The sequence below is a fragment of the Chenopodium quinoa genome, unplaced genomic scaffold, assembly GCF_001683475.1.
Source record: "Chenopodium quinoa cultivar QQ74 unplaced genomic scaffold, ASM168347v1, whole genome shotgun sequence".
Taxonomy (NCBI): Eukaryota; Viridiplantae; Streptophyta; class Magnoliopsida; order Caryophyllales; family Amaranthaceae; genus Chenopodium; species Chenopodium quinoa.
The window spans coordinates 7,414,001-7,486,089 of NW_018743252.1; the positions used below are offsets into that span (position 1 = coordinate 7,414,001).

The 72,089-nt window shown below is 35.5% G+C and overlaps 5 protein-coding genes across 6 annotated transcripts; 2 read left to right on the forward strand and 3 right to left on the reverse strand.

The window, feature by feature from the left end:
• Positions 1-16,694: 16,694 nt before the first annotated feature.
• LOC110735142 (ADP-ribosylation factor-like protein 8c) lies at positions 16,695-22,699 on the forward strand. 2 transcript variants are annotated; one of them, XM_021915299.1, is made up of 6 exons: positions 16,695-16,944; positions 20,971-21,052; positions 21,136-21,168; positions 21,242-21,363; positions 22,025-22,186; positions 22,297-22,699. In XM_021915299.1, exons 1-6 carry the CDS (start codon positions 16,907-16,909, stop codon positions 22,412-22,414), a joined length of 555 nt encoding a protein of 184 aa, XP_021770991.1. In that variant the 5' UTR covers positions 16,695-16,906; the 3' UTR covers positions 22,415-22,699. The 2 variants fall into 2 exon arrangements, with proteins under 2 accessions (XP_021770991.1, XP_021770992.1); XM_021915300.1 differs by lacking the exon at positions 16,695-16,944 and adding an exon at positions 19,998-20,235.
• Positions 22,700-27,584: 4,885 nt separating this feature from the next.
• LOC110735143 (probable inactive receptor kinase At3g02880) lies at positions 27,585-31,189 on the reverse strand. Its single transcript, XM_021915301.1, has 2 exons — positions 29,598-31,189; positions 27,585-28,622 (listed from the first exon to the last, which is right to left on the reverse strand). The coding sequence occupies exons 1-2, from the start codon at positions 31,060-31,062 to the stop codon at positions 27,988-27,990; spliced, it is 2,100 nt and encodes a 699-aa protein (XP_021770993.1). The 5' UTR covers positions 31,063-31,189; the 3' UTR covers positions 27,585-27,987.
• Positions 31,190-52,055: 20,866 nt separating this feature from the next.
• On the forward strand, positions 52,056-53,013 carry LOC110734919 (uncharacterized mitochondrial protein AtMg00810-like). Its single transcript, XM_021915045.1, has 3 exons — positions 52,056-52,299; positions 52,509-52,513; positions 52,621-53,013. The coding sequence occupies exons 1-3, from the start codon at positions 52,056-52,058 to the stop codon at positions 53,011-53,013; spliced, it is 642 nt and encodes a 213-aa protein (XP_021770737.1).
• Positions 53,014-53,947: 934 nt separating this feature from the next.
• LOC110735144 (15.7 kDa heat shock protein, peroxisomal-like) lies at positions 53,948-55,535 on the reverse strand. The gene is made up of 2 exons (XM_021915302.1): positions 55,331-55,535; positions 53,948-54,412 (listed from the first exon to the last, which is right to left on the reverse strand). The coding sequence occupies exons 1-2, from the start codon at positions 55,467-55,469 to the stop codon at positions 54,129-54,131; spliced, it is 423 nt and encodes a 140-aa protein (XP_021770994.1). The 5' UTR covers positions 55,470-55,535; the 3' UTR covers positions 53,948-54,128.
• A 1,983-nt stretch (positions 55,536-57,518) lies between these two features.
• Positions 57,519-66,855, reverse strand: LOC110735145 (nuclear speckle splicing regulatory protein 1-like). The gene is made up of 4 exons (XM_021915304.1): positions 66,472-66,855; positions 66,249-66,371; positions 63,947-64,165; positions 57,519-58,343 (listed from the first exon to the last, which is right to left on the reverse strand). The coding sequence occupies exons 1-4, from the start codon at positions 66,637-66,639 to the stop codon at positions 57,906-57,908; spliced, it is 948 nt and encodes a 315-aa protein (XP_021770996.1). The 5' UTR covers positions 66,640-66,855; the 3' UTR covers positions 57,519-57,905.
• Positions 66,856-72,089: the final 5,234 nt, after the last annotated feature.

The window sequence follows — 72,089 nt, forward strand, 5'->3', positions numbered from 1 at the left end:
TCTTTTATTCCTTTTTGGCCGGCTAGGTTGGCCGGCTGTCTCTCTTATCAGACCTCTTAGGTTCCGACGAGTGCTTGACGGCACAGAGTTCCGTCGCCTGTATATAGGCTTTAGCCTCCATCAACGCCTCCTAGAAGGTAGCAACCCTCTTGCGGACCAGGTCAAACTTGAAGGTTGACCCATCCTTCAGACCCTTGAAGAAGTCTGTGTATGCAACCTCGTCAGACAACCCTTGAATCTGAATTCTCATCAGATTGAACCGCCTGACATAGGACCGAAGTCCCTCCTTGTCACCCTGCTGAATAGCCCCTAGGTCGAGACTTGTCTTTTTGGCAGGGATGTTCATGGAGAAGTTGGACGCGAACAGGTATGCAAGCGTCTTGAAGTTATTGATGCATCCGGTTGGCAGGTTGCCAAACCATTATTGGGCTATGCCCTTCAATGTAGCCGGGAAACATCGGCACCAGGCGGCATCATCCAACCCTTGTAAGTACAGGAGGTTGATATATGCCATTAGGTGGTCTTCCGGGTTGGTGGTATCGTCGTAGGTACCAACCAACACATTTTTAACCTTGGCCGGCTGTGCCGCCTCGGTTATTTCCCGGGAGAAAGCCGAAGGCTGTTCCCCAAGGTTCAGCAGCCGGAGCTGCTAGTCCATAGGCTGGACCTGATATGCCTCCTGACCCCTTAAAAGGGGCCGACTGCATGAATGGAGATCCTTACGGCGCGTATGGCTGTTGGGGCACATACGGAGCCTGCTGGACAACATAAGGGCCAGTACGTGCGGACATGCCGCGTGACTGACTTCCTTGATGTGTCTCTGAATGCTTCATTGAAGTACTTCGGAAACTGTCTGGGTAGGTCGACGTTGAAGCCGACTCAGACATGTGCTGACTTCTCTTCTCCTGGATGAAGATCCGGGCGCCAGAGTAAGTCTTTTTGGACCCATCCAGCTGTACTTGTCGGATGGCCTTCCTTTGCCCTGATTCAGGGAAACAAAGTTTAGAGAGGTCGATTAGGGGCCCATCCGTCCCCTTAGGTTTGGGGTGCGGAGTAGGCACCCGCTCTTTAACCTGCTTCTTCCCGGAGGGAGAAGGCTTCTTTGCCGACTGACCCTTGCTTGAGCCAATTAACTTCTTGATTATGTCTTTAATTTCCCCCTTGAAACTAGTCATGAGATTCATGAGTTCGTCTCTGGTGACGGGGGCTGTGCCCTTCGCCGCCTGGGGTTGCCCAGCAGGCTTGCCGCCTGGGTTGCTGGGTCCAACTTTGCCTTGGCCCCGTTCTCTTGTTTCTTTGGAACGGACGCGCCTTGTTCGGAGTGACCCGTCTGGGGCCACATAAGTGTCGACCTCATAGTCGTCACTGCTATCATGGTCCGTATGGACCTCGGGCTGAGTTGTAGGCCGGCTGCCTTCTACAGGCAATACAGTATCAGATGCCATCTCAGAAGTACCCTCCCCACAGACGGCGCGAAATGTTTCGGGGGTTTTTGGAGTCCCTCAGGAGAGTTACAATCCTGAGTATGCGCGCCTGACGTCTGTACCAGCAAAACCACGAAACTCCGGTTGGGTGGAGTTCCGCCTCCGACGATCAAGTTAGTATGATTCCGGATGGGTAAACGGGCGGAAAATAAATGGGTTTTTTCTCACTGATTCAGAGAGATTCCGCCATTAATATTGCTCGGGTTTGGTGTTTGTATTTATGAATGGGTAATAAATGAGGAATTTCTCCTATTTATAGCATATGAGAATCTGCTCCCCCATTGGGGATACCATGCCATGTGGCATCCTCTGATTGGATCCCCTTGGGCCTCTACGAGGTTGACACGTGTTAGCCCCTTATTGGGCCACGTGGCAGGGGTAATTTTTACCCTAAACACATACCAACAAGATGCATCTTCCTCTTAAGGGGCTCATATGTTAAGATACTTTTCAGTTAAGCATGCTTGGCTTGGAGTAGTGTTAGAATGGGTGATGTAATACACTAGAAATTTCCTTCTTTTTAAAATACTCATTTTACTCTAATTAAAACCCTTTTTAGGAAATAACCAAAATATTACTGCCACCGTGATAACAGCTAAGACTAATTTTCAAAGTCATACAGCGGAAGTCTAAAAATAAAAACCAACTTTCAAAAATAAAACTTGAGTTCACAATCTCAAAACAAATGTAGAATAAAACCTTCACAAGTTGGAACCAATTCAAACATGGCCCTTCTTAAAAACCGATTAAAAATAATAATTTTAGAAATTGGCTAGGACTTGGTTGTTTTTGTGATTTCAAGGCATGTGCACCTAAAACTACTTATAATATGAATGTTATGAGAAAGAAATGGTCCATTTGGTAAGAAATGATGAAAATAGGCAACAAATAGGTCATATAGGGGTTTTTTGGTTGAATTTGGTTCCAAATCGTCCCCGGAACTTAGGGACTTGGTTGTTTTTGTGATTTCAAGGAATTTGCACCTAAAACTACCTATAATATGCATGTTATGAGAAAGAAATGGTCCATTAGGTCAGAAATGATAAAAATAGGCAACAAATTGGTCATATAGGGGTCTATTGGTTGAATTTTGGTCCAAATCGTCCCCGGAACTTGGGGACTTGGTTGTTTTTTGTGGTTTCAAGGCATGTGCACCTAAAACTACCTATAATATGCATGTTATGATAAATAAATGGTCCATTTGGTTAGAAATGTAGAAAATAGGCAAAGAATATGTCATATAGGGGTCTTTTGGTTCTATTTGGGTCCAAATCGTTCATAAAACTTAGGGAGTTGGATTTATTTGAGATTTCAAGGCATGTACATCTATAACTACGTATAATAGACATGTTATGACAAATAAATGGTTCATTTGGTTAGAAATATAGAAAATAGGCAAAGAATAGGTCATATAGGCCTCAGTTGGTTCAATTTGGGTCCAATTCGTTCCCAAAACTTAGGGAGTTGGTTTTTTTTTGTGATTTCAAGGCATGTAAATCTATAACTATTTATAATACACATGTTATGACAAAGAAATGGTTCATTTGGTTAGAAATGTAGAAAATAGGCAAGGAATAGGTCATATAGGCCTCAGTTGGTTCTATTTGGGTCCAAATCGTTCATAAAACTTAGGGAGTTGGTTTTTTTTGTGATTTCAAGGCATGTGCACCTAAAAATACCTATAATAGACATGTTATGACAAAGAAATGGTTCATTTGGTTAGAAATGTAGAAAATAGGCAAGGAATAGGTCATATAGGCCTCAGTTGGTTCTATTTGGGTCCAAATCGTTCCCAAAACTTAGGGAGTTGGTTTTTTTTTTGTGATTTCAAGGAATGTGAACCTAAAACTACCTATAATAGCCATGTTATGATGCAGAAATGGTTCATTTGGTAAAAAATGTATATAATGGGCAAAGAATGGGTCGTATAGCCCTCAATTTGTTGTATTTTGTTCAGAATTTTGATTTTAACTTACATCTGTGTGCACCTTTTCATATATGTATCTTATAGGAGGCCTACCTGAAGAAAATTGAAGAACAAAGCACCCAAGGGATTCAGAAGAGTCCAAATGAGTTGTACTGGGAAACTGTAGGTGGTCCCAACAAGAAGGGTCGTGTGAAGGGACTTGGCCAAGGTGCAGTGTTGTATTATGGCGATAGGAAGGGTTCTAAGTCTTCCCTGCAGTACACACCTTCCTTTCTTTCCCAGATGCAGGATCAGATGGACCAGAGGGTGGAGCAGAGGTTGGAGGAGAGGGTGCAAGCTATGCAGAGTGAAATGGAAGTCGAGATGGAGACTTGATTGGCCGAAACAGAAAGGAGAAACCAATAGAGTTATGAAGAGATGATGCGTCGATTCTCCAGCAACGACCCATGTTCCAACATTCCACATCAGCGTCGAGACCCCATGAACGACCCGGATAGCGACGGTGCAGGGCAAGGTACTCCGGCTGTAGCTTAGCATTTGTGTATATAGTATGTACATGTATTTAGATTTAGATTATGTTGTATAGTTGCACAAAATGTATACATTATTATAAATAAATATATAAAAATATTTTCATAATTAAATCGTCAATTCAAAGTAATCTTAAATTAGGTGCAGGATATATTAGGTGCAGGATATTAAATTAATTCATTTATTTATTGCTAAATAAACAGGACTATTCCGACGGATTTTTTTCGTCGGAACATATACTATTCCGACGGACTTTTTCGTCGGAAAATATAATCTTCCGACGGAATTTTTCGTCGGAATAGTATAAGCTTCCGACGGAATTTTCCGTCGGAATAGTATATGTTCTGACGAAAAATTCCGTCGGAAGCTTATACCATTCCGATGAAAAATTATGTCCGAAGCTTATATTTTCCGACGGATTATTTTTCGTCAGAAGATTGCGACGGACTCTCGTTTAAAGTCAAATCCAGCTCCGACAGAACTTAATCCGTCGGCGATTCCCTCGGAAATGGACCTTCCGACGGAATTTTCCTCGAAAAACGTCGATTTTCCTACGAGGTGTATTGCGACAGACATCGTCCGACGAAATTCCGTCGGAAAGCGCTATTCCGACGGAATCCAGCTGTTTTCTTGGATTATAATCACAATATGGTTAGTCCATAAACAATAACCAACAATCCAAAAATATCAAAACTAAGAAACATAACAAGTAACTCTCTACACTCTATCCCATCATGCTTTTCATGCTTCAAGGACCTGTTACTTTATCTTTATTTCAACCCTCTACTCACCATATAGATGGGTCATAGTAGGGCCAATCCAAAAGAAAGCTAACCACAAACACAAAAGTACGAATCAGCAAAAGTTGAGTACATATGCACCACACTAACATGAATACCCTAGCATCAAAATAAAATAATTGAAACATGTTCATCATACAATCACAAGTCAACTTACCTTTGACTCATAACTAGCAATATTAATTGTTAATAATAATTTTTGGATTACGCATCGAGCGGGTTTCCTTCCTTGAAAATAGCCCATTTAAATATTGAGCTTCCAATCAGGGAGCTACCCCAATTGGTACCTACTATGTCACACTTGTGACGGAATTCCAGCGCATTAATAATAAAAGAAAGTACAGCGTCCTGTACCCCTGTAGAAGCTATGGTTAAATATAAAACCCCATGCATAACTCCTCCCCATATGTTTATACTCAAGGTATATACGTTCCAAGAGTTTTGGTGCGTATCCTCTTACACTTTACGTGATTTACCAACTTAACTTGTGATGACTCCAACCAATCAATCAAGAATAAATATGAAAACAATCAACACATACTTCCAATTCATTCTTGAATTAATTAGTGAGCACATACTATTTATTTTAACTAGGGTTCCTTGCCTAGTTTTGTGCACAAAATTGCACGATTACTACCTCGGTGCATAAAATACACTACAAAACTTCCTTGACTAAAACCCAATTTACATGAGCGAGTAAATAAATAAACTAACTTCTTGACTTGGTAGGCGTGTCGCGTACCTATCAAAAATAACCTAACAGACCAATACTAATGTAGACTGGCAAGTAAGGGTCGGATCCCAAGAGACTAAGGTTCAGAAATAATTAAATAGACTCGAATTTCTACTAAGCAAGAATCAATTATAATCAATTATCTAAGGAACTAAGTATGAGAAGAATTCGAAAATAAACTAAATGAGATGATTAAATCAAGTACTTAAAACATCCAAGATCTAGTTTCACCACAATTATTATCGAGGCAATTGTAATTCTACCCTTAACATACAATTTCAATCGAACGGGGAAAAGTAAACCCTAATAAATACCAAGGACCTCTCTCGAGTATTAATGGCTTCTCTAACATACAATCAAGCCTATTCTCATGGTATCATGCATATTAAAGACATTAAACACATTACTCTCACTTCCCAATTATCAAACCCAACTACTCTCATGTTGAGAATCAAACCCTAAATTGATTTACTCAAATCCGTTTATACCCAACTCTCGTTGTGATAAAAACAATGGAATAATCGCAATACTATAGTTACGTCTAACCTAGCATTGGCATAATCACAATCAATTTAGCAATTCAATTGTTAAAGTTGTTAAAGAATTTAAAGATTTAATTCATGCATCAATAATATTTGGGCTACACTAGATCTTGAATTAAAGAATCTACTCACACGTGATTAAAGAAACAAACACAATAATAAATAATGAAAACATAATTAAATAACAAAGGATGAAAAATAAATACCAAATCTTGAATAAAATTAAAAGTAGAAAGCTTGAATCTTGAAGCTTGAATAAAATTGAAAGTAGAAAGTTTGAATCTACTCACACATGATTAAAGAAACAAAAACAATAATAAATAATGAAAACATAATTAAATAACAATAATAAATACGAGTTTCTTTCTACCTTAGAAGTCCGTCGTAGAACCGACGGCCACACCCCTAGAGACGTTTCATTCAATTGCCTTGGTGAACGTCACACCCTTACGGTGAGGGAAGTTAATGTCTTGCTAGGCTTCCCCACCTTTGGCCAAATAGGTAGACCAAACTACAGTAGGTTGTCTGGCTACAGTGACCTTAACACATGGCGGGATTTGACTTGGCTAGATGACTACGACCCTAGCCACTCTAAGACCTCATGCATCATCCACCCAGCCATGAGGCTTATCTGCCGACTCTTTTCCTGGACCCTATTTGCTAGATGTAACACAGGGGGAGTTTGCTCGGCCAAGGAGCTCTATTTTCTATGGCATTTGTTAGCTCAACCCGACCCCACCGAGTATGATGACATGATTAACCCAGGGGCATGGTTTTTAGATCACCTATATAACGTAGCCATGGGGTCCGGGGACATTGCTATAGGTAGTATGCTTTCTTTGTTGGTTGTTGGCTATGTGCAGGATTGGGCAGTTTTGGACCAGTACAGGGTCGGAGGCCCCACCACACTGAGTTTTCAGAGCTTCCAGTAGATGAGCTGGGTGAAGAGACGCCCTCGGAACCAAGGCTACGAGTGGCTAGTTGGTCGTCCTACTCTACCACGACCGGTTCCCTATGCTTTTCTCCTGAAGCTCGGGATTCCTCCGGTGGCTGGGAGGGATACTTGGATTATCCCTCCTGATTTTGTTTGGCCACCACAGCATATTGAGGGTGTCCCATTACCTGTGGGGGAGAGAGCCCAGCTGCACGCAGGAGAGGGCCATGCGCATATGGAGGAGGATGTTCCACATCAGGAGCCGCAAGGCCCACCTAGCTTGGAGGAGCAGATTGCCTCCATGAGGGCCGATATGAACCATGTCATGCTTGGCATGGGAGACTTGAGGAGGGATGTCAGTGACACGTAAAGGGCGGTCACGAACCTATCGATGTCCCATGATAGCATGGCGACGACTTTTGGTGACTTGCGAGATCAACTCGCCACCTTCCAGGCCGAGTTTTATGACATCGGGAGTCATGATGCGACAGCACTTTCAGGGCGGTCCTAGCACCGGCCCGAGGTATGGTCCCCCCACCCCTCCTGATCAGTAGTCTGCTTTCCCTTCCCCTTGTTTATTTGCTTTGTTTTATGCATACATTGAGGACAATGTATGGTTTAGCTTGGGGGAGGATTTGCTTTTCACCTTGTATATATTAGATTTTATTTCAGTTTTTGGGTAGTTTATTTCTCTCTAGTGTCGAATAATATGCCATTGCATGACTATGCTTCTATGATTATAATCACATATGTGTGCTTTTTGAAAAAAAAAAAGAGTTTTTGAAAACCCATTCATTGATGTGCTTGGATTTGAGCTTGGTTGTGGCCAGGATGGTCTCCCCGCTCTACTTATGTGAATAGTTTGTGTACTCGGTGAGAGTCTTGAGCCTTATTTGACTGATTTCACTCTACCTCAGTCATGTTTCTTCTTGTGTGATTAGATTGTCCTTCATATAATCGAATTCTTGGTCTTGCTTTTTGACTATTTGAGACTTTATGATGCATGTCGCGAAAAGATGATTGAAATTTCTTTGTAGAAATCAGAGCCTCCACATTTTAGGCCTTCATGTTTTTTTTTTCTTTTTGTTTTTATTTATTTTTATTTTACATTCACCCGTAGGTTGAACCAATTTGAGCTATATTAACCCCTTCTTGATATCCTACATTTAAAGCTTTAGAGCTATTTTTCTAGGTTTATTTTGAGGTGTTTTACATTTGTTAAGCCCTATGAGTGTGAATGATGAAAAAAAAATGAAATGAAAAAAAAAAAAAAGAAAACAAAGAGAAAAGAAGGGAGATTATGAGAAAGAAAAGGAAGAAAGAAAAAAAAAAGGAAGAAAAGAAATATGGTCTTAAAGGCCCTTGAAAAAATAGAGAAGTCTTCCATTTTATTTTTATTTAATCCCTTCCTCTTTGTGTGAAAAAAAAGGGAAGGAAAGAATAAAGGGCTATGTTTATAATTGTATGGAGTTGGAGGAAATAAGGTTGGATTGAACCCGACATTTGAATGTGTAGTGGGATTAGGATTTGTTTTATTTTGAGCACCACATTCCCAAAATATGTCGTCTAACCCTTATTTACCGAGCTTACCTAATATGGATTTCATGATTTTCGTGTTTGCATCAATCACTAAAAGAGGAGAAAGTCACATTGCAAGCCTAAAGAGGCCGGTTGTGTGAAGTTGATATGCATGCTATGCTTAGGTTGAGTGGCTTCATATTTCACCCCGAAAACACATGAGCGTTATTGTTTTTATTTTTCACAACTAAAGTGAGAACTATTCATGTTTGTGTGAGTAGGTATGGGGAGATGTGTGGTAAGGTTGGTTGTCAAGTCCAAGTATATGAGATGAATGGTGGTTTTTGTGCATGTTGACTCTTGATTTCGTTTTTATCGTGGTTTTGAACTTGATGGCACATTGTGATTGTTTGAGGAGTTGTCATTCTCCTCCCTTGTGATTCATGGTTAAATGCTTGAGGACAAGCATTAGTTTAGCTTGGGGGAGTTTGATATGTCGTGTTTTGTGTGTATTATTTGGCTTATTTTTAGTTAGTTTTGTTAGTTTAGTTGAGTATTTGAGCCCGTTTTGGCGTATTTTGCTTTAGTTTGGATAATTCGATGCTTTTATCGGTAGTTGTGTTTTTTTTTGATGAATTTCAGGAATAATAGAACTAATTTGGATGATTTATGGATCTATGAAGTAAGCCAAGACCCATGAAGCTTGATGATTGAAGAAAAGGCAAAATAGGGAATTTTAGAGCTAGGCACGGCCGTGCCTACTCTGAGGCACGTCCGTGCCTCCAAGCCAGATGCAGCACCCTTTGTTTCGACCCTAGGCACGGCCGTGCCTAGCAGGAGGGCACGTCCGTGCCCATCAGAGCAGCCAGGCACGTCCGTGCCCAGCATCAGGCACGTCCGTGCCTGGAAGACAGAAACTGCAACAATTTTGCTACGTATAGAGGCACGTCCGTGCCTATGGAGAGGCACGTCCGTGCCTCCTGGGAATCTTGTGCGCCAAGCTTAGCCGATAGGAGGCCATCTGATATCCCATAGGGTAGACGACCCCATTTGCCGGCTGAATCATTTTGGCAATTACAAATTTCCATTTACTATTCCATTTAGGACAGTCTGCTAAGCCGTTTGAGAAGCGAGTTTATAGAGAAATGTACCACCCGAATGGGAGATGCACTCTTTGAGCAAAGTCACCCGAATGGATGTGCGAGAGTTGGGTATAAACGGATTTGAGTAAATCAATTTAGGGTTTGATTCTCAACACGAGAGTAGTTGGGTTTGATAATTGGGAAGTGAGAGTAATGTGTTTAATGTCTTTAATATGCATGATACCATGAGAATAGGCTTGATTGTATGTTAGAGAAGCCATTGATACTCCAGAGAGGTCCTTAGTATTTATTAGGGTTTATATAATTACTTTTCCCCGTTCGATTGAAATTGTATGTTAAGGGTAGAATTACAATTGCCTCGATAATAATTATGGTGAAACTAGATCTTGGATGTTTTAAGTACTTGATTTAATCATCTCATTTAGTTTATTTTCGAATTCTTCTCATACTTAGTTCCTTAGATAATTGATTATAATTGATTCTTGCTTAGTAGAAATTCGAGTCTATTTAATTATTTCTGAACCTTAGTCTCTTGGGATCCGACCCTTACTTGCCAGTCTACAATAGTATTGGTCTGTTAGGTTATTTTTGATAGGTACGCGACACGCCTACCAAATTTTGGCGCCGTTGCCGGGGAATAATTTCAACCTAGAGTTGAAAAGAAGGACTTGATCCCCTTCTTTGAACTCCCTTCTCATAAGACCCTTATCATGCCACCTTTTAGTCTTTTCTTTGTACAACTTTGAACTTTCATAGGCATCGAGGCGAAGCTCCTCTAATTCGTTGAGTTGTAACAATCTATTCTCTCCCGCCGCTTTGGCATCAAAGTTCAAACTTTTAATAGCCCAAAAAGCTCGATGTTCTAGCTCGACTGGTAAGTGGCACACCTTTCCATACACAAGTCTATATGGGGTTGTACCAATAGGAATTTTGAAGGCCGTTCAGTATGCCCATAGCGCATCATCAATCTTAACTGACCAATCCTTCCTCGTCCTTGCAACCGTTTTCTCCAAGATAGATTTGATTTCTCGATTGGACACTTCAACTTGGCCACTAGTTTGTGGGTGATAGCCAATGCCAAGTCTGTGTTGTACTCCATATTTCTTCAACATTGCTTCAAACCGATGCTCCGTGAAATGTGTTCCCCTGTCACTAATCAAAACACGTGGTAAACCAAAACGAGGGAAAATAACTCTCTTGAAAAACTTACTTACCGCCCGAGCATCATTGGTTGGAGTGGCTATTGCTTCCACCCACTTTGAAACATAATCAACAACTAGCAATATGAAACGGTTGCCATGAGAAGAGGGAAACGGACCCATGAAATCTATCTCCCACACATCAAACAACTCGACCTCGAGTATGTTGTTAAGTGGCATCTCGTTCTTCTTAGAAATTGTGCCAGTCCGTTGACATCTATCACATGCTTTGACATAGGCATAGGTATCCTTGAACATCGTAGGCCAATAAAATCCACATTGAAAAATCTTTGCAATTGTCTTCGAGGGGCCTGCATGTCCACCACAGGGTAAGTCATGGCAATGTGAAATAATGTTGCTTACCTCAATTTCTGGAACACATCTTCGGATCATGGAATCCGCGTATTGCTTGTATAGGAATGGATCGTCACAAAAATATCTCTTTACCTCAGAAAGAAATTTCTTCCGTTGTTGAGAAGAGTAGCCATGAGGCATTGTACCTGTTGAGAGAAAATTAGCTAGGTCAGCAAACCAAGGGGATTCAGTCTGTAATAAAGCTAGTAAATGTTCAGCAGGAAAAGAATCATCAAAAGGAGTATCATCTCCATCCTCGGGGTCAAGGAGAAGACGAGAGAGATGGTCTGCAACAACATTCTCTGTCCCTTTGGTATCCCTGATTTCGATGTCATAATCCTGTAGCTGTAGAATCCATCGGATCAACCTAGGCTTGGCATGTGTTTTGGTCATCAAGAACCTCAATGCTGCATGATCTGTATGTATGATGACTTTAGAACCTACCAAATAAGAATGAAACTTGTCAATAGCATAAATAACTGCTAGCATTTCTTTTTCAGTTGTGGCATAATTCATTTGAGCAGAGCTCAAAGTCTTGCTAGCATAGTATATGGCATGGAGCTTCTTCTCCTTCCTTTTGCCCAACACGGCTCCTACCGCATAATCACTAGCATCGCACATGATTTCAAACGGGAGACTCCAATCTGGGGGTTGCATGAATGGAGCAGGGATTAAAGCTTCCTTCAACCTATTAAAAGCTTCAAGACAAGCATCAAAAAAGACAAAAGGGACATCCTTGGCCAATAGCTCAGTTAAAGGTCTAGCAATTTTCGAAAAATCCTTAATAAAACGCCGATAAAAACCTGCGTGACCAAGGAAACTTCGAACTCCTTTTACAGAGTTAGGAGGTGGTAAGCGCTCTATGACCTCTATTTTAGCTCTTTCAACCTCAATACCCTTATTAGACACAACGTGACCTAAGACAATTCCCTGTTGTACCAAATAATGACATTTCTCCCAGTTTAAGATTAGATTAACTTCTTTACATCTTTGGAGCACCTTTTTCAAATTTTCAAGACATACATCGAATGATGTTCCATAGACAGAGAAATCATCCATAAATACTTCCATAGAGTTTTCTATGAGTCCTGAGAAAATTGCCATCATACAATGCTGAAAGGTGGCAGGAGCATTACATAGTCCAAATGGCATCCTGCGACATGCAAAGGTGCCATATGGACATGTGAAAGTAGTCTTTTCCTGGTCACAGGGACGGATGGGAATTTGAAAGAAACCTGAATATCCATCCAAGTAACAGAAAAAGGAATGCTTTGCCAACCTTTCAAGCATCTGATCAATAAAAGGTAAGGGGAAGTGATCCTCAGGGTGGCCTTATTCAACTTTCTATAATCTATACACATTCGCCAACCTGTGACAGTTCTAGTGGCGACTGGCTCACCCTTGTCATTTTTGACAACGGTCATACCTCCCTTTTTTGGTACTACTTGTACAGGGCTAACCCACTTACTATCAGAGATAGGGTAGATTATACCTGCAGCAAGCAATTTCAGAACCTCTTTTTAACTACCTCCATCATATTAGGATTAAGTCTTCTATGAGGTTCTACAGAAGAGGCATGATCGTTTTCAAGAATGATCTTATGCATACAAAAAGAAGGATTAATGCCCTTGATATCATCAATGGTGTGCCCAATGACACTTTTATATGTTTTCAAAATGTTGAGCAACTGCTCCAATTCTGTGTCTTTGAGTTCAGCATTGACAATAACGGGATATGAATTATTTGGGCCAAGATATGCATATTTTAAGTTAGAGGGGAGGGGTTTCAACTCTACCTCGGGAGGCTTAGAACTCTCCCCAATACTCATTACTTCCAATGTCTCTCTGATCAGGTTCTGATTTGGATCAGCCTTTGCTTCATCAAGTAACCTGATATACTCCTTAGACTACCAATCTCCATTATCATCTTCCTTCCCTAATAGCACTTGTTCGAGAGCATCATCATTCTGATTCAAGGGAAGTTGCTCCTTCTATGGGAGACACTGTTTGTCAGGTTGATGTGCTCGATGAGCTACAAAAACAATAATAAATAATGAAAACATAATTAAATAACAAAGGATGAAAAATAAATACCAAATCTTGAATAAAATTGAAAGTAGAAAGCTTGAATCTTGAATCTTGAATTACAAAAACTTAGAAAAATGGTGGAGAACTAGTTCTTAAGGAGAGAATAATAATAAAAAAAAACAAGGCTTAATGAATGAATGATAATCCAAAGAAAAACAATGCTAAAGAATATATACAAGCCTAAAAAGATAAGAAAAATCGGCTAAGCTTGGCGCACAAGATTCCTAGGAGGCACGGACGTGCCTCTCCATAGGCACGGACGTGCCTCTATACGTAGCAAAATTGTTGCAGTTTCTGTCTTCCAGGCATGGACGTGCCTGATGCTGGGCACGGACGTGCCTGGCTGCTCTGATGGGCACGGACGTGCCCTCCTGCTAGGCATAGACGTGCCTAGGGTCGAAACAAAGGGTGCTGCATCTGGCTTGGAGGCACGGACGTGCCTCAGAGTAGGCACGGCCGTGCCTAGCTCTAAAATTCCCTTTTTTGCCTTTTCTTCAATCATCAAGCTTCATGGGTCTTGGCTTACTTCATAGATCCATAACTCATCCAAATTAGTTCTATTATTCCTGAAATTCATCAAAAACAACACAACTACCCATAAAAGCATCGAATTATCCAAACTAAAGCAAAATACGCCAAAACGGACTCAAATACTCAACTAAACTAACAAAACTAACTAAAAATAAGCCAAATAATACACACAAAACACGACATATCATGACTCAACACCAATAATAAGTGGGTGAGAAATAAATTCATGAATCATGCTTAATAATTCTAAATTTAGCTCCTTTAAACATACATTAGCCTTGCTTATTAAATACATGCCTTCTTGATACTTGAAAATAAAACATACTTCCATGATTCATACATATTCAACTTGTAACATGCCTCAAATAACATATTCACATGCTTGCATAACAATTCATGCTCAACCAACATAAATTCCAAGCACATAATCAACCAAACATGCTACTAATTCATCGCTTAAATCATACTTCACAATCATATCTTGATACTGCGCATACACAAATATTCTTGTGCACATACGTACCTTGAAAAATGCCTAAACTCGGCCACACTCGCTAGAAATCACCTAACTCGAAGCTTCCTACAAATAAGAATACATAACTATAATTAATCCACTATTCTCACAAATTTCCAGCAACTATTATACACTTTAAACCCTACTAATCAACCCAATTTAATGACATAAAAGCCATAAAACCTTTTCTTTAAGTGGGTACTTCAAATCCTTTCAATAAGACTTAATTTTTATGACTTAAATAAAATTCCAACATACTTATTTAATATGAAACATCACTAATAGACTAGGAAATTATATTTAAATCATTAAAACCATTTTCCCTTTTATGGGTAATCAAATCCTAACTCAATAATTAAAAAGTTGTGTGCATAAATAAATTCTAGCATTAACTTGAGGGCTTTAAACTCATTAAAAACATGTTTAAACCATTATTAAACAATAACAACAACAACAACCTAAGGGTCAAACCCTAACCATAAACCATAAATTCCCAATTTCTAGGGTTTGTAATTTAGGGTTTTTAATTGAATAAAAATATGAAAATTATATGAATATTTTAACAACATCAAATATCCAAAATCAATACCAAAACATAATCAAAATCATGCTTTAAATTAATAAAAACAACTAGAATAAATTAGGAAGGGAAAACAGTCTTTTTTTTTTCTTCTTTTCGTACCAAACCGCAAAAGAGGGGGAAGGAGGAGAGAGAACCGGTGGCCGGCTGGAGGCGTCGGCTGTTGCTGCTAGCCGCCGGTGATCGGTGGTCGGTGGAGGCGCCGGTGGGAGAGAAACAGAAGAGAGAGAGGCGTGGGAAAAAGAGAGAAAAAGGAGGGAGAAAATAAAGAGAAAATTTTTGGATTTTTGTGAAATATGACAATTATGATTTTAGAGTGAAAAATCTTGAGGTTTTGAAGTACTTATACTCTCCTTTTAAAACAAAAACTCATAATTACAAAAGTGTCATTACTAAATCCTACTCCTTAACTTCTTCCTTTGGGGCCAACTTCTTGGGCTCTTAAGTGCCCTTAATTTCCCAACAAGTTGATCCAACTATTTAAATAAAGATGACCTAATTCAAAATATTTTTATTGCCTTAATTAATGACTCGTATTACTTTATACACACTTACATAATATTTAAATAATTAATTTCTTTTAAAATGCAATGAATCATTTTGATTTATAAAAATAAATAAAATAAATAATTTTTATATATAAAAATATTATAAAATACGGAGTATTACAGATGACCTCCTAGGAAGTTTTCCCGGGGTGCGCATGAGTGAGGACAAAATGCGTCGGAAGGACTTGTGTTGGTTTGTGAGGACAATTGTTGGCCCTTGATGCGCATTTCGTGACAATAGGCCCCACCTTAATTTGTTTGGGGTCGGGGTGTTATAGGGAGGTTGCTGGTGGCGTTGTCGGATGGTGGCTGACATGGGGGAATTTGGGGAAAGGGAGATGGATGGGGCTAGTCAGCAAGTAGGGAAAGGGGAGGGTTTTTTTTTAAAAAAAAATAAAATTCTTTTTTTTTTTTGTTTTGAGAAAATAATAAAATTTATTTTAATTAAAAGAATAATAAAAAAAATTAAAATAAACATCTTACCGAATCACAATGTGACACGTGTACAGAGTAACTAATGTAACCGATTACCAGTTTTTTGTTCTATTTATAGAGAATGTGTGTCAAACGTCATGTTATTTTGAGATAATCCAAAGGTGGTTCTATTATTGGAAGACTGGTGAAAGTTGGTATCATTCTTGGCAAATTTTCCTAAAATATTTGCTCACGTTGGTATATAGATACTACTCAAGTTGGTTTTACAAATTATTTGGTTAGTACTCTAAATTCTACACAGATACGATACTTATTTTTTGATAGTGTCTTAGTGAACACAAGTAGTTATTAATTTAGAATTTCTGATTACGCCGCTTCTTTTTTTTTAGGAAAGGAAGCCTACACAAAAATTATTGCAAAATCAAGTTTTAATGTACTTAAAGTCAATTATGTGTCACCACTTAAAAACAAACAAATTAAGGGTGATACAAATTATCTAATTAGACTCCCTAAAAGAAAATAAATTTTGCCTAATTAGATTGACATTAAGGGTCTGTTCTGTCCATCTTATCTTCACTTATTTCAAGTGTAAAAAGTTCAGTTAAGTTCAATTTAGGTTTAATAAATTTTAATAAGGGTTATCCAAGTACAAATTACAACTAAAATAAATTTTAATAAATTCAGATCAATGAAAATCAGATGAATAAAACACACCCTAAGAGATTATCAGTAAAGGATGTAAACATAATGGATTGATTATATGGCTGATCCACATGTTCATGTAATGTGTTACGTGTATGTGTGTAAAAGAGGTGTTAACACATATTTGTAAATTTGCACCAAAAAAAAAAAAAAAAAAAAAAAACATATTTGTACATCCGATAATGGCAACTTGGTAACAACATTATTTTTCAGAAAAAGGAAAGCGCCAAATGTGCGAGTTTCCATTGCTTCCCAACAACGTTTTCTTCTTTGTTTTTCTTTGAATTTCTCAATCTTTTCTTATTTCTGGGTATTACTTTGCTCTTCTTTTTAGGATTGCATTTGCATTTGCATTTGCTACCACGAAACCCTAGATTTTGAATTATGGGTCTTTGGGATTCTCTACTCAACTGGCTCCGAAGGTAATTTCTTCCTCAAGTTTTGATTTTTCCAATAATTTAACTTTTTAATTTTTTTTTAAGCTATTGTTTTATGTTTATGAATTTCATGAATTTTGATTTTGATTTGTGTTTTTATGCATCTGGGTATTGGAGTTATGTTTAGTTTAGTTGAGCAAAAATTGAAGTTTTATGCTAAATTTCTAATTACTCCATATTCATCAATTATTCTTATTACTTTTGCTGCTGTTTGAGATTATAGATTTTAGGGATATGGTTTTATTCATAGGTTAATTAGTTTTTTGGAAGTCCAAATAATGGTGAAGGGCTCATTTCTGTTAGCTAAAAATAATATGGCTAAAATGGTTTAAAATTATTCCATCAATTTTTTTTTTGAAAATGTAGTCGGTGACGGTGGACATGTTAAACTTGATAACTTCATGCTCATCTTGATTTTCCGGTTAGCATGTTATGATTGTCTGATAACGAAATTGCAATGGAAGGCGAATGTGCGACATTACGATTTATGAAGCTATACTATAAGCCTATCCTCTTTGTTGAGGTCACACTAATGACTAACCTTGAATTCAATAATTTCTTGCCTCAAATCGGTTTCCTCATGTTGATTCCTCTAGAGACACGAAAATGAACTTGTACAACTTTTCTTGACGCCCTTATATCCAAGAATCCACCATGCTACTATAGTACTATGTCTATGTATTATGTAATGAGTATGGATCTTATGATGTAATTGTTAGATCATTATTGATTTAGAGTATACAGAAACTTAAAGTCCATGGTGAAGTGTTGGGAGAACATGTCAAACACATCAATTGAACACATGGTTTCAACGTGAATGATGAGCCTTCATTGCCTAGGAAACAAGATGCTCAAATCGACATTATCACTAATGATACCATTTTATATGCATTGTGTTTGTTTTCAGTTGTCGTACTTGTCCTTTTTATGTTGCTGTTTTTGGTCCGGTTTACAAGCTGTCTTGGTAATTTCTTGGTCACATTGATTTAGCATATTCTTGGGAGAACAGGTCAAGCACATCAATGGTATACATGAAGCAATATTTTTAATGAGATTGATGAATTTTAATGACTAGGAAATTAAAGAAGATGCTCTAGTTGAGAAAATGGACAATAAAATGCTATAATTGAGATAATGCTCTAATTGAGATAATTGACCTTATTGTTAGAGACTTTGATATGTAATCTTCTTAATATTTTATTTTGATTTTGTATTTCCTCAAGAGTGACCTATGAACTAGAAAAGGTATTGCCTCCATTTTTTTTTTTTTTTTTTTTTTTTTTTTTTTTTTTTTTTACTTTTTTAGATACTAACATTTTGACTTTCATGCTTGTTGACACAAAATTAGATCATTAATAAAATCTGTAATTATCAGTTTGTAAAAATTATAAAAAGTTTTTGAACCTGAAAAACCAAAAGCAAAAAGATAAAAATTATAGTGAAATGAATCTAATAGGATCTCACATGGTTTTGTGTTTCCTTACGTAAATTTCACCAATGATGGTCAATGGTGCAATGTGTTAAAAAAATAATACAACAGGGTATTGATTTTGAGGAAAGACTTTTGATTGAGGGTCCATTGTGGTTTTATGTCCATTAGGGTTAATAGTTAATTCCTCCTTTCCTTTCACAAAAAGGTTTTGTTTGTTTTGTTCTGAATTGGTGATACACATTGAATCAAAATTAACCGTAAGTTTTTCTTCCTCCCCTAGGGAAAAAGAAATGTCTTCTTCTAGCTTGTTAAAAATACAAGCATTAAGGGATATGCCACTGTTGCAAGTGACTTGTCTGTGTAGTTGTCTTAAAGGAAGATCAATATCTCCATCTTAAACTAATCAATCAATTCATGTGAACTTGCCTGTGATGTTTAGCAATTAGCTGAATTAATTGAAGTTGGCTGAAATTCCAATGCCTATGTGAATTTATATTTTCTACCAGTTTTAGATCTTAAATATAGAATCTTACTAAAACATGAACCCATCTCTTTTGATTTTTTGGAAATCGAATTTTGTTTTTGTTTTTGTTTTTGATTTTTTTTTTCTCTCTCTAATTTAACATATTGAGAAGTAAGAGCATGTAATGTTAATTGTACCTTTTGTAAGTGCCTGTGCTGTGTAGGGATGATTAAAAGGAGGGTGGCGGATTGGCGGGGTGGGGTGGGGGGATCGGAGTGAAGGAGTGCAAAATTCAATTGCAAGCTTAGCATAAGACTTTTGTCTTTCAGTAACAGGGATGCTTAAATTCTACCCTGAACACAATAGATACTAAAAGCTGGAAATTTGTAAAGCTTGTTGACATTTTGTTTATATGTCTGACAAAGACTCCATTTCTTTTCTTATTTTATAGAGATTAATGTTTTTTTTTTCTTTCTAAGAATAAACTATCGCAGATTCTATGAATGAGCCAAGTTCTTTGGATTATTTTTCTATTATGGATTGCAAAATTGATTACTGGATATCTTTTACTAGTAGGTGCATGTGATAAACCTAGTTAATGGGCTGTTTGGATTGAGTTTGCTATATTTGGTTGGGTGATGAGCCATATAGTATTGTATTAGTTTAATTCAGGATATATCTATCAGATGTCAATGAACTCAATAGAAAACAATTGATTAATTGTTATATTTGCTCTTTCTCCATCTCACAATTAACTTTGACAATTAACTTTGACTATGTTTAAATTTCCCTTTCTTTCCATTTAAAGAACAAGTCAGTGGTTAATCTTGTTTATTTCTTTTTTCCCATTTTCACCTGCCATCACACCAACCACTTCCCACTCTTTAGCTTTTACTAAATTTTTATGTCTCCATCCACTTTCAATCATTTTATTAACATTCAATAACTACTCTAAAGCAATGAAGTATATTCTAGAACAGATGGATTGTTAATCCTCACTCCTCAGATTAGTTAAATTTGTTCTTGATGTATTTTGGTTATTTTGTATAACTTTGACTATGTTTAAATTTCCCTTTCTTTCCATTTAAAGAACAAGTCAGTGGTTAATCTTGTTTATTTCTTTTTTCCCATTTTCACCTGCCATTACACCAACCACTTCCCACTCTTTAGCTTTTACTAAATTTTTATGTCTCCATCCACTTTCAATCATTTTATTAACATTCAATAACTACTCTAAAGCAATGAAGTATATTCTAGAACAGATGGATTGTTAATCCTCACTCCTCAGATTAGTTAAATTTGTTCTTGATGTAATTTGGTTATTTTGTATCAATAACATTTGTGTCTGATTTGGCTAATTTGGATCGGGTAATGAGGTAAGGTAAGTAAATGGCTTATGTGTTGTCTTAGCATATCTCAAGACATTGAGATAGATAGCAAATGATCATTCACTATTTTGAAAAATAGTTGGTAAAATTTTTTAGCAGCAACTGAAGCTGCTTAATTTTCTTTTTTTCTTTTATTTTTCCAACTCTCACTCTTTGTGAATTGTTTATTAATCTTTCTTTTTTAAGCCACTGGTGCTTTTTCCTTATTTATTTTTTTATATCTCTGTCCATCAGTTTATTTGATTCTATGACTATTCTAAAAATAATTATTGATAGTCAACTGTGAAGTATTCTTGGACAGATGGACTATTAATCTTTAGATTAGTTAGATTTGGTTCTTGACATAATTGGGTTCTTTGTATCGATTATAGTTTGGGTCTGATTTGGCTAATTTGGATTGAGTAATAAGGTAAGATTACATGAAAATTATATGGGCACTAGAATAAAGCTGTCAAGCTCCTTTTCTAAAACCCAAATGTCAATTGTAGGGGGTTAAATGATTATAAGCAACTATGGAAGATCATATTGGCCAATCCCATTTATTGTCAGTTTGCGTAGCTATGGCATTAAACTTAGCTTTCTATGGTGATTTTGTCGTGTTTTTTCTGCTAATTTCCTGAGGTTTTTCTGTATCCTACTCGTACATGTAATAAAAATTGCAATTGCAGGGGTTAGATAATGACTGCTTACTTGAAGCTCATAATTCCGTGTTTTTGTGTGTCTGTCAGCTTATTTTTTAAGCAGGAAATGGAGCTATCCCTTGTTGGCCTTCAAAATGCAGGAAAAACGTCCCTGGTTAACGCAATTGCTGTGAGTATTGGCAGAACTTTTTGCCTACTTGTTTTATTTAATTTTTTGGATTCTTTTGACCATTGTTTTTAATCTGTTTACAGACAGGGGGATACAGTGAAGACATGATTCCAACTGTAGGTATCTATACAAAGAGAATTTTTAAAGTGTGTATCGTCTTGCAAGTAACAGCTTACACTTTAAAACCAGGTCGGATTTAATATGCGGAAAGTTACTAAGGGCAACGTGACTATAAAGCTTTGGGACCTTGGAGGCCAGAGGAGGTTTCGCTCAATGTGGGAGCGTTATTGTCGTGGTGTCACTGCAATTGTGTAATTCTTCTCAATCAATTCACTTGTTACATTTCTCTTTTAACTCTTTTGTTTGTGTTAGTGTGATAATCAATGTGGGGAATACGATTCTGCCTCGGGTAAGATTATAAGTTTGATATGTTTACTTGAATAAATAGAAACAAATCGTTGCCAAGGGAACATCTTTTCAAGTACAAAATGGCCTTTTAGTCTACCAGTCTCTAGGTTCTTTCTTTTGACGTTGTCCTTTCCTCAGTGTACCCCAAACTAGCCTATGTGTATGCTTATTTTAATCCACTAGATTCTGATTGCCTTCCAAGCTTTTAAACGATACAGATTACTAAACTATGTTACATGCCGATTCATGTCTTCATTGAATTGCCTTATTTTTATGTTTAATGAAAAAAATACTTCAGCTTAAAATATGTGTGAAATCATTTTTTTTTTCAAAAATTATCATTATATTTTTTAGTTATGGTAATTTAGTAATGACTAGCAAGATAAGTTTATTTTGATTCATGAGACTCGTTGCTGAATAGATTCTTTTCTTCTTTGGTTGTGCTTCTGGAACATTTGAGTCCTCCCAGATGCTTATCACCAACATTTATGCAACTGTCTTTTTGATCTGTTTTTTGGCGCCAATTAGCAGAAGAGTACTCATTCTTCTTTGCATCACATGTAGGTACGTAGTAGATGCTGCTGATAGAGACAGTATCCCGATATCCCAAAGTGAGCTACATGAACTTCTGGAAAAGCCATCGTTAACTGGGATTCCCTTGCTCATTCTTGGCAACAAAATTGACAAGTCGGAAGCTCTCACACAGCAAGCGTTAATGGATCAGCTGTAAGATCAGTAAATCTGCACTCCTGCTATACTACTTAGAATGTGTTTCTAGCTTGTATGATTTTCTTATGGTTTGGTTTTTTTTTCTGTGCTTACTTTCTGTATTGCAGAGGCTTACAATCAATCACTGATAGAGAAGTTTGCTGTTACATGATCTCATGCAAGGACTCTGTAAACATAGACAGCGTCATCGATTGGCTTATCAAGCATTCAAAAATCGCCAAATGATCCAAAGCCAAAAAAAAATAAGGCTAGTCATCGTATGTTTTATCTAATTGGTATATGTGGTTCAAAACAAACAGTTCAATTGGCATTACGTAAGCGTGACGTATCAGGATGCAGGAACTATGATCCATTTTCATGCCTGTTCAATCAATTTGCCAGCTTATACGTAGCTAATGTATGCTAAGCTATTATTATTGGTTTTAAGTGTTAGGCTGTTATATATATATTTTTGAATTTGTATTAAATTTGATTTTCATGTGCGTCAATAAATGCAATCTTTGACAATTATTCTCCCTGAAGCTGATAATTTATTTATTATATGTTGACTAATCTTTACTGTTCTTCCTTCAAAAAAATCTTTACACTTCTTAATATCATTGGACTTATGATACTAGTAGTGCTTTCTTCATTTCTTGTTACCTAGGATTCTAGGAAGGATCTCGTTTACATCATTTGTATAGGTTGAATACACTTGGGTCAAATTTTGTATTGTGTTTCTGAAAGCACCATGTGCTTGTATTTTCAGACTTTGAATGAGATTTAATGAAAATTTTCTTAAAATTAAATTGAGAAGAATGTATGCAAATTTTTTCAATGGAATGTGGTTATTTTTTTGGAGTTGAAAATATTTTTGGGTTTTCTATATAGTAACTCTTTAAATTTCACTTTTCTATCTTGTGCCCCTTCATTTAGAACTTTTCACACTATAACCCTCAAAATAAATTTTGTTTCTATACATTAACCTTGTCGTTATCCCGCCGTTAACAAATTCAGTTAGTGGAGCCCACTCATCACTTATTAATATTTTTTATCAATTTGCGTGTCGGAAATTGTCCCGTTAAAGGTTTTGGGGGCTATTTTGGCCCCTAAGGACCCAAATTGAGCTCAGATTTGGCAAAAAAAAATGTAAATACCTCATTTTGTGTATTAAAAAAGTAAACACGCAAATCGAGACAATTCTTAATACGCAAAAAGAGGCGCTTGTAGTTTTTTTTTCCCAAATATGAGCTCAATTTGGTTCCTTAAGAACCAAAATAGCCCCTAAAACGTTTAACGAAACAAATTCAAACACGCAAATCGATAAAAAAAATATTAATAAGTGGAGAGTGGGCCCCACTAACAGAATTTGTTAACAACAAGGTTATTGTATAGAAATTAAATGTATTTTGAGGTTATAGTGTGGAAAGTTTCAAATGGAGGGGCACAACGTAGAAAAGTGAAATTTAAAGGGTTATTATATAGAAAAACCCAATATTTTTTTATTCTCTAAAAATAAAAAGTGAAATTATACACATTATGTTCAAACACAAAGTCTCATATGTGGTTGGTCACATCGTGTGGCTAGCCATTATAGGGGTTACTTCGTTAGTGTAATAGGAGTTACTTGGTCAGTATTAAAGGGGTTACTTCGTCAGTGTTATTGGGGTTACTCGGTCAGTATTACAAGGGTTACTTGGTCAGTGTTATAGAAGTTACTTTGTTCTTTTATAAGTAGTCACACGGTTAGCTGGCCACACACAAAACGGGTTGATAATTACTTTTTACAATCTACTTCTTCCTTTATTTTATTTATTGCAATATTGTTTAATTCAAGACGATATAACATGGTGCATGATGATTGAAGCTATATTGTATTAATAGATAATCCCCCATAATCTAAGATCAATTAACCAAAAAGATGAGTAATCTAAGATCAATTAACCAAAAAGATGAGTAATTTGACGGAGATGTGGATCATAGAATCAAAGTGAGATAGTTGAAGTGAAAAATGCAGCAGGGTTTCTCTATGGATGTTCTTATGGTTACTACCATTACACTTAATTTTCATTATTGGCCAATTTTTTATTTATTTATTTGTTGGTTTAACTTATTAAAAAATCATTTTACTAGTTTTAAAATATATTTTTTTTTTGGAATCTCCAAGGAACAATGTCACAATGATTAAACCATATTCGTTTTACCCCAAAAGGTAACAATCTATCTTATTTTACTTTTTATGTTTTCTCTTGTCTAACTTTTTTTTTTTTTTTTCTTTTTTCTTCCGGTTATACTTCTGCACTCTTTGTTGTTTACTTTCCTAATGAATCCTGCTTGCTCTAAAGGTTATGAATGACGGTTTATGTTAGCTGACCCATATCTATTTGAGATTAAGGCTTTGTTCTATTGTTGTATTATACTTCTATAATTAGGTAGATGCTACCTCTACTTCAAATTAAATACTAAAATTTGGATGACATTTTTTTTCGATGAACAACTTTAATTTAAATACTAAAACTTATATAAATAGTTGACATGTTGACGAAAAGAAACATATAATTTGTTTTTAAACTAGATTATCCCCGTGCGATGCACAACTTTAATAAAAAAAAAAATAATATATATTTAGTATAGAACTCGTATATACAATGAATCTTTTCAATTTTGTCATAAATTCATTGGAAGGAGATTTCTTAAAAGAAATACAATTTGAATATTTCAGGAAATTTCTAGACGTTTGAATATTAATGTTAAGGAATTGAGGAGAGGGAATGATAGAACTTTTAATCAAAAGAAACAGTTGCTATTCAATTTACTATACTTCGGTTTTCTAGATTAAAATTGTTGAAAGAATTTAATTAGCTTGTTTACGAAGAATCACACAAAAGAAAAAAAAAAAAAAAAAAAACTATTACAAAAAAATGACATCATCAATGGTTTTAGGCGGGAAAAAATATCATAAGAAAGCGACACGTATATATATAGTTTTGAGGAGAGATTATGTCAGCAATGTATTGTTTTAGTAATAGTTAATAGATTTTAGTAAAAATCAAGATAAAAAAAATGCAAATAGTATAAAAGTTGATTTTTTGTATTCAACCTAAAACGGAAGAAGTAACGTTCAAGTTTTTTAGGCGCCATTGGATGTTTGGATGTGGATAATGGGCTAATGTCTAAGATCGCAAACATTTTACCAAACTCTTGACAAAATCACCAAAGGATTTGACTATGTACTGATTCCACAAACATAATTTATTAGGAATGATTCTAATATGAATATGAAAGTTCTCCGGCACTAATTCAACAATTCTTATTTATTAACATTTTAAGTATGAAATTCAATAGCAGAGGACAAAACCAATGAAATTAAGGAATTAAAAAAATGGGACTAAATTTTGGATGATAAGTTTTTATTCGCATTTGAGCTACAAATCATTTGACATCAATAATCAATAATTTATATATTAAAGGTGAAACCTAGAATGACACTTGTCATTTTCTGGTTAAAAATTTTCCTGTCTTTGTTTTCTTTTCTTTTTTTTTTTTTAATTTTTTTATTTGCTATTTTTTTATAACATTCATTTTATAACCTATAATAATATTTATTTCCATTTTGACAACATATTTAATCCAATTATACTCAATTTTTTTTGTATATTTTTAATCCAATTATACTAGGAAACTTTTAGTTACAAAAATACTAACATAGATTAAAAATAAGGTATTGTAATATATTATATTCCAAGATTATTATAATATTATCAATATCAATTTTTTTCTCCAACTTTTATCATTTGACAGTATTATTTATTTTAATCAAAAAAGAAAATTCATTTTGGTAGCATACTTTGTATAAATCTTAAAATTACATAACGTTTATAAGAACAAAATCATTTTATCATAGTATACATAATATATTGGAAAATTAAATCTAATTACTCTAAGTATGTATGTGATTATTTAAAAAATAAAAACCTCTACTACTCACTAAAAATATATTTTTAAAAGTTGATTATAGAATACTAATTATCCTAAAGTAAAATAAAATCAATTAAATTTTTATATTATACCGGTCAAAGTGTGTCAACAATTTAAGGATAAATGTATACGAGTTCGTATATGGGTACTAACCTAAGCTAATATTTTAATTTTCTTATATAAAACTACCTTATAGCTTCTAAATTTCTATTACTATCTATCTATCTATCTATCTATCTATCTATCTATATATATATATATATATTTATATACAATCCAATTCAATAACCTTTATATATTTGGTATTGGTATAAACTTAAATTCAAGTTATTTAGTAACAAATAATTTTTTTTGGATGAGTTATTGTTGAATTAACACCATTATTTATAATTTATTTGTTGTAAAATTAAATGTAATTATGACCGTGCATGACACGGGACTTAACCTTATATATATATATATATATATATATATATATATATATATATATATATATATCTACATTTAGCCTACTATTCCTCTACCAATCAAATGAGAGACAAATCGATGGGTCATGCATAGACATCACTTACGTAAATTGACACAAACCTCGTTATTTCTAAACAAGAGAATGTTAAACAAAATTGTAAGGGACTCATTGGCAAAGCACGACATATCCTACACGATCTCTTATATACAACCTACCTTAGTACCATATTCGTTGACAAGAAATTCTTTAAACGAATAACAAATTACAACCTATTAAGGCTAAAATTATTCCTTAGTACCATATCTCTTGGCTTGCTAGCGCGACCCAAGCCTAGCTCTATACCATGCTCACCTCACCTCATTATATAATGTATATGCCATTACAATACGAGTATTTAATTTCATTTTGGGTGTATTAGGCCAAGGGAACGTTGTTAAAAGAAAAGAGGGCCCACAATTAAAAGATGAGAGAATAAAGCTAAGTCATAATATACAATAAACACGTTGTCTTAACGTGCAATTAAGTGGGTATCACATCTAATCCGGCCCTCCAAACACCTGTATGCAGCTAAACAGGAATCAAACACTAAAAGTAGAAGTAGTTGTTTAATCTAAATATAAATTCTAATATTTGTTTGAAAAGAAATCAACATTACTTTTACTTTCAAGACTAACATTCCGGTTGTTCAAAGAACTAATCAACTCCCCCTACTTCTTTCCACATCAAAAGAACAATGTTTTATCTACTTCGTTTTTGTTTTTGTTAAAGTTTCACCAAATTAATCTTGCATCAAAAGCAAATTCCTAGGAGACAAAAAAAAAAGACAGTATTAGGCAAGTGGTACCAAAGAATAATTAGATCTAATTATGGCTACAAAATCAACCAGGGACACTTTGAGGCTAAGGCCCGTGGTTCCAGTTCAATAGGACACTTCTCGATAACATATCATAACAAAGGGTATTATGAAAGTACAGAGAAAAAATGAGGATTTATGGATTATTCACATTTCATCTCCACACAATCAACAATCAATGATGTTGAATGTAAGTACAAAAACATTGGAATAAAAAATTACAAGTGAAAAAGTAAAGATAAATGGTTCCTGAAATAAACAAAATTAATGGGAAAAAGAAAAAGAATATTAAGAAAACTAAAAAAAAAATGAAAAAAGAAGAGAAAAGTAAGTACACAAAGAGCGTTGATGGGGGGAATGAATCTCAATCAAACAAGGAGAGTTTCAAGAATAAACAAACAATATTTGAGTATTTCTATAAATTGAGGTAAACAGTTGTAAGAATTGATAGTGTTTGTTATCAATTAATGTTGCTGGATGAATGGATGTGCGCACCTGACACAGATTGTATAGGGAGGATTAGCTTGGTTTGGAAGGTGTGTTTTCTGGATCACTAATGATGTCTGCAAGAGGGTCTTGTCCAGACGTTAACGTAGATTGGCAAATTTCCTCAATGCGACTGGTTACATCATCCATTGATGGTCGGCTATCTGGGTATTGGGCACAACAGTCAATTGCAAGCTGCAAGAGCTTAACCATTTCCTCCTCGACATTCTGATATCTTAGGAGCTCCATGTCAAAGACTTCAGCAGCCCACTCTTCCCGAACAACTGACTGCACCCACCGTGGCAAGTCCACCCCTTCTTCATTCAAGAGAGCATGGGTAGGAGCCTTGCCTGTAAGCAACTCCAGGAGGAATATACCAAAACTGTACACATCGGCCTTCTGAGATACCCTACGAGCATCAGTGATCTCTGGTGCACGATATCCAGCTACACGGTTTGGAGTTGCACTTGGACTTGCAAGTTGTGCAAGGCCACTATCTGACACTCGAGCTTCATAAGAGTTGGTAAGAAGGATGTTAGATGACTTTATGTTACCATGAGAAGCTGTGGGGTTCTGTGAATGGACGTAAGTAATGCCACGAGCAGCTCCTAGAGCAATTGCAGACCGAGTTTCCCAGTTTAATGGTGTCCTCCCACCTCCTCTGTTACCTATTGAAAAGAGAGAAAAAACAAAATTTTCTGTTATTTTCTGTTGTAAACTTTATTTACATTTACTGTAAACAAGCAAATCTTCTGCAAGAACTTTCAATATACATACAAATCTACATTGTCAACATCAAAATCCTCAAACAATGCGGTAGCTATTCATGATTGTGAGATTGAGAAGAAAGTGGGGCACATATTATAAAACGGATCTTTTATTGTAGGCTACAAACTACGACACAACAGAAAATGAAATAACTTATAAAAACAACAGCTAACAAGTAGCATCAGATGCCAAAGTATCAATTGCGACATTAAACTTCATGTTAACGATTTACCACACAAATAGGGTATAATTATGATTTGGTGAAGGACTGAAGGTTAGATGATAAAAGTTTAATTAGGAACCCCAAAACACAACATACCCTATACACTATTTTCCAGGCATGAACTTGATGTACAACCAACTTCATAGACACCCACTAACTAAATTAGCAAAGAACACCAGCACATAAAAAATCTTAAGCAACAAGATTACACTCCCTAGATATGAGAAAAATACGCGCTTGATCATTGACCAGATTTCAATTCCGGGATATGGACTCGGCATATAGAAACACTTATCATGACTCAAAACGCAAGCAAGCACTTTTCGTAATTAAAACAAGATTTCCAATAATAAATGTAGTTGTCTCAAAAACCAGCAAGGATTTCGAACTTCTAGCCATGTATCGAACTTCTAAACACCTCGAAATGATTGTATTGTTTCTAACATACTTAGATCCAATAAGAACTGCAGTGCATAGTATACAACAGAAAAGATCCAGAAATCATGAGCAATGTATAATCATCATGATTCATGAAAGCAATAAAAAATTCACAATAGACATAATAATTCAATCAATCAACCAAAAGCAAATAACAATACTAAACAAAAATCTGCAAAAATTGAAACACATGAAAAAAATAGTAGCTTCTTACCATGTAATAGAGCAGACAAACTGCCCATTGGGAAGTAATCATAAACTAGAAGCTTCTCATTAGCACTGCAATGGTAAGCTCTAAGACCCACCAAATTCTCATGTTCTAATCTTCCAATCTCCTCGAGTTTCTCTCTAAATTCTTTCTCCGACACTGTCACATCCTTCAAACGCTTCACAGCTACCGCCACCCCGTTATCTAACGACGCCTTGTAAGTCGTACCGTAGTTGCCTTTCCCCAATACCTCAGCAGACGCCCTCAACAAATCATCCAGATCGAAAACTCTCGGCCCATTACCGAAAAACACCAATGTCTTGTCCACACCACCCCCACTCTTAGCACTGGATTTAGCAGCAGCAGCAGCCGCGGCCACAGCACCCGAGCTCTCACCGTTCCTCTCAGCAGCTCGCTCCGCTGCCCCTGACTCCACATCAGATTGCTTAGCACCACCAGCAGCACCGGCCGCAGCAACTGCATCCACAGACCTTGTCCCAGGCTGTTGCTCAGTCTTTTTCTTTTTTCTACAGCAGCAAAAGAAAATCAGTAGCAGAATCACCAGCAATGCAATCACGCAACCAATTACAATCGCCGCGATCGCCCCGGCAGAGAGCTTTTTCTTCTTCTTCTCCCCACCATCACCACCACCACCACCACTATCATTCGGGTTGGCAGAAGGTGCAGTGGCAGCACAAGCCGTCAGCGAATTCCCTTCAAACGCCGTCGACGGCATCCCACAAAACTGCGAAGGGATACTCCCAGTTAACAAATTATGAGACACATTGAACTGCTTAAGATTACCAATCTTCAAATCTGGAATCGAACCCGTCAATTGATTACTCTGTAAATACAATGTAGCTAGATTAGTCAGATTATTAAACCCTAAAGGGATCCCACCGGAAAATCTATTCCCAGACAAATCAAGCCGGAACAAATTCTTCATCGAGAACAAAACCGCCGGAATATCGCCGGAAAGATTATTATTCTGGAGATAAAGGTACCGAAGCTGCGACAACGAAGAGAAATCACTCGGGATATTACCCGACAACGCATTGTACCTCAGAGACAGAAAATTAAGCGAAGAAAGATTCCCCAAAACATTGTTCGGTATTCGACCTATTAATCCAACACCAGGCAAGTGGAGCTCAATAACACGGCCTTGAGCGTTACAGACTACGCCTTGCCATTGACAGGCGTTGGAAGCGGAGGTGTTCCAGCGGCCGGGGAGGGCGGCTTTGAGTGCAGACAATGCGCGGGAGTCGGATGGGTCGGCGTCGGCGGGGGTTGCGGTGGGGAGGAGGGAGAGAGCGAAGGTGATTGCGAGTAAAAGGACTACTAGCGTTGGTGGTTGTTTGGTGGTGGACTTCATTGTTGTTTGAGGAGAGGAGATCGGAGAGAGGGAAAGGAGAAAGAGTGTTTTGGTTTTGGGTTTAATTGTTGGAAACGGTAATACGTTGCATTTTTCCATACGGAGAGGAAAGAGAAAGAAGAGAGAGAGTGTGTGTAGAGACTAAAGAGTATAGAAGTGTGGAAGGAGAGATTGGAAGATTGGTTTAAGTGGGGTTACCGAGTTAATTAAAAACTACGGACTAACTGCTGTGTACTTATTTCTTATTAGTTGTATTTATTGTATTTAATATCTTTGTTTAAGATTTGCATTATACTTTCTCCGTTTTACAAAAATTGTACTATAAGTTCTTAACCTGGGTCCTTATCTTTATTCTGCTTCAATCGTCTTAAAATAAATTAGCACATTAAACTTTTTTTCACTGTTTACATAGTAATTTTAATTTTTTTTGCAACGTAATATAAACAAACTATAACACTCACATACTAATTTTGATCATAATTGTAAATGCACTATTTTTGTTTTTGAAAACTTTTGATGTACCACTTAGGGATATAAATAAGCGTTATATATATTTTTTTAGTTTCATATTAAAATAAAATACTTGACAAAATTGCAAATAGATTTTGGATTTTATATAATTAATAATTGGAAAAGTTGTATACAATTTGATTGCCTGTGTTAATTTTCAAGATTTGATCTAATTGTCTAAACTATTTTAATTTATTTTTGTAAGTATGTCAACAATATCAATAAATAAATCTTTTATGATTTTGTCAAGATCTACAAATTGATAAATTTTTAATTGCCTAATTTTTTTTCACAAATATAAATAGATAAAGTAAATACGACTGGTAAATTGTGTAATGCACAACTTCACGTATTAATATGTTTGTATCCCTCTCCCATCTCTTATATTGTTTCAAAAAAAAAAAAAAATATTGTTTGATTTGTGGGATTATGGGCTGGAAATGAGATTATAAAAATCCAATCTCCATAAACCAATGTTTGTTTGATGATAATTACGTTACAAAATGGGAATGGGCATTGTTTGGTGGAAATGATCAGATCAAAGAGTGAGAATTCTCAAGTTTAGTAAAGATGCATACTTTGTACTCCAATATGTAATGGTAGGGTAAAACTAGTATAGAATTCTCAAGGTTCCTAGAGATTGGGTTGTTCCTGCATAGTGATTAGCTGGGTGTGCTCGTCATCGTCAGTTCCTTAGTTGGTCCTTTTGGTTAGCCGGGTGTGCTCATCATCGTCAATTCCTTAGTTGGTCCTTTTAATTTCTGTGTTTGTTAGTTTATAGTTTGTTTGTCTTATTTTTCAGTGATATTTGTAATAAAATAAAAAAAAGGGTAAAACTAGTAATTTTTTTAATTTTTAATTTTGAATTCCATAAACTAGTAAATTTTGATATGTTTTTTTACTTTGAAAAAATCAATTCATTAATAAAAAGTACAGCATCTAAAATCGAGGGACTTAAAAAATTTCAATCTTATATCCATTAATATGTCAAACAAGTGATTGAGAATATTTAATGATCCACCTACCAATTTTCGTTCCCACTCGCACCCTATATTCCCCAAATTTTCATTCCTCCATGCTAAGCGACCTAGTATAATTTCAATTTTCTTGATCGTTAAGGCCGAAAACAATTTAATTTTCTTTTCTTCTCTTTGTTTGTTTTTTTTTTTTTTAATCCGAAGATACACCCTAAAAATCTTATAAATTTACACGCATAGTGTATATGTTCCGTCATGGTGGAGAGTTCCCCCAAGGCGCCAACCCACATAATGCATTAATACTATGCAATTGTTAAAAACATTACAAAATACATTAGGCACCTACTCCGTATTAATTATCATCAGCTTATGTTTTGGGATTTTACACTTGTGAAATTAGGGACAGAGAGTAATGAATTTCTATTACAAGTATTTCAGGTCCTTTTGAAACGGAGGATTAAAAAAATGAAAAAAATTAAAGTATAATAAAAAAAAGTTAATGGGGTTGGAAGATTAGTTGTTTGATCGCTGGTCAGTGGTCAGTGGTCAGTGGTCATTGTCTTCTGCTTAAAAACAATACTTTTTCTTTTCCTTTTTTTCTTTTTCTTTTTCGAATAAGTAAACTGGCCTAAGTTTAAGTTCTTTCTCATTTAGGTTTTGTTTTAGTGATTGACTGATTGGTACTGCACTAACTTGTGGCGAAACTGAAAACGAGGAACACGATTCTTTATCTTTTTCAGGGTTTTTTAAGGATTGGAACATGAATCCGGTTAAAATTATTTTTTTGGTCTTGGTCAATCTGTGATAAATTTACATTGGGTTTGATTGATGTAATAATTCTTTTACTTTTGGAAACCACGATCCTTGAGTTATGAGGTGTCAAAAATTGACCTAATTGATCTGATTCGAAAAATTTTAATTTGAATTTTTATTGACATGAACATAATAATTTAGTATTGTAGAACTCAAGTTTGAAATAAACCTGACCTGATGCGACCTCACCGAACCAACCCGAACACTCGAATTGACACTACCTCTACTCATAGTTTCAATAAATAAAATTAAAACTACGTAAAATAATATTGATAGTAAAATACTTTAGTGCTCGTTTGGTTAACATGAAAATTAAATTCATGGGAAATTATTTCCTTCACACAATTCCGATCCTTTGAAATGGCCCTAAGTTATTTGGTTCTTCTAAAGGAATTTGTAATTCATAGGAATTTTTAGCGACCAAAAGAGGTGGGTAATCATTCTCTCATGTATTGTGAGAATAAAGTTCTGATTCCATAAATATACAATCTCTCCATTTTCACTTTTTGTTGTCCAATGCCTTATTATTTTCAATTTCATTTTAAGTCATGTTACGTCACACAGACTTACCTAACCTGGCCTCTAGCTAATTCTCATCTTTAGTGTGTATTAGCTAATTAAGTACTTGTTAATAAACTTGTAAGATTATAATGAACATCGATTAAATTAATAATCTGCTGTCTATTTGAAATATTTTTGTGTGGCATGGTTATATTATTATTTATATGGCGTAATTATATTAAGAAATATTATGTGTGACATAATTTATGTGACGTATATTTATTTCCCAAAAATTTCACACATAATATTCCCTACTCATCATACACTCCAATATCAAATTTTTAGTATCTTTCGCAACACCAATATGGCGAATATCCACCACCTACCAACTCATCATAAAGTTATGAACTTATAATTGCAAGAGGCTCGATGGCTAGAGCACCGTTTTTTGTCCAAGTATCTTAATAAGATTCAGTCACACATTAAACCATTAGGTTCAACTTTACACCAATAAACAATTACATCGTACACTCACCAACATAAATAATTCTAATAGAATAATAGATTGAAAAAATTTATTAAAAAACAAGAAAAAAAATTGAAATTTATTTTACATGTTGTTGATTTGCGAAAGTTCCTCACAAAAGCGAAACACATCTTCGTATCCACCGCCAAGAGCCAGCAAGCTATTTAAGTGCAGTAGCTGGTCCATGATTATGTGTTTATTTTATGTATACAAATTTCAATAATTTTTTTATGAGTATAACTATAATATTATACCTACAATTTGTATAAGTTTCTCGAATGTATAATAAATTAATAATATAATTGAATGATACAGAACAAATTTTAAGAAAACATTATGGTATTCAAGATACAAATTGGATTCTTTAATTCCTATTGTGTAGGCTTAGTTGACGTTAACCGTGTCTTAAGAGTAGGGTGAGTAAGCTATAAGTTTCTACATTACCAAAATGACTAAACTTTGTACTAATGTGGCAAAGATAATAATAGCAGGATATCAAGGTAGTAGTTTAGACATTGATAAAATTTTGATTGGCCTTTAAAAAGGGCTATATTAAAGGAGAGTTTGTCCAATTATTTATCTAACAAAATCAATACTAATTAGGCCTTTGGACCTACGTCCATTTAAGAAAACTTTCGCAATGTTGTTTTTACTCTACTAATCTTATTTTGATTTGCACGTGATTTTGTCATGCATTTCTAAATTAATACCAAATTAGTAAATATATTAAATGCTTATTCTTAGCCCTAAGAACTGCATATAGCATTAACCTTTTTTTTTCTTCTTTTTTCTAAAAAAGTACTCCGTAATAAAGCTTAGGCCCTGTTCTTTTGGATGGACTTCTCTGCAAACCTTATCAGTTCAGTTCCACAAATTTCAAATAAGTTCAATTCAGTTCAACAACTTTCAGTTCATTTCAGCGAATTTCAGGTTACTTTAGCAAATTTCAGTTCAACTCAATTCAGTTAAGCGAATTTCATTTCAGTTCAGTTCGTTTCAATCCAGTTTAGTTAGTATTATTAATATTATTATTTCTGTTATTATTATTATTATTATTATTATTATTATTGTTATTAAAATTTAATATTTGATTTTAGTTCAGTTTAGTTAATTTTAGTTCAAAATTATGCAAATTTCAGTATAGTTCAGTTTTGTTCATTTTTGCAAACTTCTTTTCAATTTTAGTTCAATGAATTTCAGTCCAAAAGAGCAGGGCCGCCTTAGTTCGACTATTTCATTTACTACTAAATGGGCACTAATTCTAGAGTTACTGGGCCACTAGGACATATTGCTCATTTTTATTGGAAATTACTTTTGTTATTTAATTTACTTCCTCCGTTTTTCTTTTATTGCACCATAAAGACTTTTGCGCTATTCACATAATGTTCATTGAACCATCATGTGTAATTTATCCATAAGGAAAAATATTGTCATGTGGGATCTAGTTAGATTTGTCTTGAAATCTACATTTCAAATATCAAATTTTTAAAATTTTTACATAAGTGTAATTAAAGATATTAATAGGCAAAGTAATGCATTGACAAGCGTGAAATCACTCATGGTGCAATAAAAAAAGAACGGAGGAAGTATATTAAATTGAATACTTCCCTAGCGCATCCAAAAATAAATAAATAAATAAATTCAATACTAAAATTTTATCAAACGTGATCTATATCCCATTTAATTTTTGTGAATATCAAATCCGGAACACAAATTCTTATATGTGGTTAGCTACATGGTGTGGTCACTTCACATAATCACATACTATATATAAGACAATTAATTAAGTAATAAGGGTCCGGTGATGAGCAAATGGGGTTACCTTAATGTATGTACGTTACTTAAATGAGAAAAGGGGGTTACTCTCTTAAATATGTGGAATTATTCCTTCATTTTTTAAAACAAAAGAATAGGGGTTACTCGAATGAACAAATGGGGCTACTTATTTCTAAAATTCTTTATTTTACTCATATAATGAATTTGGGTTACTTTTATGGAATCCATGGGGTTACTCTTATGAAAAAATGAGGTTACTAATACATTTAAATGAAGATAACCTTATAAACCAATCTGGCCACACCGAGTGGCTAGCCACATACAAGACTTTCCCAATCTGGAATATTTGAAACTTATGAAATCTAATCATTTAAAGGGCTAATGTAATCTATATCTATCCAATTTGATTTTTTTGAACATCAAATCTAATAGATATTATATATATGGGAGTTTTTTCCCAAGTTTTTAAAGAGCCACGTAGCATAAAAAAATTTTAACGCGCCATGTAAGTGTATAAATTTAGTGATGGCCAATCAAATAAGAGATTTGTAAATTCTTTTAGAATTAAATAATTTAAATACCACCTAAGCAAAATTGACGAATAGGATTTTAGAGATTAAATTAATCAAATATAAAATATTATCTTTTGAGATTAGGAGTTTTATCTAAATATATAACGAATGAGATTATATTCACAATTTATTTTAAGATAAAAATATTAAATAATATACGTACAACGAATAAAATAACAAAATTTAACTCATAATACAAAAAATATTTGGTTTAAAAAAAAATAAAAAAAAATAAAATAAAAAATCGTGCATCGCACGGGCTTCACCTAGTCTAAAATATTTGAAACTTATAAAATCTGATCATATTTCCTTAATTTCGATTTTGAATCGACTAGATGATATTTCTTTCCCTACCCATAATACTATTATGATGGATCACTTCTCACTAGGCCTAAACTATAAAAGGTAGCCATTTTAAGTCGTGTCGAACCCATGTTTAGGTCGACAAAAGTTGTGCTCAAACATAAGATAATTTTGAGCCAAAATAACGGGATTTCTACCCTTTTCTGGCAGTCTAGGAAACAAAAATTCAGCCCAACCCGCCAATTAACAAGGTGGACCAACGTGTTGACCGGGCTAACTTTGATCACCTTTATAATAGATGAAATTCATCAAGCATACATAGTTAATTAGTTAACCTTCAAAATATTATAGCCATTTTACTCCCTCTGTCCTAGACACAGTCAACTTTGCACACATGCCGATACACTAGTTTGACTTTATTTTTAATAATTAAATTTTAATAAAAATTATTTTGTGAAACTTTATATTAGTACCTATCTAAAAACATATTATTGTAAAATATGTATTATGTTAGTAAAAGAATATGGTCAAAGCTAATACATGAATAGTGAAAAAAGTCCAACGGAGTATTGCATTTGTAACCAAAATGCTCCTTTTTTTTATTTATTTTTTATTTTTAGGGATATTCTCTTTGGTAACACTATATTTTTAAAATTCTCTGTGGTGAATTGCAAAAAACTTATTATCATTAGTAAATTCGAATTTTTTATATTAAGCTAATTATAATATTAATGACTAATTTTAACTAAATATTTAATTATACTCCCTCCGCCCGCTATTATCTGCACCAAAGGACAGTTTTGCGGACTCCTAGGAAAAACTTCTTAAGCAAGATTAATGAAAAGTAAGAGGAGAGAGAAGGGATAATTAAACCAAATTAAAATAAAACACACAGTTAAACATTGGAGAACAACCACCCCACAAACCACCGCACCACCCCACGAACCACCAACACCCAACCCACGAACCACCAAAACCACCAGCAAAACCCACCACCACACAAACCAAACCACCGAAACGGCCACCCCAACCCCCAACACCCAACCCCACTTACGCAACCCCCACGAAACCATCGAAACCACCACCAAAACCCACCACCCCACAAACCAAACCACCGAAACCGCCAACCCACGAACCTCCAACACCCAACCCCACTTACGCAACCCCCACGAAACCACCACCAAAACCCACCACCCCACAAACCAAACCACTGATTTCCAGATCTGGAATCGAAATCCACCACACCAAAACCCATGAGTTTAGCAACAACAGCGGCGACGGATAGGGGTAAGGGATGGTCGGAGAATTGCGCGACAATTTACGGTCTGGGATGTTCGGAGCTTAGCAACAACAGGGGCGACGAAGGTGGTGCTTCGTTTTTGGGCTCGTTTGGGCTGGTGTTATGGGCGACGAAGGTGGTGCTGGTGTTATGGGGGACGAAGGTGGTGCTGTTGCTCTGGGTTCGTGGTGGTATGGGCGACGAAGGTGGTGCTGGTGCTCTGGGTTCGTGGTGGTAGGGGCGGCGAAGGTGGCTGTGGTAAGGTTGTAATTAGTTGGTAATTGAGTGTAATTAAAAGAATGTAAACAAAGTTAAAAAAATTTAAGTAAGGGTAAATGTGACATTTTACTACTAAAAATTTACCAAAAAAGGAAATAAAAAAATTGTTGTAGATAATAGCGAGCACCTATTTTTAGTAATTGTTGCAGATAATAGCGGGTGGAGGGAGTAATTTGTTTTTTTTTTTTTTTTTTTTTACATTTAAATGATTTAAAAATAATTTCTTTTAAAAAAAAGGTCACCCATTCCCCCGCCAGCATCCCACCACACCGACGCCCAGCTCCCTCCCTCGCCTCCCCGTCCCTACCGCGCTTATCCCGTCCCCTGAACCACCTCCCTTCCCCGAAACCCACCTCCCTTCCCCCGGAAAACCCTGGAAACCACCCCCAAAATCCCCAATCGCCCAATACCCCACCATCAAATCCTTAATTTGCCCTTCCCCCATCCTTCGAAATCGTTGCCGTTGATTTTTAGAACCATGGATAGTAAAATGGATTGATTTCGTCTTGAAACCCTAACCTTCGAAACCGTCGTCCTTGGGTCGTGGGTTTAGGTTCAGTCTGGGCGGAGGAGAGGGAAGTTGGGTGGAAGGAGGAGAAAGAGATGAGGGTTGTGGTTGCGGTGGCCGGTGGGAGGAGAATGCTCGGTCAAAGGAGGAGAAAGAGACCGTCGGTGGTTTGGGGTTCTACATTGGTAGTGGTCTGGGCAGAGGAGATGTTGGGGTTTTTTTTTTTTTTTTTTTTTTTGTTTATAATAATTTAATTATTAAAAAATAGAATTAACCATGGTTAGTGAGTTTTCATTAAAAAAAGCTATCATCTTTGGTAACACAATAATTCGAGTTTACCAAATATAATAAGTTTTTTTGCAATTCACCACTGAGAATTTTAAAAACTACAGTGTTACCAAAGAGAATTTCCCTTATTTTTATGTAGGTACCCACTTTCAAATTATGTTTTTTTTTTTTCCTTTTGTTGTGTGTGTGTGTAGAGTAGTCTCTTCTAATTTATTCAATAATTTATTAGTCCATTTTTACCATCCTACATTCCTATTTCCCTTATTGTGTAATATGTACATATATCATTATTGTTACTTTTATCTCGTATTTAGGCTTTGTTTTATTTACATTATATCACTTATTAATTCGATTCTTATAAGTTTATTTAATACGTTCAGAAAAACTCAGTTCTAATACACCCTTAATTAATTTTTTTTCGTTCACCCAAACCTTTGTTCTAGATTAAAGATATTAATTTAACTTAACACACTTGATATATAGAACTTTGATAAAAGAGGAATGAGGAGATGGCGGGGTGGTTAGTCCCTCCATCTCCCCCCCCCCCACCCCCATATGATGGGGTTGATTCCTCATAGCCCCCTTTCTAGTGATAGGAAGGGGCCCAAAAAAAAAACTTTGATAAAAAAATTCACTAATTATATATAAAAAATGTAACAATGACTGTTAATAAAAAAAATGTAATTATGAATGTTAAAAAAAAATTGTAACAATGAATGTTAATATATTAAAAATATAAAAGAAGATAACCGTAAAAACCTTATACACTACCATTTGTTCTCATATTTGGTAAGAAGTTATCACTAAATTGAGATGTGATGATTATGCAAAAGTCAAATGTAACATATTAACCAAACAACAGGAAGTAAACAAAATTATAGAATATATGATAAATATTCTAGATATTATTCTTTATAGAAAGATATAAGTTTGTGAACATTCTTTAAACATCTCTGGAGATTTCTTAACGTGATTAGGACTCATCTTTGTAACCCTATATACATTAATCAACGGAATACACACGAATTTGAGGAGTTTCATGTTATCTAACATGGTATCACAACAAAGGTTTTGATCCAACCTAGTTTCCGCAATTTTATTTTTTTCTTGATTTTTTAAAGCCCTAGCCGCTGCCCCCTCTTCACCGTCCATCCCATCTAGCCGGCCACCATGATCAAGGATGGTGATACCTCATCTTTTTCCAATTTTCATCTTGCTTTTGGGGTGAATAACATCAAAAACACCATCCCTCTTATATTATTCTTGATCGTGAGAAAGTACAGTATTCGAATTGGGTCGAGTTGTTCGAGTGTCATGGACTGCATTCAACGTTCTTGATCATATAGATTTGAAAACAAGGAGGCCGGAGGGCTTATCTGATGATTTGTGGAAGAGACTTGATTTGGTAGTAAAAAATTGGATCTATGGCACTATCTCTACCGATTTGCTTCAAACGATTCTTTGCAAAGGGGATATAACTCAACACATCTGGAATAAACTCAAGGAAATATTTTAGGATAATAAATCTACTAGGGCGGTTTATCTAGAAAATCAATTCAATTCCTTGCATTTGTCTAATTTCCTGAAATTTCTTCATATTGTCGGCAATTGATGAACATAAAAGATCAATTGGCTAATGTTGATCAACCGGTTTCGAAACAAAAATTGGTAATTCATTTGGTCTCGAGACTTACCAATACTGATTTTGGTATAGCAATTGCGATGATACAACAAACGGAGCCCTTGCGATGATACAACAGACGGAGCCCTTGCCTTCTTTTGAAACTGCTAGATCCCGTCTTTTACTCGAAGAGTCTCGTAGGGTGAATGACACAAGCTCCCCGGCGTCTTCCTTTGTAGCATAGAGTGGAGCATCAAACCAACCCAAAATCTCTGCACAGCCGGCGTCACAGCAGCAGCAGTCGGATGGCTGAGGTGGTGCACCACTTGGTCGTGGCAGAGGCCGAGACAAGGGGCGCAGAAGGGGTCGCGGTAGAGGCCCTGGACAACAGTAATAGGCTCCGCACCATTAGCAACAAGCCCCACAATGGGGGAAGCCTAGCTGGGCCACACATCCACAACAGCAGCAGTAGGTCTAGCAAGGTGGGCAGTAGGCTACAGCTCCTTACCCTTACCCACAACAATGGACGCAACAGCCTCGCCCATCCCACATGCCGCAGCAAGCCTACTATGCACCAATGGCTAATCAAAGTGTTCCTCCACCATACCAACCGCAAGCTTACACCGCTCAAGTTTCGGATTACAACTCGGCGATGACACCAACCGAGCTCGAGTTTACCTTTGCAAAAATAAACGCTCAAAACTACGACCCATCTTGGTAAATGGATTCCGGAGCCACCTCCCACATGACGAATAATTCCGGTAATCTCTTACCCCTTTTTAATTTAAGCACAAATAATTATATTCAAGTGGGAAACGGTCATCGCATTCCAATTACGGGGTATGGTCATTCTACTATTGCAAATAAATCCCTCTCCCTTCGTGATGTCTATTTAGCACCCCAAATTATCAAAAATCTAAATTCTGTTCGTAAATTCACAAGTGATAATTCAGTTTCCTTAGAATTTGATCCTAGTGGTTTTTTTGTGAAGGACCTTCGAATGGGGAGAATCATAACCAGATGCAATAGTGCGGGGGATCTTTATCTAGTCACCTCATCACCATCAACCTTTCTAGCTACTAGTCTCACTGCCTTGACTCCTTCAACATGGCATAATTGTTTAGGACACCCCGGAGCTCCCACTTTAATCTTTCTTAGGAGTTAAATTTATTGATTGTAATAAAGAGCAAGACTCTACTTCTGCGTAGGTTGTCAATTAGAGAAACATGTTCGTTCACCTTTTCATGATTCTAATAATACTAAAATTTCTACTTTTGATATAATTCATGCCGATTTATTTACGTCTCCAATTTGTAGTGATAAAGGGCATGAATATATTTAGTACTCTTAGATGATTTTACTCATTGTTTATGGACTATTCCTCTTTCGTACAAATCTCAAGCTTTTCAAACCTTCCTTAATTTTCGACAATATGTTCTCACTCAATTTGGGAGACCCATTAAGTCTTTTGAATGTGATCATGGTCGTGAATTTGACAATAATCCGTTTAAGCTCTTTTGTGTCAAAAATGGGATGGTTTTTCCGCTTCTCGTGTCCAAAAACTTCTTCTCAAAATGGCAAAGCCGAACGTACGATTCGCACCATTAACTATGTCAAACGAACTCTCTTGTTTCATGCTTCCCTTCCGCCGTCTTTTTGGCATTATGCCCTAAGTACCAAATCTCTCAATAAAATAACTCCAACTCAAGCTCTTTTCGGGTGGTTCCTTCCTATAGTCATCTCCGGGTCTTTGGATGTCTTTGTTTTCCGAACTTGTAATCCCCCGTATTTTTTAAATATTTTATAAATGAAATTTTATTTTATTTATAATATTTATTTGTATTTTTTCCAGAATTTAATTTTAAAAGTTTCAAATTATTTATTTGGGTCAAAAATTATTTTAGCACAAATTGTTTTATAAACCTATATCCTACAATCCATGATCATAAAAACAAAGACTAACCCATTTTTTTATTTAATTGGCCCATTATTTTCATGAGGCCCAATTTTACCCTACAATTCTCTCCTGTAAATACCCCATGAATCCCCATAAATTTCCCACACAGAAAGGTTAGTATTAATTTCTTTTCCCTTTTATTTTTCTTTCCTTCCTTTTTCTTTTTTCTTTTTTCTTTTTTTTCTTTTTCCTTTTCTTTCTTTCCTTTTCCTCCTTCCTATGTGAGCAAAGCTCACTGCCACCCAGACCTGCCGCCACCACTTTGCTGCCACCGCCGCCGCCCCTAACCGCCGGCGAACCACCCAGCCGGCCTACGATGGCTTTTTCCCCTTCTTGTTTTTTGTTATTTTGCTTAATGTTTATTAAATTATTTTGGGTTTGTTTTTATTGTTTGAAATTAATTTATTTAGTATGAAAAACTATATTTTGATGATTTAAAGTTATAATTCAGATTATAATTGTGTTATAAATTTTCAGATTTTGTAATTTTAAAACCTAGGGTTTTGATTTATTTAAATTGGGATTTTAGGGTTCTAATGAACAATTAAATTGGGGCATTTTTCCTAATGTATTTCTAATGATTAATTAAGCTAAAAAATGTTTTTAAGGAAGTTTTAATGAGTTTTAAATCAAGTTATATTGCTAGAAATTTGTTTGGTATTAATTTATGATTGTTGGTTGTTTTCTGGGAAGTGATTATTCCCTAAGAGACTTTTAATTGATTAAAAGTGGCACAAAGGATTGTTTATACGAGGTACGTACACGTCTACTTCGTTGTAAGTAGTATCATGTTTAGGTACCAAAAGGAAAGAACTTAGTTTCATGTTTAGAGAACACTTAAATGGAAATTGTTTGGTTGAACATCGAATTAATTCATGTGCTTATGTTTATGAGACATGTTTTGGTGAATTGATCATGTTTGTATGGAATTATGGATGCAAGCATGTTGAAATATATTGGATTAATTGTTTGTATGGAATGTTGATACAAGCATATTTTCATTGGATTGGTTTGTTAACCACATTTAGAATATTGAAGGATTGGAATTGAATGGTTTAAGTGGAATGAATTTATTAATTATTCCATGAGATTATTATTATTTTATTTATTACTCAAGCATGACTTGTTAGTATGTTGAGTAAAGGTGGATTAAGCCGAAATGGCTAGGTGGGTTGACTATGTTCAACAATTTTGGATATCTTGGAAGTTTAATGGAATTAAAGGTCAATTTGTGATGTGATCATCATTGTCCTAAATAAGATTAAAAGTGAATTGTACGTATGATTGTTATGTATTGTTTACTTGGATGTGTAACACCCCCAAAATTCGAGTCTTTTAAAACAATAAGAGTAACCTTTTTACCTTTCAAAACCCAACCATCGAACCTTAGGAGTGTTACTGCTACACTTATTTTCCATAGAAACAAATGCAAAGCAAAACAAAATACCATTTAATAAACTAAGTGATCTAAGTGGCGGGGCAAGATAAAGTAGTCATTACATCCAAACTGTAAAACATCTTAAATAAAGTAAAAAAAAAAGAGAAAATAAATAAGTTCGGAAGTAAATTAAATTGTCTTAGCTACGTGATTATTCTAACGTCTCCTCACACGTAACCGAGTACCCTCTTACCAACTTGTAAAATAAATCAGAAATAAGGAAAGAGAGAAAACTCCCAAAATCAGATAAACTGAGTAATTCCAACTCCATCCCGTAAAATAAATAACTTTAGTTTGAAAAACATTTTACACAACACAATTTCATCGAATTATAATACTAAGCCAAAATCAAGTTGTCACATAACAATTTATTACTCTAGTTAAGAAAGGGAAAGAGAACACCAGTAAGCTCGGACTAGTCCCTGTCACCACCTACTTTACAGAGGGTCGCGCGTAACCCCAAATGGCCATAAATTAAAACAGAATGTCCCTAGTGTGCACACCCCTCGCTAATACCCATTGATTAGGAGGAAGACTAAACAGCAATATACGTTAATTTAAACCAACTAGTAGCAACCATAACTACTAGTGGGCAACCTGTTCTTCACCCTTTCGGGTTTCATTTCCCTTCTTAATTTAATGTACATTTTAATAGATTAACTTGTCCAATCACATTGCACACAAGTGTTGCACAAATCAATTTAATCCCAAGTAACAATGTTTCAATTTTAGTATTATTAGAACATATTCATTCTACATGACATACTAGTTACAACTCGTTTTCCAATACGCCTTGGAGATCATCAATCACATATAATCAATCATCCAATTTTCAAGATTTTAATTATTTTTAAAAAACTCATACGATACCAATTAATCAAATTTTCGAAAATACTTATACTAGTACACAAATATAGAAAACTAGTATGTAATATGATTCCACAATATCATACAGTAACACACTCATCACATATAATTACATAAGCACATAGTTGGTACACAATATTTCAAAACGATTTCCTAACGGGATTATAAAGATGATGGACATTGAAAATTACCTTGAGTTGCGCGTAAATCTCAAGGTAAGTAACCTCCGAAACGTTCACCTAGTAGCCTCCGTCTACAAAAAACAAAAAAAAAGAAAAAAAAAAAAGAAAAAAAAAACTAATTCAGTCCTACTCGTATATCTAATACGGATAAAGTAGTAGTACGTGGGTTAGAACTACTCGCTCATAGCATACTACCGTTATAATAAAATTTGGAGGAAATAAAAGAAATTTTATAAGTCAACTATGATTAGAAATTTAGAAGTATTGTATATTAAATAAACAAGGGGTCTATTATCTATTTCTCCACTTGCTCTGCAAATCCCACGCTTGAAAGTTGAAAGCCAAAAGCTTTCTTCCTCTAAATAAACTTCAATGGTGTTAATTTTGACGGAAAAGAAAACAATCCCCTTTTATTAAGTTCTCCTGTTCATCAATTACAAGAGGTTTCAAGGGAGACAAGAGTAAAGAAATTTGAGTGGATAAGACACGAAATCAGAGAGAAGGTTAAATCAGTGAAAATTTGCCAAATTCAATCTCACTACAAGAGAATCATAGTGAAAAAAACCATGGCTTACTATTGAAAGATCAACCGGGAATGACAACTTAAGAAAATTTGAAAAAGATGGGTATTATTTGAGAGTGTTAATATACGGCAGATTAATTTTGGGATTTAGGGTATATATAGATTAGAAAACTTAGGTTGAGTTGCTCTAGAATATTCAGAAGATAAGACCCAATTCAAATTGAGTTTGTTGTAACTTTCTATCAAAAGGCTCAGCTTCAATTTTTATTATTATTTTTTTATTTTTTTAATAAATCCGAAAATAAAAATAATAATTATTAAAATTTTTACTATAACATATAAATTTGAAAATAATTATAAATTTAAAAGTTTATTCTGGAAAAATCGTTGATTAAATATACTAAAAAATTTGGGGTATTACAGAATGAGTCGACTATTAATTAAACTTGTAATCACGTTAAGTAAAACATGGATGAGCAATAAAACTCTGGAAAGCGTGCTTGGCTGGGAGTAGTCTTGTGATAGGTGACCTCCTGGGAAGTTTTCCCGAGGTGCGCATGAGTGAGGACAAAATGTGCTTGAAGAACTTGTGTTGGTCTTTGAGGACAATTGTTGGCCCTTAATGCGCATTTCGTGACAATAAGCCCCTCCCTAATTTGTTTGGGGTTGGGGTGTTACAGAACTTGTCTGCTACTATTCCACACAATTAAATTAGCACCTCGTTTAACCTTGTGTGTATTTTTAGGATACCCTTCCGAGCATAGAGGTTATAGGTGTTTGGATCTCAAAACCAACAAAATTATCATCTATCTTCATGTAACATTTGATGAGAATACTCTTCCGTATCGCAACATTACTATGATTTGATCTTCCGATTATGATTTTTTGTCTTCCGATGATCCATCACCGTATTTCTAATATCACACCTCTTTGTGTTCGTCGTCAAATAATCCCCACACCCCCGAGCAGCCCACTCCGCAAGTAGGCTGCGACACGCGCGGCACATAGCTGCGCCCCACAACTAACCTACGGAGTAGACTTCCTGGGGCTGCTGCCCAGCACACCAGCCCACCGCACACTAGAAATCCAGCAGGCCAGGCAATTGTACCAAGCAACCTAGCGACGCACAGCCCAACGCTAGCTGGATTTCTAGCGGGCCAGGTAGTGCAACCAAGCAGCCCAACCCCGCACAGCCTAGGGTTCGCAAGATCGGGTGCTACTGCTACTTCCCCGTACAACCCGATACGGCACGCTGCACCCACGCCACCCCATGCTTCCATGTCGCACTCTAACCCCGACCCATACACATCTCCCCCACTTCGAGGTTGCAATCCTATTTCGTCTACTTGACCTCCACCCCTCTCACCACAAATGCAAACTTGTTCAAAACACTGTATAGTAAAAGCGAACCCAAAATTCAGTCTCAATGTCACCCATTCTAGTCAAACCATGACCTAATTAGGCTTGAGCAGGAAAATCCGATCCGTTTTTTTAGGATATCCGATCCGAATTTTTTTTCAGATCGGATATCCGATCCGAAAAATTCGGATATCGGATACCAACTTGGATAGTAAATTTTCAGATTTCGGATATCCGAAAATCCGATAAAATCGGATATCCGAATATCCGATAAAATCGGATATCGGATATCCGAATATCCGATAAAAATCGGATATCCAATATCCGTACCCGATTTGATATCCGAAAATTAAGCTGGGCTTGGCTTTTTGGGCCTAAAATAGTAAAATCTAAAATGTGTAAACTGTAAACCCTAAACCCTCAATCCCTCATACTCATTCTCTCTGTCTCTCGCGCGCCGCTGCACTCTCTCTCTCTCAGTCTGTCTGCCTGACTCGGTGACTCCTCCCTTTCTGCCTCTCTCTGCTCTCATTCTCTCTCGCCGGCCGCCGCCATCTCTCTCTGTCTCTCGCGCGCCGCTGCCCTCTTTACCTCCTTTATTATATCCGGAAATTCAGTCATACTCATTCTCTCTGTCTCTCGCGCGCCGCTACCCCCTCTCTTTCTCTCTCTGCCTGTCTCCTCTCTCATTCCCTCTCGCCGGCCGCCGCACTGCTTGACTGCTTCAAACTAACGCTCGCTCAGGTAAAACTCCATCTGTCTTTACAAATTTCACAACTTCTACTGAAATTAGGGTTTTCTTGAATAGTTGAATGATATCTGAAGTTCTGAATCACCCATTGATTAATTTGTGTATATCTATTGTCTTGCTCTCCAAGTTTCTGATGCTTCATGATTCATAAAAGATGCATTGCATATCTCTGTCACTATGTACAAATTATTTCCCAGTAATACAGAACTAATTATGAGTTACCGTTATTATTATGCAGCATTCATTATAATGCACAAGCTTATTATTTATTTCATATTCCAGTTTTTATCTAGTTTGATTAATATGCAGCTGTTCATGTAGCGGTGTAATTGACTAGAGGTATACATACAACTTCTAAAAATATGACCTGAGAAGTAGTATAATAAAGTTTTACTAGTTTTTGTTAAAAATGAGTAAATTTGTTGTCACAATTTTTTAGAAAATTTGATCTATTTTGTACTAATATAGACATGTAGATTTAATTTGAAGTGGCAAGTTCTTTTTTATGAATGTTCATTTATATTTTAGTACAAGGTCATTCACATGTTAATAGATGATTTATATAAATGCTCTTTCACATATTAACAATAGTTGTCATATATGGTCTTTCACATATTAACATACTCTTATAGTGACAGATTTATGGCGGATATGACAGGGGAGAGTGCTACCCCCTCAAGTGGTTAACCCCTCAAGTGATGATCCATTGACATCCACGGCAAATGCTTCACAACCAAAGCCACAAGATGTACCACCTGATTCGGAGGCACAAATTCCAACCAAGAGAGCGCTTGATGATCTTGGAGCTCCAAAAAAAGGTAAGAAAAGATCTTGGGTTTGGGATCACTTTGTGTCATTCACAAGAGATGGGGATAAGAGGGTTAAATGTAACTATTGTGAAACTGATGTTTGTGGTGACTCAAAGAGTGGTACAAGTGTTATGAAAAATTATATTACAAGGTGCAAAGAATACCCTCCTAACATTGATAAATCACAAAGACTTCTTTCTTTGCAAAGTGAACAAACTGAACAAGTAAGGGAGATGGTAGTGTGGATGACAATATGTCAGGGACATTTGTAAATGGGAGAAAAGGTAGATTAGATCTTTGAAAATTTAAGCAAGATGAATGTAGAAAAGCATTTGCAAAGATGGTCATAATAGATGAGAAACCTTTTAAATGTTGTGAGCATGAGGGTTTTCGCTATTTCATGTCATTTGCACAACCCAACTTTGTTTTCCCCTCTTGTTTTACCGTGGCAAGAGATTGTTATAGTATATATTTAGAGGAAAAAAAGAAGCTAAAAAGTTACTTTTCCAAGTCTTCTTCTCGCATTTGTCTTACTACCGATACTTGGACATCATGTAAAAACTTGAGTTACATGTGTTTGACTGCTCATTTCATAGATGATAATTGGATATTGCATAAAAAAAATTTAACTTTTTGTCTCATTAGCGGTCATTCTGGTGAGGCTATTGGTAAAGGGATAGAAAAATGCTTGCTTGAGTGGGGCATTAGTAGAGTCATGACTATAACAGTGGACAATGCTAGTTCAAATGATGTAGGTATTCAATACATAAGAAGACGACTTCAAAGATGGAAAGATGGGGTTGTGTTGGGGGGAAATTTGTGCATATGCGTTATGCATCTCATATTCTCAATTTGACTGTGAGGGAGGGTTTGAAAGAAAATGATAAGTCAATAAAAAGAATAAGAAATGGGTTAAGGTTTGTTAGATCTTCTCCCGTAAGATTGCAGAAGTTTAAGAATTGTGTCAATCAAGAGCAAATTGAGTCTAAACGTCATCTTTGCTTAGATGTTGAAACTAGGTGGAACTCAACTTACATGATGTTAGAATATGCTTCTATTTTTCGTAAGGCTTTTGATTTGATTGAAACTTCTTATGGTGGTAAATTTAATGAAGAATTGACAAAGTCTAATGGTATTCCAACTGATGATGATTGGGATCGTGTTGCTTCTTTGCTCTCTTTTCTTAAGATATTTTATGATGCTACTTTAAGACTTTCTGGGTCCTTGTATGTTACTTCTAATGTGTATTTGCAAGAACTTGTTACCATTGGATAGATGATAAAGAGAAAGTGTGAAAGTAGTGATCTTGGTGAAAGATTAATGGCCCATGGAATGAAAAGAAAACATGATAAGTATTGGGAAAATGTGAATAATATCAATTTGATGTTGTATGTTGCTGTTGTACTTGATCCAAGGAGAAATATGCAATATGTGAAGTGGGCTATTGATGATAAATATGATTTGGATAAGGGTAAAGAGTTGTATGATAAGATTAGGGATGCGTTGAATTCTTTGTATGAACATTATGCCTCTCAACAAACACAAGGTGGGTCAAGTCCATCCAATATGGTTGATTTGACTACAAGAGACATGGAAAGCTTTGAGGATTGGCATGACATGGCTGAATTTGAATTTGAGAGGGATATAGGAAGTCAAAGTAATCTTGAGAAAAAGAGTGATTTGGATAAGTATCTAAATGATGAAAGAGAACCTAACAGTCTGACACTATTGGAAAGAGCTTTAATGCCTTAGATTGGTGGAAGAATCGTGGGGAAAGATACCCTATTGTAGCTCTTATGGCGAAAGATGTGTTAGCTATTCCTGTATCCACTGTAGCGTCTGAATCTGCATTTAGTATGGGTGGACGAGTACTTGATCCATTTTGCAGCTCACTTTCATCAAATATGGTTGAAGCTTTGATATGTGCTCAAGATTGGTTGCGAAACACTCGTGGCCCTTTAGAAGTTGAAGAAAATCTTGAAGATATTGAGAGAATTGAAGAAGGTATAACATTTTATTAGTTATTATGTTTTTTTTAATTAATTTGCATAATTTAGTTTTAACTTCTAACTAATTTTTTATTCTATATTCTTTTTAAAAATTGTTGTGTAGAGTTATCACCATTTATTGAGCAACCTTCAAGTGGCGTTGTTGATGATTACATGTAACAAGTTGAAGATGAGCTTGAAGATTGGAGATTGGAGCTTGGAGCTTGAATTACATAAGATGAAGTTGTAATTTTTTTTATTTTGTTTTTTGTGGTGTAATTTACTAATTTGGAGTTTGTGGACTTAGTGGCTTGGAGCTTTGTAGAGATTATTTTATGTGTGTTTAATATGTTTTTGTGTGTATAATATTTGGTTAATTGGTTTAGTGGTTTTGGCCCTGCTGCTTTGCTTTTTGCTTGTTACCTATCTTACAGTATTGCTGCTGCTTTGATGTTGTTTGCTGTTATTTGCCTGGGATTATAAGGCTGACCTACTGCTGCTTGGTTGCTCCCTGTTTGCTGCCTGCCCTTCATTGCTGCTTCTTGCTGCTATACTGCTAGGCTGACAGGTTGCCGCCTTTGGTGCTGCTAGTGCCTGCTTTAAAGAGAGATCCTGCTGCTACCTCCTCTGCATGTTGCTGCCTAGTAGCTTGTTACTGTTCCCTGTTGGTGATGTTGCTTCCTTGTTGGGCTTATGTTTTGTTGTTGCTGCTTGCTTGCTACGATTTGCTGCTGCCCATGTGCTGCTACTAAAAGTTGCTGCTTTGCAAGCTGCTGGTTAGTAGGTTCGCTGCTGCATTTATGGTCTTCCATCTAGTGGTGTCTAACAGCTGAAGCTGCACCTTCTATTGCCTGTATTTGGAGCTCTCCTGAATTGTTGCTGCTGCCTTTAATTTATTAATTTGATGTTAATATTAATAAATTTTTTTTAAGGAATGTCAATATTAATAAGATTTTTTTTTTGAAGGAATGTGGATATTAATAATTTAATATATGAATGAAACAGTTTATTATAATAAATGGAAAATATAATATTTAAAAAAATAGGTTTTTAAAATTTCGGATAACGGATAATTGAAGCATCCGATCCGAAAAATTTCAGATATCGAATATCGGATATCCGGAACATTTCGGATCGGATAAGGATATCAAATTTGCAAATTTTCGATTCGGATATCCAATCCGTGATCAGGCCTAGACCCAATCCCTGCTCCCTAAAAATATAATCACAAACAAGCCCTTTCCGACCCAAATTGAACTGCTGCAATGCTTGATAAATATAGTGCTTTAACTGAAACGGGGACATGGGATTTGGTTCCTAAACCTACGGGGGTGAACATTGTCAATTGTATGTGGTTGTTTCGTCATAAATTCAATGCTAAGGATGATCTTGAAAGACACAAAGCTCGTTTAGTTTGTGATGACAGGTCTGAGGTCAAAGGTGTTGACTGTGATGAAACTTTTAGTCCGGTTGTTAAACCGGCTACTATACGCACAATTTTGAGTGTGGGTATGGCTCTTTAGTGGTCTATTCACCAACTTGATGTAAAAAATGTCTTTTTACATGATAATTTGAATGAGTGTGTGTATGTGCATAAACCACCCAGGTTCGTTGACAAGAGGTATCCAGGATATGTTCGCAGACTTCGCAAGGCTCTTTATGGTCTCAAACAAGCCCCAAGAGCTTGGTATCAGCGGTTTGCTAATTATCTTTTGCAGATGGGGTTTGTCATTGCTAAGAGTGACACTTCCTTATTCATTTTCCGACATGGGAACGATACAACATACTTGCTGTTATATGTTGATGATATTGTGTTTGTTACATCTTCAGATTGGTTATGTGAGAATATTATCTCACTTACGTACAGGTTTTCCGATGACTGATTTAGGTCCTCTGAATTATTTTTTGGGCATTATTGTTACTCATACTCCTTCGTATCTGTTTTTATCTCAGCAAAAATATGCGCAGGAAATTTTAGAGCGCGTAGGCATGAGTAGTTGCAAACCTGCGGCGACTCCAGTGGATACTCAATCCAAGCCCAGTGTAGAGTCTGGACCACAGGTTCATGATCCAACACTTTATCGCTGTCTTGCAGGTGCATCACAGTATCTGACTTTTACTCGCCCTAATATAGCTTATGCAATTCAGCAGGTCTGTTTATTCATGCATGATCCTACAGAGGCTCATTATGATGCATTGAAACGCATCCTACAATATATTTAGGGCACCATTGATCACGAGTTACATTTATATCCTTCATCTCCTACAAACTTGATTACTTATATGATGCAGATTGGGGCAAGTGCCCAGACACTCGTTAGTCAACCTCGGGTTATTGTTGCTTTCTAGGGGACAATCTCATTTCCTGGTCTTCTAAGCGTCATCCCACACTTTCTAAATCAAGTGAAGAGACAGAATATAGGGGCGTTGCAAATGTTGTTGCCGAGGCATGTTGGCTTTGTAATCTTCTTTTGGAGTTACATTGTCCTCTTCGACATGCCACTATTGTTTATTTGTGATAATGTCAGTGCAAATTATTTATCTCATAATCCCGTACAACACCAACACACCAAGCACGTCGAAATGGACATTCATTTCGTCTGAGAAAAGGTGGCGTTGGGGCATGTACGGGTCTTATATATTCCATCTCGTTACCAGTTTGCAGAATCTTCACAAGAGGCCTACCTCGACAACTATTTTGGAATCCAGATTCAGTCTTAGCGTACGTCCTCCTCCCGCTATGACTGCGAGATTGTAATAAAATATATGATAAATATTCTTAATATTATTCTGTATAGAAGGATATAGTTTTGTGAATATTTTGTAAATGTCTTTTAAGATTTCCTAATGTGATTAAAACTCATCTTTGTAACCCTATATATATGAATCAATAGAATACACTCGAATCTGAGGATTTCATATTATGTAACACAAAAGTTATATAATCCCTTCGTTTTTTAAAGTACATAGATTCTCTAAATGTGTCTTTTTTTTAAAGCGCATCCATCAGTCATGTATGGGTGTCAACTACTCATAGTTTAGTATGGAGTAAGTAAGTTCAAACATGAACCAACCAATTTTGTCACTAGATCCACTTAAGTTTTCCAAAGCCAACATACCTTAGCTTACCACCATGCCCTGCCCACCACCACATATATAAAACAGTCTATGAAAACATTGTAAAATTTCATCTAATGGGCCAACTTCACCTAAGTTTATTGAAACTATTACATGAAGACTTGAAGTAGTAGTTCAAAACACAATACATCATATATGATATATAGATTTATACTTAATTTTATAGCTAAAGCTAAAGATATACAACATCAAATTAATCTTTAAAGCTTGCTAGAGATGTTGATGGTTCGAACTTTAGAAGGCTTAGGATTATTATCCTTAGGAACAACGATAGTTAACACACCATTTTCCACCTGAGCTTTAATCTGATCCACTTTAGCATTTTCCGGTAGCTCAATTTGCCGGTAGAAGTTCCCCTTACCACCTCTTTCGGCTACATGCCATACGATATCTTTGCCCTGTGACTCCTCTTTTCCTCCTTCCCCTTTTATGTGGAGAACATTCTCTTCATCTACCTCCAATTTTACGTTATCCTTATTGTATCCTGCTCATTATGGACTTACTCATATCAATATGCATTTTGATAGCTTTTGAATGGAATATGGACAAGAAATTCTAAAAACATAATAATGCATATAATATGACATTTTCGTAATTTTGTGAAAACAAATCCCAAAATGCCCAAAATTGCAATAAAAATGTTATAATTCGTCCAATATAACCACTGATCCCCTTGTGTTTTCTAAAATTACAAGGGAAATAAAGTATATATATATATATATATATATATAAGAGCCCCTTATTTGGGGGGCCTGAGCGGCTGAGCCATCACCCATCTTGCACCGGCCCAAACCCATCACCAAGATCGAGGTAGGAATGATGTCACTACTCTAAATCTCTAATACCTCATTCTATCTTTTATAATTCCTTAATAGACTCGATTGTTTTATAGTAAATAATTTCAACACATATACTCTATATGTTATATTTTTCCACCAACATATGCAATCAACTAACTAGTTGCATAAGCTAACATTAATAGTTTATCAATAAACAACCATTAAACTGTCTAGTAGGTGTAGAAAAATTTGTAGCAAATCATCTCAAATTAGCACGAAAAACGCTTAACGTGTCTAAAACAATTGTAATGAATTGCAAAATTAGAGTACTAGTAGCAATTTAGCAAAGTTATATAACTCCTAAGAATTATACCCAATTGATAAAAAGTAATCAATTAGAAAAATTTCTTCTTGGTCAAAATTAAATGTAAAATTTAACCAAGCAGGGAATAAAGCTAAGCTAGTACTTCGTATAATTTAAATTAGAACGAAAGATTAAATTTTTAATAAGATTATAAGACAAAAACAAATTAAGGGCAATGTTAATTATTTATACATGAAATTAAAATAACAATTAAATAAGGAGGCTTCAAAAATGAAATAATAAGAAAGAGAAATGAAACCTGGAACATTAATTTTGAAGAAATGAGCATTAGGAGATTCAAACCAGTCCAAAAGAGCAGTGGAAGCAGACCATTCACGATACATTGGAGGACTCCATATTATGCTCCTAAATGGCTCGCCAAATAATCCCTTTCCCATTTAATTTTTTTTATTTTAAATTTTGTATAAACTTCTCTATCCTACTCCGCCTTTAATATGGTATAATTATGTAGGTGATGTAACATAAACCATGGCCTAGAAGGTTCTGCATGGCCATATGCTGCTTCCAAATCTTTCTAGAGAATGACGTATTTTACCACACTCTTCCGTAGGATCAGCCAGCTAACCTTTTGTATTAGCACACACGTTTAATTTATTTGTCGGTTCTAAATCACTCACAACTTCTAACGCATTACGCGTACCATAATTATTCATGTACGGGTGCTATTTTGATTTCACCTTCTGTCACAACTTTATTTGTTGGCAGTAAGAGAAAAAATTTGTAAATTAATTAAAGGGTGTAAATGTCATCACACTATTTTTAAGAATTAAGAAAAATAAAAAAATTTAACATTAATAAAAGCAAATATGTAAATAAACATTTTAAAGAGTATATTTGTCTAAACATTATTCATAAGAGATATCTTAAACTTTAGCTTATTTAAAAGTTTAGAAGTGAGAATTGTTATTAATGTAGAAAAAGCCTAAGCTTGATGTCTTAAAACTAGTTGAAATTAACTTACAAATTATAAAATTATACTTTTTCTGTCCCTAAATAATCTAGCCTTATTACATTTTATGTGATCTTAAACGATGTACCCTTTTTTTTTAACCATTTATGGGTACCATGAAATTACCCTTTTATCCTCATTTTTCCTATCTTTGTTAGGCGATCTTCTTAAATTACCCACCATTATTAAGCTTTCTCATGTGAATATAACTTTCCTATGTACTTCTACCAGTTCTACTGCTTTTTCTCTCTCTACTCTTAGTATCATGTTTGTGAATTTAGCTTTTCGATGTAGGTTTACTACTTCCTTCTTCCCTTTCTTAATAGCGTGATATTTTAGAAAAGGGTAGATCATTTAGAGACGGGGGTGATAAATTGGAAACAAATTTATTTGTATGGTTTTTGATATTGCAAAAATTTCAAACTGGATGTAATCCCCAAAATGTGTAATCAAAGCTTGATCTTGCAATTCTCGGACAATTCTTTGATATAGTTACAAAATTTCCTATATTTTATTTGATTTCTTTTTTCCCTTTTCTTTTTAAAAAAATAAAATCTTTTTGGCTTTTATTTGATTTTAGTAGAGTTTTAAAAATATTTAAAATATAAAAAACGATAGATAAATGTTACGGAGTACAAAAACAAAAATAATCTTAAATACGATATACTTACTCCGGAAAGAAAAAATGGTTAAAGGTTGCCGCTTACTAACTTTTATACCAATCTGTCACTATTTACTAACTTTTATACCAATATGTCACAAGAGTGCTAATTTTTATACCAATTTCGTTAACCGGCCTTTACAAAAATTGTTTTCAATACTTTACCAACCAAATAATGGAATATAGGATAATTAATTTTATAAGATTAATTTTATCCCTAAAGATGGATCCTAAACTATAATTTTTAGCATCTAGTTTCACTTCACTTTATAGGTCCTAGAGTTACTATGACTCCAGGCTATGAACAAGTAAAAATCTATCATATTTTCATTAGAAGAAAAGCTTATACAGAAAAGAACTAGTCTCCTTTTCTGACCATTGTCAAAAAATAAAAAAATAAAAAATAAAAAATAAAAAATAAAAAATAAAACTGAAACAGTAAAATATATAGAAGACACGCCATTTTTTAAGCAACAGAATGATTCTACTTCACCTATGGCAAGTGTTGGAAATTTAAAGCCACAGGACAACCAGAAGTCAGTGGTAAAAAACCTTCACTAAAAGATACTTCATTTGTTCTTTTTTACTTGACCTGTTTCTTTTATCATGTTTGTCAATGCAAAATTTAATTATCAATAACTTTAATACTCCATAAGTAAAAATTATAAAAGTTATATATTATGATAGTACTTATTAAGACGAATTCAAAAAGATCCAACATGAATATGTTTTTCCTTACATATTATTTACAAAAGACGGTCAAAGAAGAGGTGATAAATAGTGTAAAAGTCAAAGCGGGTCAAGTGAAAAAGAACGGAGAAAGTATAACAGAAAATACATTTGTTCCAAACAAGGCTCTAGAAGGTGTTGATCATTCGGGTATACATGATATGCTGGTTGGTTGGGGAAGGGATTCTCACATGTGAAAGATACTTGAAATTATATACGGAATAAATTTATAAAAATCAAAATAATCCTAATAATAACTCTAGTTTGATTACTTGCTTTCTTCTGAAACATTAGACATACCTCTTGGGATGAGGGCTTCCTAATGGTGAAAAAGCGAGCGAGAGAGAGAGAGCGAGAGAGAGTAATCAAATTGATCAACAATACTTAAGACCTTCATATGACTAAATTTTCTGAATGTTAACCCAGAAACATTACATAAGACCCTGGCTTACTGATCACAGGGGAGGGGGTAATTCATAATTCCATCTTTGCCTTTTTCCTTGCCAGGAAACGTTCTTTGGCAGCTGCGAGAGCTTCCTGACTTTTCTTATGATGGTCCTGCTTAGGCTTATCAGTGGGAGGTGGTGGGATGTCTTCTGCAGATGTATTAGGAGAAGGTGCCAGGTTTGCAGCTGGCTCTGGCCTAACCTCAGGAGCAACAGCTGCTTCTCCTTGATGTCTATCATCCAATCTTGATGGGGAGACCACCGCAGAGCTGGTGGATGGATTTCCCACAGCTCTAACATTTAAGTCTGCTTCTTTCTCTGACTTCTCCGGTTTTTTTAGCTCTTCTATGGCAGCTGCTGGTTCCTTGTCCCCTCTCCCTGGCTTTTTGGACTTTTCTTCCGCTCCAAATGCAACATTTTTTGCTAAATTGAAGTAAAAATCTGTGAGGTCGCTCTTCTTGGTCACCTGCAAAATTCAGAAGGCAGCCAATATTAATACTACTACAAGCCTAGCACATTTAATACTAGCGTAATAATGTAAACACGTAGAACAACATGTCAACATGATAACAATCACATCTTTCTTGCTCCAAATAAATCCCATTATAGAACACTACATCCTCCTCATCTCCCCTACCCCTCGTCTGTTATGTCACAATCGCTCAACACATAAGATCGTTTATTTTTGTCATTACATATTTTCTTTGTATGTTCACCTTCCGACATCGAGGGAATAGAGAAGGATCAAAAAGAGGAGGAAAGGCTTTAAAAACATTCAAACCGAAGAAGAGAGAAGAATCTCATGGCCTCGTGGTGGAATTCATATTACCACATGTATAGTAGTTAATTTATATATAAAGGGGGTAATCATGCTATTTCAAATTTGTTTGTTCTAATAAAATAGGATTTTCTGGTTAATGTTGACTTATATTCACCTTAAGGGCATGCTTTGATAAGGTTAATACATTAAAAGGTTAAAAAAAAATAAAAAAAAAAAAAAAAAAAAGGTCTAACCAAAGAAAATGAAGGTGATTCTAGGTAGTTGTGAGGAAATTTGAGGTAGTGATGGTGTGATTGCTAGGAAAAATATATAATGATGAGGGAGGGAGAGGAAACTAACCCTCATTTTGAAGGTAATATTATGCTAGTGTGGTGGTCAATAACTATTACCTCTAGTATGAGGGTAATAATCTCCCCATCTCTCTTTTCCCCATACCACCACTAACATCTTTCTTTTATCAATACCTCATCTTCTTTAGCTTCATCTCCATATCCATTCATTTTTCTTGGTTCGACTATTTTTACCCCCATAATATATTACCTTCAATCCACGTATGCCCTTAATACTAAAACAACCCCGTCATAATTATAAAGATTTGATAATACGGCTATTTCATCAAATGCCACTAATCACTTTAATAATTCACCAAATGTCATCAAGGTTTTCAAAATTCACCAAATACCACCGAATTTTAAAAAAATTCACCGAGTGCCATTAATGACTGACGGTCGTTAGTTGGCCGTCGGGGTGTCCGATAGTTGACCGTTAGTTGACCCCACCACTTGCCACGTGTCACCTTGTGATTCGTCCGTTTTTTTAAAAAAAATAAACAAAAATTAAAAAAAAAACCAAAAATATTATAAAAAATAATAAAAAAAAAAAACCACCAAATCCCCACCCACCACCCCTTCTACCACCCTCGCCCGCGGGCCCCCCACCCCACCCTAAACCCCTCCCTGCCGCCGAAGACCGAAGTTCCTGCCGCCGGCGACCCTCACCAACAGGCGTGCCCGGCGGCCCCGCGCCTTCCTCATTCCCTCTCCGTCATCTTTCCACCACCATTAAAACACACGTTCAAGCTCAAAGGCAAGAACACAACATGCTCATTTCTTCACCATTTTCTACAAAATTACTATCAAAATGCTCGCAATCAAGAATGCAACAACATGGGACAAACAATTTCATCAAACAAGCATCACACGAGAAAGCCCCAAATTGATTTTGCAAAGGGGGTTTTCGAATTTTTCACAAATTTGCATGAAATTCGACAATAAAGCAAGGATTATACATAGAAATACTTGCATTGCAATGAGAAGAAGAAATTACACACAAAAAAACCAGCAGAATTCAAGCCAAAAAACGAGCACCCAAGAATCGAAAAGGGGTTTCGGGTTGTGTGGGTGGGTGGCCCGAAACGAAAAGGGAAGGGGAAGGGTGTTTTGGGTGGGGTGGCCGGAAATCGAAAAGGGGAGGGGAATGGGGTATTGGGTGGGGTTGCCGACTTTTTTTTTTTGTTTTTTTTTTTTTTTGGTTATTTTTAGGATTTTTAAAAACTGAACCAATCATATCATGACATGTGTCATGATTAAACCCTAATGACTAACGGAGTTAACGGCCATCAGTTATTAATGGCACTCGGTGAATTTTTTTAAAACTCGGTGGCATTTGGTGAATTTTGAAAACCTTGATGGCATTTGGTGAATTATTAAAGTGCTCGGTGTCATTTGGTGAAATAGCCGTTGATAATATTATGTTTATGTGATGAAAGAATAGTTTGTCAACTAAAAAAAAAGGCAACTAATGTGAAAATATATAAAATATATATATATAAGAAAAGAGTAGGATTCCAAACCAACTACTACAAAAAATTTACAGCTTCAACTAGCGGTGGCCACAATATTTCCATTATACCCATTACAAGTGGCCGACGCAACCACCAGTCCTTTTTTGAATTCTTTCCTTTCTAAATTACACCAAAAAATATAAAGTATGAGCTTAGCAATATTTGAAATCTTATTCTTATGCTGAAGTTCAAATTTGGCTAGTTACATCTAGAGATGTCAACCGATTGTTCAACAGAGATTGGGTCATGTTCAAGCAAAAAGACTTTTGGTTTGAGTTTGGTTATATGTACCGTATATTTCCAATTTTCCATTCAAGCCATCCAATCTCGAGTTCAATTCCGGTATCGGTGAGGTCAATTTAAATTGAGTCCCGGGTATGAGATGGATTATTCAGGTCAAATCATAGCTTTTATGGAAAGACAAACCATGATAGCAAGTTTTGACGTCCATGTCTCATTAGTACTGAATTGTTATTTAGTACTTCTCATCCTACACAACCAATGTCACTAATCACACAAGCGAGCTAGACTCCAGAGAGTTGGGATCTTGGGTTAGCTTACGTGAACTGACCTACAATAGGATGCCTACATAAAACTAAACATTCTTCATCTATCATCATGTATGGTGTCAATCCCTCATTCAAATTTAAAATGAAAAGGTCTGCTTTGATGACAAGGCAGGTGATTTATTGAAGAAGCTACATGAGCTAGTTAAAGCCTAAATCAAGAAGTGAATGAAGCATGCACACAAGAATTGCAAAGAATCATAAATAACCAGAATCCAGGGCAACTAGTCAGATACACCATTAAAAGGACAAGAAGGAACAAGCTTACACCTCACATCAACAATGGGCTTCTGAGACCATCAAGAAGGCGAGTTGTATATAACACTTAGAATATTCCTAATATTCAAAATTGCTAACTGATAATCATTCTTCGTACATTGATGATGAGATAATTAAAGAATTAAGGTCAATTTTCATCCAATGAAAGGGAAGATGCAGGCGCAAGTTGAGATTACTCATGTCAATTGCATACTGTATAGCTGTACAAGCAAAGACCCTTGACCACTATTTTATCCTAATATTATATCCTAACGATTAGCACAGGCATGTTAACAATTTGCTCCCACTACCGAGTTTACACTTATTAGGTGTCCCCCCCGTCCCCCCCCCCCCCCCCTCTCCCTCCAACTACATACCTCCGTATTTTATTCCAATTTTTTTTTTGGTAGGTAAGAAGAAGGTGCCATACCCAGAGCCTTTCACAAGTCAACAAGCAAGGCATCTTGGGAGTGGGGCGGAAGGGTAAGGAAATTCCCACCCCTAAGTTGCGTTTAGTGGGAATTAATCCCACAACCTTATAGTTGCGGTAACAATCTCCACCAGACTACCTCCATATGTTAGTTGAAACATTGACTTTTTGCACTATTTTACACTCTCATCTGATCGCCATTCATGAGTTATGTACAATTGTATGCAAGGAAAAAACTAGTTAAGTAAAAGTTCGCCCCAATATATAATTTCAAAACAATCATTTTGTTTTCATATGATTTTTGTTAATTGATAATTAGTGATATTAAAGATTAAACTTATACATTAGCAAGCGTAAATAAAAAAAAACGTGGAATTAGAAAGAAACAAATGAACTATATAATTACTTGTAACAATTTACCACCTATTACGTGGATAACTACCAATCACATCCCATAAAAGAAGAAAGACCCACGATTGCTTGTAGTCTATGTTTAATTCACCTTATGTAAATACCTTATTACTTATTTCACATCAGATCATATTAGATAAATAAAAAATAAGCTAGATCATACTTTATCGTTTAATGTGCAATTTTTTATCACTAAATATCTTTAATACCATAATGAAAATATTTATGAAAATTATATAATTAGAATATACACATTAATACAATCTAATAAGACCCAATTTGATTTTTTATTTTTTATTATGGATTAGCATACATAAAAGATCAAAGTTTTAAAAAATCAGGCAATCAGATTAGAAAAAATAAGTTAGAAATAAACATAGCCTTACTTAGTACCTACCCCACTACATTCCCATATCCATATTGTAATAATATAGCTTACAATAGCAAGTTATATTTAGTCACTTGTTTAATGTAATTCCATAAATAATGCACTTTAACCTAAGCTATTATGAGTCAGCTAATAATTGATGGTTTCTTCTACATTTAAACAAATAAATCCATATGAAGTTATGCTCCATCTCTTTTTGTTGTTCTTGTTTTCCTTTATGTGCGTACCAAAATTTTGTTTTGATTTAAATCTTCCTTCCTCGTCTTACTTTTTGTCCCTAAATTACCTTAAGAATTTTAAATACCCGCAATATTACCCTTATTTTGTACTCCCTCTGTTTTTTTAAGTGCCCCATATCCTTGGGCATATAGTTTTAAGCAAAAGAATAAAATAATATATGGGTGGGTATGGTTAGGAATAAAAAATTTGGAAAAGTAAGAGAGAGAAATGTGAATGGGGACCACTAGAAATAATGTGAGAAGGAGAAAATATTTTAAAATGGTAGTGGGGTTAAAAGGAAGAGAGAGAAATAGTATATAATGTGAGTGGGGTTTCCACTTTTAGTAATGGGGCACTTAAAAAACAACAGTCGTTTTAGGAAAGTGGGGCACTTAAAAAAAAACAGAGAGGGAATACAAAAGTTGGCCACCATTAATCTATATTCAATTACCTTGTCCATTCAGCAATTACCATCCATACTCAATTACCATTTTCTTTTTCTATTCCATTCATCAATTTTCACAAGTACTCAATTAATACTTTTTCTTTTTTCAACTTCCAAAACAAAATATTGCAATTTTCTTAATCTACGTATTAAAAAAAAAAAAAAAAACAAACAAACAAACAAACAAGAACAACAAAAAAAGACAGAGGGAGTATTATAACTAATGAATGACTTATGTTACTATGTACATTAAAGCTTACTCCCTATGTATAAGAATTATCGCAACACCAGCCTTTGCAAAGAGATTTAAGAGATATAGCTTGTGGGTCACTTGTGCTATTTTATTATAAAGTTTGGTGTGATAAGAGGTAGCAGGGCATTGGTAATGTTATTTCAACGAGGAAGTAGATGTAAAATGAGATAGTGGAGCTAAAGAGTGATTAGGTATTAAAATAAAATGTGGTCCTTTTCTTTGAAGGAAGTGTTGAAATTACTTTGGGACAAAAGAAGTTTTGGTCACATGGGTAGGTCAAAAGGAGTGTGGGTATGCTTCAATTCAATAGTAAATATTAACTAAAATAAACTATTAAGCTTCTTCTTCTGCATTCTATGAGATAAGTCATCTTGCTCCCATATTCATTTTGAGAGTGATAAATTAAGCTAAGTCAAAATTTATACAGGCCATATAAAAACACTACAAAGATCTAAAAGCAGAGACAAAAACTTACATTATCTTTCTCTTCACGCAGCTCACGCAAGCGTTCTTCCTCCATCCATCTTGCCTGCTCAGCAAGCTTCCTTTTGTAAGCTCCAGTAACAAACTTGTCTTTATCGGCATAAAGGTGGTCATCTTTGCTTCTTTCTTTTGCAAGTTTCCTCTCATAAACAACCTCATGTTCTTTTTCTCTTTTTTTGGCTTTTTCCATCAGCGCTTGAATGTATTTTGGCTGAAACATTCATATTTATTGCATAAGAAGAATAATCAAAGATGGAAATTCTATTGCCCAAGAACATAGAAGTAACATGTCCATACAAGAAGTTACTTAATAAAGAGAAGACGAGCATTAGTTGGGAAAGAGAGACAATTAAATGGTGAGATAACAATAGATTAATAGAGGGAAGAGAATTTTCTTACAAATTGTAAATCTTGAAAGATAAAAGCAATCAACATTAAATTACATGAATGAAAGTGTGAGTATAGGCTGTGGGAACAACATTGAGAACTAAATTCTCAAAGGCCACGTTTTCAAGTCAAACAATGCTATTGCTAATTTGCTAAAAGAACACATGTTCGACCAAAAGCCTAGAAACAACACAAATAAATCAAAAGGACTGGCAGCAATGTTGTGATGAAAAGTTAAACAGATAACTTCACTGCCAACAGTTAAGAGGTCATTCGGGAATGATTATCTTACAATTTTTGAAAAATCTACAATGGGTTACTCAAACCCTCCTCACAAAACTCTCTCCTATATTGAGCTAGCTCACCATTGTGATAGGTGACTCGTGAGTAGCTTTTGTGGTGAGGCCCCTCCGTCTTCCAAGTCATTGACCGCCTCGGCACACGAGCCCAGTGACAAACAAGAAGATGACAAGTGGCAAAAAATTTGCATTTTCATTTATTTTTTTGCCCAAATTTAGCATAAAACACTTGTTTTAATTGTAGTGAGCTAGTTCACCATTATGGAAAAAATAAGAGGGAGACTCATAATAGTGACTCAAGTTAGTGGAATATGATGTGGAAGAGTTGAAAGAGAAGGGAGAGTTATATGTAACTGTGAGCTACTCCACCAATTTGGACGTTCTAAAGCAGCTCACATGCTGATTTCAAAGTGAAACCATCTTAAACTATTTTTTCATTCTAGAATAACACCCTCATAAGTCCCAGCAACAGAGCATGAAACACAATTATTCTGCAGTCAGCAACTTAGTTTTACCTTCCTCTCCATCTTTCTTCATTTTTGAGAATTCAAGATTATTTCCATGCATTTTTCATTTTCAAGATCAAACACCCATCTCCATCTCAAATTATATTTTGAAATATTTGCGACCTACCGTTTTTGCTGATTATTTTCAGTCTACCAGGAGTACACGACTAATTGACTACCACCAATGGCTGGCCATGCAACCACCTTTGTCACTGAGAAATGCAATACTCCAGGGAATTATCTCATTCCTGAAACAGATCCCAAAACCCCTACAATTTGTCACCTACTTTGGGTTCTCACACAATGGGAGCGTTGTTTAACAGATCGAAATAAGTTCAAATCAGAAATGCTAATAAAAGCATGGGGAGATGTCTAAATCAATGTTTGTACGTTTGCGATTTAGGTTCATGCTTCTTCGCCACTATCTTTCTTGGTTATGTACTCGAATGCATACAAGAATGTTTTCCTTGAATTTTTTTATTATTATTTAAATACAACTAGAAGTGCCAAAGAGGAACAGTAGCTCAATTCCGCACTGCTGCTGAGTCGTCGCCTAAACTGTGAGCTTGTAGTAGTTTTGAGAAAAAAATGACAGCTTAAAATTTCAATTAGTTGTTGGTCTCTAAAAAACTAAAAACTGAAAATTACGAAAGACACCAAACAGACCCTAAGTAATCAACACAATGATAGCACTAATCAACAAACTCCCTACTTAATGTCAAACAACCTCGACGAGATGCATCCAACAAAGATGTGTGTCCTAGTGTTGAGCTAGACCATTATCTGAGGAAAAAAATAAGACTATTTACAGTATAATAGTGCACATGGAAATGTGCCCACACCTTTTGCTGAATTGCAAAGCATCAAACCAAGAATTCAAGGGAAAACCAAAGTTCATTTATAATAGCTACAAATACCTATAAATAGTTACTTATTAAAACAAATAAAAATATAGTATGCATAACCAAATACTTAACCACCCACAAAATATTTTATCATCTTGTTATACTATCAATTAAGGTTTAAAACTATCAATTAAGGTTCAAAATCAAGCAAATGAAATCAAAATCAACAAATAAACTGACCGAGTTAAACTAAATACCTGACGCTGTTGTCTATCCTCGGCTTTTGGCTTAACAATTTTCGCTTTCATATCATCATAAACACCATCATAATCAAACACTGAAGGATCTTCTTCTAATGCTTTCTTGTACTGGTCCTCAACCTACAAACAAATTTAACAAATTACATCATTAATATCACTTCCAAGTTCAAAAAATCGCTAAACCCAGAAATAAATTGAGGGAAAAAGAGAGAAATCTGACATCTTTTAGGGACTTGTTCTTAAAAGCTTGACGGGAAATTTCTTTCTCGACATCATCGTCATCGTCATCGTTGAAAGCAAGGGGTTTGGGGGGTAATGATCTAGCTTGCTGCTGTTTTTGCTGGGATTTTGGAACCCTAATTTGCAAACCGTACTTGTTTGATTGCATTGTTCACTAATCCACCTTAGAAGGACCCTAAATTGAATACACTGACAATTAAATTCACAATGAACCCTAGATTGAGAAGTTGATGTTGGACGATTTTTGTATAGGGGAGCTTCAATGGAGGAGAGGAAGCTCGGAAGCTGCTTCAATGGAGGAGAGCGAGGGGTGTAGCCGTGTAGGCTGTGCAGCGAAATAAAGAAAAAAAAAATGTGAAACGATTAAAAAAAAAAAAAAAAAAAAAAAAAGGAAAAATACTATACAGTTACATATAAGCATTAAATACAAACTAGAAAATGGTATAAGTTAAAATCATAAAAATAAAAACACTTATTACACTGATTTACAAGAGTGTATTTAATGCTTATATATAGCCCCTAGCATTATCCAAAAACAAAAACGAAATTTTGTCAAAATCTAAATTTAAACGCGTGTTTTGGAAACAACTACCTTTTAATTTTTTTTTCAAACAACTATCACAAACTTGCAAAAAGTTAGAGTAGCTCTACCACTCTTACATTTTCGGTTAGAATCTCCGATAAGTGGGTCCCATTTATACCTTTCCCTCCAATATTTGTTTCTCTCTCCTCTATATAACTGTTTTTTTTTTTTTTAACAACAGAGCTCCTAAAAAAAATTATTGAGCAAATTTCTTCCTTTTTTCAACAATTGAGTAAAAGCAAGCATTTCTAGAACATTACTTTAGGTAATTGTATATAAATTTGAGTCAATTTGAGAATATTATATGCGAATTAGGGTTCTTGGTGACTTGCAATTGGGGAAATTGGGGAAATTAGATTTTTTGCAATTTTGTGCGATTTAGGTAAATTGAATGGAATTATCCAAATTAGGGTTAATTAATTAGTTGTTTTCTATATATTTGCAGGACTTTTGCGAATTGAATCATGTCCAATTCATCCTATGATTTAGCTCGTCCTTAAATTTTCCTCCCAAATGCTATTGTGGAATCCTCCCCCAAAGTCGAGACTTCTTGGACAGCACCAATCCTAGAAGAAGGTTTGTTGCCTGTAAGTTTTATGATGCCTATACTGGTAGGCGTGGATGCAAGTTTTTTGAATGGATTGATGAAGAGATTGTGGAATGCCAAAGGATCATAACCAACCAGCTTGTGTTGGAGAAGAAGTTGATGAAGGCTAAAATTGCTAATTTGAAGCAAGAGGTTTGTTTGCTGCAAGATCAAAAAGCAAGATTGGTTGAGCAAACTGAAAAATTAAGCAAGAAATTGAAAGGTTCGCATCCTTAGAATTGAAGAAATCAAGTTCCCCTACCAAACCAGGCTGCATGACAGTGGGTTTCTATGTTGTATTTGGGATGATGATTATGTACCTAGCATTTCTTTTTATGTTTTGAGTTGCTGTACTTAGTTAATGCACAATCAGTAAATGCCACTAATTTTGTTATAAGTACTGTGGAAGTGGCATACTTCAAATGATATGTGCATGTTTGGTTGTAATTGATGATGATTATGAAATGAAAATGCAATGTTCTATTTTGTAAATAAAAGTTCAATCATATAACACAAATCTGAGAATTGTTTTAGGCCAAATGACCACAAAAGCTCATAACTGTTTTAGGCAAAATGACACCAAACTTAATTACATCATTGTTTGCAAAATAAGCAAAAACTTTCTCGGTGCTATCACTATTATATAAAACTACAGAACTTAATACTAACAGACACCAACTAACTAAACTAAGCCTAAACTATCAAGGCTTCCAAGCTGCTTGCTTTTTCTTTATGGACTTGACATGTAGCTTTGATTTGGGAGGCTGCTTTGTCTTTGGAGGCTACTTTGTTTTGGCAAGTTGTTTACCCTTTCCTTTTGCTGAAGCCTGGGAGGAAGGTTGTGCTGGATCAGCAGTGACATTAGAAGACCCTGCCTGACTGCATTGGGGATTCATGGTTTGAGTCACACTGCAGCTGGTACATCCTGCACCAACAAGGTATACATAAACACCATATTCAAAACCAAATGCATAAGTGTTAAAACCAAATACCATAGTTTGTCTTACCTGTCTCAAAACCTTTCCATTTTGTTCTTCCTTCTTGGGACAGCCCAAGCATCACTTAATGGAGGCCTTCCACCTTTGTCTAGTGATTTAGGAGCAAGAGGGTTTTTGCATTTGTTTTTGTAATGGCCAGCAACTCCACAGTTTGAGCATTTTGTTTTTTCGGCCTCTTGATGAACCTTGACTCTTATCCCTCTCCTGGATCCTTTCTTCTCTTTTTCAAGGAGGGTTTCCCTGGCATTTTCTTCATCAGATAGAGGTGGCAAAGGCTGAACCATCTTGGAGGTCTCCTATTACTTTATTCTAGGCATGGGTTTGATTGATGGGGTATAAGCTTCCAAGTATGTTTGATTTGTGTAGCATTCATGGACATAATCTTCAGGCTTAAGTCTGTTTTTGACAATACAAGCGCATGCATGAGGACATGGAATACCGGTCAACTCCCAATGAAAGCATGTGCAGGTATTGTCATTTAGGTTGACCACATACCTATCACAGTCATAATCAACCTCCCAAACATCTAATCTAGATGGCACAACAGTACACTAAGCTGCATACGATGAAATCTATTTAAAAAACTTAGTGACATAAGGCATAAACCTCACCTCTTGAGCTTGAACTGCCTCCCACTTCTCTGTGTTCCTTCTCATAACATATACCTTCTGATCCATTCAAAGCATGCTATCATAGGCTTATTTCTAGCATCTCTAATCACAACATTAAATTCTCATAGAGGTTATTGAGTAGCATGTTTGACTTAAAGAAAGGGTTGAAATCATGCCTTGCCCAATGCTGTGGTGGGATAGCATTTAAGTAGTTGAATCATCCTGATCTAAAAGCCTTATGCATTCTAGTTGAGCATAAAAATCAGCCTAATCCAAATATGTACACAAGCCACACAATATCACCATCACACACATATGACTTTATAAGCACATAAATAATTCTAGAAATGCTAGTACAAAGACACTACCTTATTTATTGACCTTGCTTCCTTCCAAAACATCTCCTTGAAAGTATCACCATGGAATTTGAGCTTGAAATTAGCCCATATGTGTTTGGCACAAAGCCTTACTTTTGCCTTTGAAGCCACCAATGCAATAGCTTCTATCAGCCCCTGTTTGTATATGCATGTACATGCCAAAGTCAGATCATTAAGTAATTAAAGAATGAAAAATCAAATAACATCAACACCATTACCTTTTGCCTGTTTGACATTAATGTCACTCCATGGCCATCTTCAAAACCTGTGTCCTTCATCAGCAACTCTAAGAACCAAGTCCAGTTGTCCTTGTTCTCAACCTCCATAATAGCCCAGACAACTGGGAATATATTATTATTCCCATTCTTACTCACTGCAATCAAAATCTGGCTAGGAAAAGCACCTTTCAGGTGACAACCATCAACACCTAGCAATGGCCTACAACCCCTTTTAAATCCCACTTTGCAAGCCTTGAAGCACACATAATTCTTTGAAAATAAGGGGGAGGTCTCTCAATTCCTTCAATCACAACTATAACACTTGAACCAGGGTTGTATTTTAGGATTGCATACCCATAGTAAAAAATCCTAGCATACTCTTCTGATGCATCTCTATACAGTATCAGTTTTTCTCTAGTCCTAGCATACCAAGCTTTGTAATAACTGATATGTATGCCTAAATCTTTGTACACCCTATCCTTAAACCTAGCCAACTTCCAAGTGGGATCTGACCTCCAATCATCGAGGTACTTCAATGCTAAATACTCTGAGTTCACTTTTGAATTTGCATGAAAAAACCCACAAGTATGTTTCAGGTTCATGGTCTTCACTTGAAGAGTGGATTCACCTTTCCACTGTCTTAAATAAATCCTAAAATTCCACTTGTTTTCAGCATTACACTTACACTCTTTCAATTTCCCACGTTTCTTATCCCATGGACATTTACACCTATTCCTACAATATGCAGTGACCCTATTGCTACTATTATGCAACAAATAGTAATCATAATTATTCTCAATGCTGTGATTCCTAATTGCCTTTCTAATTGCATAAACATTTGGAAATTTCAAACCAATTCTAATGTTAATTTTGCTCTTAAAATCTACCTAAGGATTGAAGGTTGGGTATGGATCTACCTCATCATCAGATCCATGTAGACTTATCAGCTCCTCTGAATCTGTAACACCCCAATAATTCTCTCTTAAAAACCTGTAAATACCTCTAACAATTTGCAAGAGAATTACTGATGTGCTACCGCCACGTGTTCAAACGTTAAGGCTAGTTCAGAAGTTAGCAGCGGAAAAACTAACTCAGTTATCAATAAGTTTCAAAACCAAAAACAAAACCAAATTTAGTCTTACAAGTTAGAACCATTAAGGCCCTTATTCAAAACCCAATAAAAGTAGTAAATAAATCAAACTAGAGTTTAATTAAATCCAAACTTATGAAATGAAATAAACTGTGGAAATATCCAACACTCCACTCAAAATTCCACCACCTTGATGCAAGTTTTGATTATGTAAAACAATGTGATTAATCTTCTCCCCAATATTACAAGTGTAAAAATTGGATCATTACAGGGTCATTGTAAAGGCGAAGGCCATGACCAGGAAAAATACACACAAAAGCACGCAATCAGCAACGCTGAGTACATACAAGCTACGAAATATAACAAAGAATCCTTAGCATGTTACTAAAAATCAATCAGCACAGAGAATCTAATTATTAACTCAAACACACGCCTCAACTATTAACATTACTAAGACTTCACTAATTACTAATAATAATTCATTTCATTTCATTCATTGATTGGATTAAGCAATAGACAAGGTTGTCTCCCTATGCTCCGTTTCGGAACATCAATAAAAGAAAAACCCCATGCCTCCTTTCGGAAACATCAATAAACATCCAATGGCAAACGTGGCCATAGCTAGTATGAAATCTCATCTAACTCCTTATAGTTTTTAAAAAAAAGCATTTGTAAACAAGAGACCCGTAGATTAGATGGCCTCTAGAAAGTACACGGCTAATACCCCGTGAACCCCAATCTCTGATTGTCAATACTCTAGATGTGCACAAATCCAGAGTTTTATTGCTCATCCATCTTGCACTTTACGTGATTTACAAGTTTAAACTTGGTGATGACTCAAATGCAAAACAATACAACCAAACATACATCAATCATTCAAACAATTCAAATTTCCAATTCAATTCTTGATTTATTAGTGACAAACAATATTTATTATTAATCCTTTAACTACCTCGGTGTATAAACACCTTAAGTGCATAAGGCACCTCAAATCATCAACCTCGTCTTATAAGACTTTAATTCTCCCTTTACTCATTCCATTTCAATAAACATGATCGAGTATTGAACTAATTCATTCCCCATATTCATGTACCTTTGCCTCTAAACTCTACTTGCAAGTTATTGCATAAATAAC

Coding starts and splice junctions, on each gene's coding strand:
- LOC110735142 (XM_021915299.1), top strand. CDS start 16,907: ATGGGTCTTTGGGATTCTCTACTCAACTGGCTCCGAAG. Junction 21,169..21,241: donor GTGAAGACATGATTCCAACT/GTAGGTATCTAT, acceptor CTTTAAAACCAG/GTCGGATTTAATATGCGGAA. Junction 21,364..22,024: donor CGTGGTGTCACTGCAATTGT/GTAATTCTTCTC, acceptor CATCACATGTAG/GTACGTAGTAGATGCTGCTG.
- LOC110735143 (XM_021915301.1), bottom strand. CDS start 31,062: ATGGAAAAATGCAACGTATTACCGTTTCCAACAATTAAACCCAAAACC. Junction 28,623..29,597: donor TTTGTCTGCTCTATTACATG/GTAAGAAGCTAC, acceptor TCTTTTCAATAG/GTAACAGAGGAGGTGGGAGG.
- LOC110734919 (XM_021915045.1), top strand. CDS start 52,056: ATGCTTGATAAATATAGTGCTTTAACTGAAACGGGGACATGGGATTTG.
- LOC110735144 (XM_021915302.1), bottom strand. CDS start 55,469: ATGGGAAAGGGATTATTTGGCGAGCCATTTAGGAGCATAATATGGAGT. Junction 54,413..55,330: donor CTTCAAAATTAATGTTCCAG/GTTTCATTTCTC, acceptor CATAATGAGCAG/GATACAATAAGGATAACGTA.
- LOC110735145 (XM_021915304.1), bottom strand. CDS start 66,639: ATGCAATCAAACAAGTACGGTTTGCAAATTAGGGTTCCAAAATCCCAG. Junction 66,372..66,471: donor AGAACAAGTCCCTAAAAGAT/GTCAGATTTCTC, acceptor ATTTGTTTGTAG/GTTGAGGACCAGTACAAGAA. Junction 58,344..63,946: donor TGCGTGAAGAGAAAGATAAT/GTAAGTTTTTGT, acceptor TGAATTTTGCAG/GTGACCAAGAAGAGCGACCT.